This window comes from Vicia villosa, unplaced genomic scaffold, assembly GCF_029867415.1.
Source record: "Vicia villosa cultivar HV-30 ecotype Madison, WI unplaced genomic scaffold, Vvil1.0 ctg.002746F_1_1, whole genome shotgun sequence".
Taxonomy (NCBI): Eukaryota; Viridiplantae; Streptophyta; class Magnoliopsida; order Fabales; family Fabaceae; genus Vicia; species Vicia villosa.
In genome coordinates, this window is record NW_026706019.1 from 79,645 (window position 1) to 151,733 (window position 72,089).

Genomic DNA, 72,089 nt, shown 5'->3' on the forward strand with positions numbered 1-72,089 from the left:
ATGGAAGCTCTGAAGAAAAGCTCTGAATCATCTGAAGTTTAAAGCTCAACGTGAAAATCTCATCTGACATGGAAAATACTCAGGGAAGTCTTTTATTTATAAATTCTTCTGGTATTAATTTCAGGGGGAGATTGTTAATCTCAGGGGGAGACATATTCACACACTCTGATTAATATGCTTTTATGCTATATCTATGTATTGTCTTTTTCATCTGATATTCTGGATACAAATTCATATCAATTATATATGTTTTTGTCATCATCGAAAAGGGGGAGATCGGTAGAACATGAAATGTTTTGATCAATAATTCTAGTTTTGATGATAACATTATATATGAATTTTGTATGAGACAATGTGGTACTCTAATTCTTTACGTTTTCCATTTTAGGAAAAGTCTAAAAGAGTATGCACAAAATCAGCATTCAAAAGCTCTAACCCAGAAGTTCTGGATGGCTTCATCAGAACATGGTCTGGCAGACATCAGAAGATGGTCTTGAAGAAATTGGAACATGATATGGAAAGCATCAGAAGATGGTAGTCAGAAGCAAGGCTCTGAAGATCTGATGGTATCACGCTCCAAAGTACTTCCATAGTCTGTTGACTGAAGTTGCATCTGCACCAATGTTGAAGACTCTAATATTCAAACGTTATTCTAATAGTCTGAGTCCAGAAGCAAGTACAAGATGAAAAGGCTACAACGTCAAATCTGTCTGACTGACAAAAGGAACGTTAGAAGCTACAAAAGGCAAAGTCAGCAAAAGCAGTTGAAGCATGGCTCGAGGTAGTTTACAAAAGAGTGAAACATTAAATGCAGCAGTGTATTATTCATGCAAAGCATTAAATGCTCCCAACGGTCACATTTTCCCACTGCCTATATAAAGAAGTTTTGATGTTGAAGCAGCAACAACTCTCGCTCTAAGTACAGAAACGCTGTCAAAATGCTACCACACAAAATCAAAGAAGAACTTCATCTTCAACCTCACAACTTTGTAATATCTTAGTGAGTGTTTAAAACTTAAACTTGAGAGAAAAATCACTTGGTGATTATAGATTATTAAGAAGCAAATTAAACTCTTGTAATATTTGTTTACATCTTTGTAAAAGGAATTTCCTAGAGTGATCAAGTTGTGATCTGTATACTCTAGAAGACTTAGAAGTTGTCTAAGTGGAGAACCATTGTAATCAAGATTGATTAGTGGATTAAATCCTCAGTTGAGGTAAATCACCTTGTCAGGTGTGGACTAGAGTATTTTGGTTAACAATGAACCAGGATAAAAATAACTGTGTGATTATTTTTTTTATCTACCATTTTTGGAAACAACCCTTATTCAATCCCCCCCTTTCTAAGTGTTTTTCACTCCTTCAATGGGGTGGTTGTGATAATAGAGGAGAGAGACAATTTTATTTTTATTTTTTAATTAATAAAAAAATTGTGATTGGTAGTGTGTAAATCCAAGTGTTATAATGTGTCTATCTAAGTATTTTCCCCACTCTGATTGGTCATCGCCATATATCATTATATCTTCTCAAAATTCGACATCATTAAGCTACACCAGGTGCAACCTCTTCAAGCTTCCATCAAGATTACATTCAAAGGTAATCTTATCATAAAAGGCATCCCATGACCCAACTTACTGGCCACACGTGTTATTTCACCATTGACCAAATACAAATTTCCTTTTAATCATCTAAACTCTTTAGATAACAAAACCAATTTCTTTTGTCATTCTTTCATTACATTTTACTCTCTCTCAACTTCGTCTCTTTTTCACCTGCGTCCTCATAAAATCCTCAAAAACCTTCACTCATCAAAATTCGTGGCTTCCCCAAAAAACAACAACGAACCTTCACCCACCACAAATTCTACAACCCCCATATCATCATCCCTATAACTCACCAACACCACCACAGAAAATCAATCAATCATTTCAAGAAATTACCAACATGATATGATGGATCCTTACTTTATGTATGCAAGTGAAAACTCGAGTATTATAATCGTTTCCCCACCCCTCAACATCCTCGACTATCATTTTTGGAGCAGATTGGTCCTAGTAGCTATATGATCCAAGAACAAATTGGGATTCTGTGATGGAACCCTAACTTGACTTGAAGAATCAAATCATCTTTATCTTGAATGGGATCGTTGCAACATCCTGGTCATGGCGTGGATAAATAAATCAATCGAAAGTGATATCACTCAAAGTATCCTTTGGTTGGACACGACGTACATTACTTGGGTTGAACTTCGCGATAGGTACCACCAAGGAAATGTATTTCACATTTCTTACCTTCAAGAGGAGATTTTCATTCTTAAACAAAGAGATCAAATAACACTCAATTCTTCAACAACCAAAAGAAACTAGGGCAATAACTTTCGATCTTTCTCGGCATGTTCTTGCAACTTAAATGCACTTGCACTCTTTTTAATGCTCCTTAATACGCTTCCTTACATCAATAATGTTTTTTCGATGCTTATATAACAATAGGGCCATTTCATTACCTCTCTCGATAAAAAAAAACTCCTAGCCAGCCTCTCAAAACTCTACAATCATTTTTTACCTCAAGACTCCAATAATAAGGGTACTTAACTCGATTGTGGTCGCGAACTCAAAATTTGAAACTACTTCAACAAACTGGGACATAAATTGTGTGTGATTTTAAAAAAACACAGTTTACCACCCTATATTAAGAAATCCAACATCAACAATGCAACTTCCCTTAATTAATGTCTACTAGTGTTCAAATGGAGACTCTGAATTTACTTAACCAAATGCAGGAAACTTTACATTCAAGGATGATCAACATAAATCTCTTATTGCCCTACTTCATCAATATTCTCCTACCAAGTCTTCTCACATTTAATACTTACACATAGCAATAAAAATTCTTCAAGCCGCGTCCCTACCCCTTATTCTTTAGATATAACCAATAACTAGGTCTTAGACACTCGGGCCATAGATTATATGTTCCATTGTTGATCTTTGTTTCATAATCTTATTCATATTCCTACCATATTTGTTGACCTTCCTAATAGTGCCACCATTACTGTTAGTTCCATGGTTTTTGCATCAGCATAATTTTGCAAAATATTGGTTCTTAATTGATGTTGAACAAGATGTTGTAACATCCAGTTCTGCAGTCATAACAGGTTCTGCGATTATGTATTTTGATAGATGTTCTGCCAGATGTTGTGATATTTTACACCACAACATCTTGACAGTTCAAACTGGTTTTTAAACCTTGAAAGATTTGATTGAAAAATATGAGAATTTGGAATATTCAGATAATCATTACAGGCATAGGCAATCAAGGATGATTGGGACAAATGCAAATTAGCCACTGTTTTTAGAAAAATAATTTTTGAGATTTCTTTTGGAAAACTAAGACTTTATTTTATTTTATTTGTTCTTAATTTGTGAAAAGATCTTGCATCTATTTTCAGAAAAGAGAAGATTGGATTCATATTAAAGTCCAAGCTCATTTTGCAAGTATCTATAAAAAGGAACTTATAAACCCTAGTTTCTCAAGCTTTCTTGTAAGGAAAATCGTGGGAGCAATAACGATTATTATTTTGGGAGTTCTTCAAGCTCTTCTTGTTTTCTGTTCTTGTGTCACTCATGTATCTTTTGATAAATTGAGGTGGATATGTGTTCTCACTCTTGAAGCTTTTAAGCAAGATAGTTGAGTGTTGTTCTTGATCAAAGCTTTTAAGCAAGATCAAGTATTGTTCTTAGTTAGGGTGCTTAACTGAGTAATTTGTTTATTGGAAAGTGTAATCTTTCTATTTGGGTTCCCTTGGTTGCATGGTGTGTGACTGTTTTATCACTGCGGTGATTTGAAGTGGGATAACGATTTCTCAGGTCTAGATGTTGACTTCTAGGCAGAAGTAGCATTGGGTAGTGATTAGGGGATAAGTTGTTAACGAGGGTGTTTAGCTTTGAACTAATACTGCTAATAGCGAGTTTTCTTCTTGGCTTGGTAGCCCCCAGATTAGGTGTTGTTTGCACTGAAATAGGTTAACAATTAATGTGTCCTTTATCTTTCTGCATTAAGTTTTCAGTTTGATAATTGTGTTGCAAGTTAGCAGATGTTATAACATCAGTTTTGACATTGTGTGTTGTTAGGACATCTGTCTTGACATCTATTATAAGTGCCATAATTTCAATTACCATTGATAAATATGACACCATATATTTCAATAACAATTTTTACTTAACTAATGTCCTATACATCCCTAATGTTTTCACCAATCTTATATTGTTCCTATTTTACTTGTTTTGTTAAATTACAATATTAAACTTCCCCTCATCACATTATACTTGGGAAGTGTACCCTAAATATGGTTAGTGCAGCTAATCCTTACTAAGGCTTGTATTTTCTTAGCTCCCTCACCATAATACCATTTGTACCAGTAGTTTTCAAAATAATTATAGAATCATTACTTTTAATAACTATAATTTATGGCATTATCGGCTTTGGCATCCTTCTTGTGAAACCGCTACTCATATAAATAAAAATTTCCCTTTGAATGGTTTAACTAAACATACTATGCCTTATGATTCTTGTTTTTCTTCCAAATAAAATCACTTACCTTTTTCAACTAACCATTCTCATTACAATAAATGTTTTGACCAAATCCACATAGTTATCTGAGGTTTCCATTCTTCTCCATCCATGTTAGGTCACAAGTATTTTCTAAGTATGATAGATGATCATTGAAAATTCTAATGGATCTACCTTATGAAACATTAATCTGAAACTACTAATCTTGTTTAAGAATTCATTGCCCTAATTCAAAATCAATTACAAACCATTGCTACAACAATCGGGTCTTATAATGGCCGTAAATATTTTGTAAAGATAGTTGTTCCTCTTGGATTGACTGCATTAGGTAAAAAACAACTTCGACATGATGCATTTTGGTGAAGATGCAACATGTGGGACAAGATGTTCCAAAATATGCACAACATTTGTCCTTAGTCTGGAAGACAAATTCAGTGAGTAAATATGAGTGCGTTTTAGTTTTATTCATAGAAGATTTGGTGTTTATGAGTTGTATATTTTAGTAATATGCTATGGAGTAAGATTTGCTAATAAGATTTAATAAGACCACATCAGTTTAAATGAAGATTTAAATTGAATGAAGATCAAATCTAATCTTCATCAATATCAAATATGTTACTCAATTAAAATGTCCATTGGAGAAAAGTCCAACAGATAATTTTATTTAAAGACTCCTCATAACAACCAAGAAGTCAAGCAAGTATTAAAGATCTAGTGTGCTAGGGTTTTGTTATTTGTGTTCTTTTTGTTTATTGTAAACCTCTAAAGTATCCTAACTTGAATATTCAAGGCATAGAGGTTAATTGTTATTTGAGTTGTGATTCAACATCTTTAATATATTTTATGTATTGATCATTAGGATTAGTGATTATGAGAAAGTGGGAAGGGCTCTCATATTTACGGGGGGTCCTAAATAGAAAGTCATGGGTAGTATTAAGTAGAGACATTGAAAAAGGTTGTTCATCTAAGACTATTGTACTAATACTATTGAGAGTGGATTTCCTTTATTGGGTTGGAAACCCCCCAAATGTAGGTGAGGTTGCACCGATTTGGGTTACCAATTCCTTTACGTTCTTTACTGCTTTATGATTTAGAATTTGTTTTCTATCATTTGTCAATTTTGGTTTAAGATAATGAACATATTGTCTTAGACATCGTGTCTAACATCTGTCGTATGCAGAAAAAAATTTCAATTAGCATCAGAGCAAACACCCTATTCTGTTTGGGTGATCTCCAGGGAATGTATAATATGTTCAAATGAACTAAGGACAAAGGATCTGTCAAAAGACCACTTGTCTTGGATGGCAACAACTATGATTATTGTAAAGCTAAAATGGTTACCTTCCTTAAATTCATGGACAACAAACACATGGAAGGTTGTTATATAAGGTTTGAAACACTCTGTGACTACCTCTCAAGATGGAACATCAGTGTTGTTCTTTGTGATTGGATGAATAATATAAAACAATATGGAGTGTACAAAATGTTTTACCTTTGTACTTGTATATTGTTTTTGGAAGTCTTATTCATGTTATAACATTTTTCCAATATTGTTAGAGATAATAAATATTATAATATATTACTCAATATTAATTTAATAAACTCAAACGTTGGCCATTAATAGTAATAAAGATAAAGCATTATACAATAACTTGTTTTATACAAATATCAATAATAGACCAACTATACTTAGAAAATTTATTAGTAATAAAACTTGTTGAATATACGTAGATTTATTCATGTTTGGAATCAACCAAACGATAATGTGGTATTGCGTGCAAATGTTGAGCTCTTGGAGCTGTGAGTCCAAATTTCTCTTCCATATTCATATTTGAAGGATTAATATTATATGGAAGTTCCCAATCAAAACAATGCACCAATTGAGCTATAACCAATTTAATAGTAATTAAACCCAGTTGAATTCCAGGACAACGTCTACGACCAGAACCAAATGGTATCGATTCAAACTCGTGTCCTTGATAATTCATTTTTTTGTCAATAAACCTCTCTGGGTAAAACTCCTCAGCATTTTCTGACCAAATATTAGGATCTCTCCCTATTGCCCATGCATTTACCATGACTCGTGTCTTTTTCTCTATGAAATAACCATCAATTGTGATGTTCTCTCTTGTTTCACGAGGGATTAATAATGGTGCAACAGTATGAAGTCTTAAGATTTCATCAACCACGATATCAAGGTAATTCAACTTCTTCAAATCCTTCTCTTCAACCATTCTCTTATTTCCCACTTCATCTTGTATCTCATTTTGAAGAATTTTCATCACTCTTGGATGTCTCAATAGTTCAGATAAAGTCCACTCAATTGATGTAGCAGAAGTATCAATTGCTGCCACTATCATGTCGAGTAAAATAGCCTTGATGTTAGTTCGATAATGACATTATTTGGTTCACCCTCATGATCAACAGTTTGGTGGATAATTGAAAGAAGTATGTCTACAAAGTCTTCACCACAGGTTTTATCTACATTAGTAGTTTGTTCATGCTCCGCTATTATCATCTCGAATATCTCATCCATTGCTTTACTAATTTTCTTGAAATCTCGTGTTAATCCCTAACAAAGGAAATAAATTTGTATATATTATCAACTATTACATAAATATTTTTACTAAACATAACGAAACCATAAAAGCACATGAAAATCAAACATAAAATTGACACCTTTTAATACTCTATATAATGGATTTATGGGTTTAAATATCATAGGACCAATATCATGCAATTATACATACAGTAAAAAAAAAAAATTCATAATCAGGATATTTGATTGGTTTAAAAATAAAATTCATGTTTAACAAAAAAGAATTAAGTTAATATTCAAACTTTTATTATAATCTTTTGAATACTAATAACATATATTACTCTGATCTCAAATTCATGTAAAAATTATTCATTTTTTAAATCTTGGTTATAAATAAATATAACTAGTTTTTTTTTTCTATTTAAAATGCATATTTGAAAATACTCTTCAATTTACAGAGTTTTTTTATTTTTATTTATAAGTAGAGATAAGAGTTGAATTCTTATCAATCGGATACTTATAAAAAAGGTATTTACTATAGAAAGGTAATATCCACACTATAGATATAGGTAAAATCCGAATATATATATATATATATATATATATATATATATATATATATATATATATATATATATATATATATATATATATATATATATATATATATATATATATATATATATATATATATATATATATATATATATATATATATATATATATATCAAAAGGAGAAGGAGTACATGTACATACCTGAAGATCTAATACTCCTAACCAAGGAACATAATCAGCTAGATTAAAAGCTCCAATCAAAGTCAATGCTTCTTGAACCAACTTCTTCAAGTCAAACTGCTCATACTTACTTCTACCTAATATCATCTTATACATAATATCTTCAACAAGATTTTCTACAGCCTCACTAACATTCACAACCTCACCCACCAAAGCAGCTTTCTCCAATGATTTAACCAAAACACCCAACTCCTCTTTTCTAATAGGAGCAAACATCTCAACTTTGGAAGCACTAAGAAGTTTCAAAGTGCAAAGCTTCCTTACACTACGCCAATAAGGACCATACTCAGAAAAAGCCACCCCTTTGGAACCATAAGATATGAGCTCAGATCCTTGAATCTTTGGTCGGCTTGCAAAAACTAAGTCGTGTGTTTTGAGAAATAATTCTGCTGCTTTTGAAGATGAAATAACAACAGCTGGTACTTGACCTAGTTGTAAGGACATGATTGGACCATATTTTTTGGAGAGTTCATGAAGTTTTCGATGTGGAAGTGTGCCTAACATGTGAAGGTTTCCGATTATAGGAAGTGTTAGTGGACCTGGTGGTTTTCTTTGGAAATTGGCATTTCGTTTTGGACGAAAAGAGATTTTGAATAGAAGGAGAAGGAAAGAAAATATTGCTATTATTGTTGCCAAAGACATGTTTACAAATGGATGGATTTGGCTTGGCTGAAGGTTGAGGTCTATATATTGAGAACTCCTCAACTCCAAGTCGAACATTACTCTAAAGTCTAAACTAGTGGTACTGCTGGTGTATGTGTTTTTCTGAAATTGTTGACAGTCACAATAATGAGATACTTATTATGGTCTTGTAACTTCTAAAAGTGGTCCATTAAGATAATTATTGACTGTTACATTTTATTAAATGGATGTTAATTTTAAATTACTCTCTCTAGCTTTATTTTCAGAAAAGTGTTAGACAACATTAATTATGTTAGTTATTTTTCTTATTTTTGTCATAGCTTTATTATTTGTACGTTGGTTAGTTGGCTAATTTATTTTTCTTAATTATGTTAGTTATTTTTCTTATTTTTGTCATAGGCTTTATTATTTTTGTCATAGCTTTATTATTTGTACGTTGGTTATTTGTGGATATCGAAGAACTTTTTGTTCCCAGTCATCTGGTTTTTCTGGTGGTGGTTGGCTAATTTAGGGACAGAAGTGGTTGACCCGTACAATTTAGATTTAATATACTACTTGTATTTTTTTAATAATTTATATTTTCTTGGATTTTGTACCATCAATATTTTGCTATATTGTTTTATACGGTGTGTATAGTGTGTATGGTGTATGAAAAAGCTGGTGTATAAATAGCACAGCTGTCTTTTTATACAAGAAGTTGCTTATTAAAAAAAAGGGACAACTTCTCTACCCATCACAAAAAGTTGGGTAGTGTACATTCAACCAATCACAAGATTTCATTTAATTTTAACACATTTAATTAATTATAAAATAGCACAATTATTTGTTATTTCCAAGACATTTTACATTGAAGATAACTTTATCCAACTTTTTGAATTGGGTAGATAAGAATTAACCTAAAAAAAATATACACATGGTAAGGTTTAGTAAGAGAATGAACCAAATCTAATTAAATCTTAATAAAATTCCATTTTAATAGAATCAAATCATTTAAATTAAGTTAGAATCTAACTGAATCAAATTTATTGATTTGGTATAGTGGTTTAAACTCCGAACAGTATCAAATTATTAAAAGACCGTTTTTTAAATTGAACAATTTGTTAATAAACAAATCGTTATATTTGTTTTTTTAACTTTCTTTATAGTAAAAATCATTATAAAAAATTTTAACATTTTTTTATAAAAAAATAATTTATTTATTTTAAAGGAAGGAAGTAATTCGCCTCCTGATGTAAGCATGCATAATAATATATTTGGTTTAGTTTGGCCATTTTCCTCTCACTTTTGTTTTTTCAGGAACATAATAACTTACTGAATTTTCATCCTACTTTTACTTCTTATCATTTTCATTCATTATTAATTTTTTATTCTTTTATTTTATTAATATTATCAACTTTTTTTTATTCTTGTACTTTTTTTTTTACAATATTTCAATCCACCTCGTAATATTCTTAGGTATTTGGCAAAATAAAATTGTCCATTTTTGAAGATGTATCTCCAGAAGCATTTTTTTATTTAACGTTAATTTGTTCCGTAAATTCATCTATGGAACCGTTAAATAACATTAAATAAATGTTTCGTAGATGCAACTATAGAATAAATCAACGTAAAAAAGTGATTCTGGAGATATATCTTCGAAAATAGGAAGTATTTTTTTAAACGCACATAATGCGTGAGAAACTCCAAGGGTGGAATGAGAGATTGTTTTTTTTATATTGATGTATCAATGTCTTGTGTTTTTTTTACATTTTTAAAAAATTAATGAACTAACCATTGATGGAGAAAGGATATTATTGGGTCACACTTTGGTCTACTTTAGTGATTTTAATAGTAATAGTATGGTTTTGGTTTAGGTTTAGGTTTAGTTATTGGGCATTCAGTTTGGTAAAATAATAGTTCGGTTCACCAATCAATTATAATGATTCAATTATCTTAACTTCAATTCCGTTTAATTTAATGGTTTGGTTCAATTCATGGGTTTTTTGAACACTCATACATATGTAAGTTAGTTGTGACTACACACACACACATATATATATATATATATATATATATATATATATATATATATATATATATATATATATATATATATATATATATATATATATATATATATATATATATATATATATATATATATATATAAAGACAATATTTTAGTATTAATGAAAAGTTTAATATTTTGATGAAATATTCTTTATTTTAATTTTATTTCTTAGCATCATTTTCATTTTTGTGGTAATTTTTTTTCAAGTTGTCTAATGGACATGCGTTAACATGGTATCAGTAAAATATTACTATTCTAATTTTCTCTCTTTCGACTCTAATTCCTTACCAAAGTGATCCACTTAAACTCGTCTTTGCCATATATCATATCTTCTAAAGATTCAACGTCATCACGTTACATCACGTGCAACCTCTTCAAGAATCCTTTAAGATCACATTTAAAGGTAATCTTATCACAAAACTCAACCCATCACTCGACCTAACCATACATTTCACCATTGGCCAAATGCAAATTTCCTATTATCATCTCATCTCTTCAGATAGCAAAACCAAACCCTTTTCTCATTCTTTCATTACATTTCTCTCTCTCCTCTCTCTCTCTCTCTCTCAACTTCGCGTCTCTTTCATCTTCGTCCTCATTGAAACCCTTAAAAACCTTCATTCATTAACATCCATAGTTTCCCCATGAAACAACAATGAGTCTTCACCCACGACAAATTTCACAACGTCCATATCGTCATCCCCACAACTCAACAACACCACCACTGAAAGTAGTCAATCATTTCAAGAAATTATCAACATGATATGATGAATCTCTATTTCATGCATCCAAGTGACAACACAGTTATCGCAATCATTTTCCCACCCCTCAACATCCTCAACTATCATCTTTGGAGCAAATCGATCCTAGTAGCCCTGTGATCCAAGAACAAATGGGGATTCCTTGATGGAACCCCGCAATTGGTATGTGACGGGTGTGTGAGTTGGTGTTTATATGTGTGTTATGATCATGATGAATTATTACCTAAAGTCATGATTAATCAAAGAAAATGCATGTTAATTTATAGATAGATAGATAGATAGATAGATAGATAGATAGATAGATAGATAGATAGATAGATAGATAGATAATGCTTTAATGATAAACTGTATTTTCCTTAATTTTATTGATCAATATGAGGGTTGAGAATGAAAAAGCAGAGTTCTTAACTGAACTCCATATTAGAAGCGCAATTCTTCTTCTGTTGAAAGGGTGACAGACGTCACCCGTATGACGACCAGGTCGTCACAATCTTTGAAGACACTGACGAGCGTCACCTGTCTTACAGGGAGACCGTCATGGTTTCCAAGCAAGCATCGTGCCTTGTCGGTCGCCACAGGAGTGATAATTTTGGAAAAAGGGGGATGATTGGCATCACCCGGGTGACGGGCTACCCGTCATCGTGTTAGTAGGCTCGTTTTGAGTTCCTGGTGTGGATTTTATGTACCATTTTGTCGTGCGGTTGATGTTAGTTGTTGTTTGGTATATTTTGGTGACTTTAATTAATTAAATGCACGATTTAGTTGAAAGAGTTGATGATGAAATTGTGTTGTTGTGTGATAATCATGTGATAATCATATAATTGAGATTTGTGGTGTGTAGTTCAGATTTGGGGACTACTTTGTTGTTATGCTGGATTATTTATAGTCAATTGTGAGGCCATAAATTCATTGTTGAGTTGTTGTTGTGTGCATTATATAATACATGAATTATCTTTTGTCATTGTTGTGAGATATTGGATCAAACTCTAGTACGGTTGAATGGTAGATTCTTGGTTCGACAATTCGACAAGATATTAGCATGTCGTCAAAGTCTGATCACGTGTTGTAGTCAAAGGCCTGCAATGTTGTAGTTGAAGTATGCTTAAGTATGCAGTAGTTTAAATGCTAGGATTTGTTAGCATGTCGATTTGGGCCTGTTTGTTAAGCACAATTGTTTAAGTTAGCTTGTTCCCTAAGTTAGCTTGTGTAATGGGTCTGTGTATAGAAGTCCATTAGTTCTGTGTGTTATTTTTATAATAAATAGCATACTAGTCTCTCATCATTGCACACTGAAAATCCTATTTAGAGAAAGTAAAGAATAGTAGTTTATAATCAATTTCATTGTGTTCTTCTTCCTTCCCTCTTTCCTACCCTTGTGGGTTTCTTGCCAAGAAAATAAACCTATTATACTTTATTCGTGGTATTGATTTCACAACAAATTGGTGCAGTGAGCATGAAGAAGAATGTCGTCAACAAAGTATGATATTGAAAAGTACACCAGAGTGAACGATTTTGGTATGTAGTGCTTAAAGATAAAAGCCCTACTAGTTCAGCATGGTTGGTTAGAAGCGCTAAATGGAGCCGCAACCATGGACATTGAAATTTCAGGTACAGGAAAAATGTTTTAATATTGATGCCTTTATATCAGAACAATGCCAAGACAGATGTTACGACATGTGTCTCCAAATTGAACAAACTCATCAAGATGTGTTTGATATTGAAATATAAAATTGTTGAATGATAAATAACACAGAAAGTTCTAAACCCATTTCAGTGTAACAACTCCTAATATGGGGGCTACCAAGCTAGGAAGGAAGTCCACTATTAGCAGTATTAGTTCAAAACTAAACAGTCATAGTTTACAACTTCTTGCCTAATCACTACCATGTGCTACTTCTGCCTGGAAGTCGAGATCTAGACCTAGGAAGTTGACATCCCTCAACCTAAATCACCCCAATGATATCTAACAGCTCCAATCCCAGTGATTATATATCAAGAAACAAATCAACAAGAAAATCACTCTTCCAAAACAAAACTCAATTCTTTTGCTTCAAAGCTTTAAGAATGAGAACAACACTTAACTCATTACCTAAAGGCTTTTGAGTGAGACCATTATGTCTACCACGAGTATCAGAAGATACAAGGGTGACTCAAAACTACACAAGAGACTCTCAAACCCGAAACACTAAACTTCCCCTAATTTACAATTGTGAAAGTTACAAATTACATTAGGTTAGGTCTTCTTTTAAACACACATCTGTAGTCCATGGGCTTCGAAATCTCTATCCTGATATTTCTTGATCCATAAGGTGATTGATGCCCCAAATGTGTAGATAAATCTTGTAACGCCCCGAATTTAATTAATTGGTTAATTAAATTATTAAAGAATTTAAATATTGGATTTAGTCGAATTTGGATGGTCGGTATTATTTTAAGAGGCGTATTTGGATTTATTAAGTTAAAGTCAGATTTTAGTCGGATAGTCGAAAGAATAATATTATTTATTTATTGAGATGTTTATTGAAATTTTCGCATTTTGAGACGATTTAGTCGGTATTAGTTCGGGATAGAGGATCAATATTTAATCAAAGATTTTAATATTTTTAGTATTAAAAATATTAATGAGTTAATGTTTAGCGTTTTTGGAATTTTCCGAGTAATTAAGATTAGACCGGAAATATGAGACATTGATTAATAAATCGGTATATTAAAATAATCGAATTTTATTTTAATGGAATTTAAGTAGAAGTATTATTTTTGCATTAAGTGTGGAAATAATATTGGGCTTAAGTTATGGTATCATTAAGTATTAAGGGTGTATTTTTATTAGGCTCATTAAATGGTGGTAACTAAGTGTAGTATCACTTTTGTCATTTTGGAATATAGAAGGTAAAGAGTAAACTGAGGAAGAGAATAGAAAGGGAGGCTAGGATTGTGAAGAGGAGAAGAAGGGGACCCGAAGTGTTGCTCTCAAGTGTCTTTTTTCTCCAATTTTCCATTGAAACTTCTTAAAGCTGCACTCAATCCAAGGTAAGGGGGATTCTTTCTACCTAAATGGGAAAATGATGGATTGTATGTGAGTTAGGGTATAGATTGGTCATTGTGTTGTGTTAATTTTGTTTCTGCCACTGTTGAAATTGCTTGTTGCTGTTCATTTAAATTTTCAATTTCTGATGAATGGACCCGTGTTTTGTTATGATGTTCCTGGAAGTGCTATATGCCAATTCATGTAGCCATTGTTTCGTTCATATGATGTTCCGTTTTCTTCCATGATGTGTCGCTACTGTTCCGTATTATACTTGTTTCCATGTTATGTTTTTCCTGGACATCACTATGCACCTATTGTTAATTAATACTAGTAAGAGACTCGTGCATTCGCACGGGTTAAGCAAAGTCGATATAAATTTTAAAATAAATATTATATAGTTATGGTTAAAAAATATCTATAAAAATATGTACGAATTAAGAAAAAAATGTCTTAAATGATGATTGTCATATAAATATTAATTTAAATTATTAGTTTGTAGTAATTGTTAGAATATACATAGAAACTATGTTAAAAAAATATATAAGTAGATGGTGTAGCACACTTCAAACAGACATATATAAAATAATTATTTAACCGTGTGTTCGCACGGGTCGCGCAATATCGTTATAAATTGTAAATAAATATAATATAGTGATGATTAAGAAATATATATAAAAGATATATAAATTAAGTAGTCTCAGACCGTCAAAAATGTATATTTTAGTAGAAAAATAAAGAAAATATTTAAATAGTCATCTACCCGTGCGTTCGTATGGGTCGCGCAATTTCTTTATAAATAGTAATGGTTAAGAAATTTATATAAAAGATACAAATTAAGTAGTCGTGGGTCGTCGAAAATATATATTTTAGCAGAAAAAATAAATGAAATATTTAAATAGTCATCTACCCGTGCATTCGTACGGTTGTGCAATATTATTATAAATAGTAAATAAATACAGTATAGTGATGATTAAGAAATATATCTAAAAGTTATACATATTAAGTAGTTTTGGTGTGTCGAAAATGTATATTTTAGTAGAAAAATAAATGAAATAATTTAGTAGTCATTTACACGTGCATTCACATGAGTCGCACAATATTGTTACAAATAGTAAATAAATATAGTATATTGATGGTTAAAAAATGTATATAAAATATATACAAATTAAATAGTCTTTGACCCATCTAAAATATATATTTTAATTAAAAAATAAAAATAAAAATTAAATAATCATCTACCCGTGCGTTCTCACGGGTGGAGTAGTATGGAGATTAATATTAATTAGTATATAAAATATATATTTATTAAGATAATTAAATATAATTAAATAATCATATATTTATTTTATATTAAGTTTTAATTTCTTAATTTATATCTTTAATTTTTTTAACATTATTTTTCTTTAGCAGTTTTCAGCTAACAATTTAACTAAACTTTCATTATTTATACATTTTATAATAAAAAGAAATTTACTTTTGATGCAAAATAAACGTTATGCTACGTTAAAACAAATTTCTAATTCTTAAATCATAAAAATTACTTATTGTAAATTGTCACATTATTATCACACGAAAATGACAATAAAAGACATGAAAATAATGGATTTTATCACTTTATTATTACACATTATTATAAAAAATGAATTTTATTAAAAAGAAAAAATAAGCTATTTCAACAATAAATAGCAATCATTATTATTAACACACATTTATCATAAAAATAATAATAATAATAATAATAATAAAAGAAATAAAAGTAATTGTTTAATAATAAGATTCCTATGAAACTTGATCTCTGCGTGCAAGTTTTCTATGAAATTTGATCTATTTTTTCTTATTCTAAGAATTTTTTTTTTAGCCACCTTCCTATGGGGGTCACCCCTAGCGAAATCCCAAAATTACCCCTGCTTCGGAGATGCATCTCCGAAGTTATTTTTTTTTTGAATTTTTTTTGAATTCGGAAATGAATCTCCGAAACACCAAAAAATTCAAAAAATTCAAAAAATTTACAAGTGCCTTTTCTTAATTATTCACCATTACAGGACAAAAATGAGTTGTAATCAACCTGATTTGAAATTTCTAAGTGCCTTTTCTTTCTCCCTCACCACTCTTAGACGGTTACCTTATAAGAAATGTGGTAACACTTTCCTACTTAAAAGCCTGCTCTCTCACCCATTTTTCCTCCATATGTTGCAGCTCCGGTTGTTCGTCCACCTGTTGCAGCGCCGTTTGTTCCATCTGTTGCAACGCCGGTTGTTACTCCATCTGTTGCTGCGCCAGTTGCTTCCTTGAGTTCGGCTCCGATTTCCATCGAGAGCCTGACTGCCGAAGTTAAACAGAAGGCTACTCTAGAGTCGGCTCTGTCGTCTCAGAAGGCGGTTAGGTTTCCTAACCGACCTAGTTACGGTCAATTGGGAAGGAAAATTCAAGTTCGTGCTAATCATTTTCAGTTGCGAGTGGCTGATAAGGATCTACACCACTATGATGTAAGTATAGTTTGCTCATAAGTTTTTTGAACTTTAAGTGTATAGTTTTTGTTGTTGTTTATTATGTTGGTAAGTTACAATGTGGTATGGATTTCTAGAGGATCAGGACTTTCTAACCTGTTGCAGCGTCTCCTCCATCGTCTTCCTACTTAAAAGCCTGCTCTCTCACCCATTTTTCTTCCAATCACAATGTCTAGCTTGTAACCGCTTTCATCACAATGTCTAGCCGCGGTGGAGGAAACCATCCCGAATATCGCCGGAGTCAACCATCTCCTGCACATGCTTAACAATCATCCGTCAATGCTGCAGGATCAGGCCGGGGTGGTGGTGGCCGTGGCTCTCGCGGTGGACGTACCGCCGGTTCTTCTTCCTCCGGACATCCACCTCCTCCGTCATATATATGAGAATTAATCGGGTTAAACTTGACTAAAGCACGCTTCATATATGTGAATGTACTAGTACTCATTAACTGTACTCATACAGTATCCTACAAGATATTTTACAACATGTTTAAATGATAACAGCTATGTTAACAAAAGGGCAACAATTTCTACACCTCTTGGTAAAAACAGTAAAAGTAAAGAAAGTGTAATTACCGAGAATATGAAAAGGAGGAGGTAGGTGAACAAGGGTTGGGTTTGGTTCAGTGATGTGAAGAAAGTGAATCGATGTAAAAACAGTAAAAGTAAAGAAAGTGTAATTACCGTGTTTAACAATATGTAACTTTAACCTTATGTAATGTGATCGATGTAATCTTCATCCGATTAAATAAAGCGAATCGTTCTTATTTGTTATTTTTCTTCTGTCCAGACCTTATTTCGGAAGTGCATTTCCGAATTCCTCCAAGGGGGTGAATTCGGAGATGCACTTTCGAATACACCAATTTTCTGAAAAACAACTTTATTTCGGAGATGCATCTCCGAAATCAATATTTTTCATTAAAAAAAACACCTTTTCAGAGATACATTTCCGAAAACACATTTTTTTCCAATAAAAGTACGTTTTCGGAAATGAACTTCCGAAATAGGGGGCATTTTGGTAAATTAACCAGAGATGACCAAGAAGGATAGGAGGTGGGTGAAGAAATTTCCCCAATTAAAGAGACATGTCTATGTTTTTTTACCTTTTAATTATTCATGATTTTGATTTAGCCTGACATATTATTAGGATATTTTATCAAATATTAAATTTAATTATACTATTTTAATAATAATATTGATATGTTTATTACTTAATTACATTTTTAATTAATTTGTGACTCAATCATGTAATAATATTTATTAAACCTTTTATTGAAAAATTTAAACAAATCATTATAATTTAAATTTTTTAATTTGAAACACAATATATTTTAAAATTATTGTATGTTTAATTTAATTTAAAAATAAATAAACAAATAATTTTTAAATAATTATTAAAAAAATCATTGCCAAAAAAATATTTTAACCATCATATTTGCTATAAAAAACATAAATTTAGTGGAGACAATAATATAAAATTATTATTGAATTATATATGAAACTAATATATAAACAAAATGTTTATTACTGACCACAATATTAATAATTGAATTAATATATTAGTATATTTAAATGGAATAAATAATCAATTTAGTATAATATATACTATAATATAAATTTTAGATAAATTTAAAATTTAAAATAAATAAAAGTTATTATTTTTCTCTTTCCAATAATAAAATTGTTATTTAGTTATTAATTACTATTAATTATGATATGATGAATCCATCTAATTACTCTACCTATTTTACTCAAATGCTTAAATGAACATAAAAATCTCCAAACTCTGCCTATGTTATCTTTTGCGCATTCAAATAGAACAAAACTCTCCAAACTCTGCATTCTTATACACTTCAAATAGAACAAAACTCTCCAAACTCTGCATTCCTATACACTTCAAATGGTATGACTTAATAATAAAACAAAATATTTCCTTTTCAAAGAAAAATCCCAAAGGATTTAGTAATAACTATTTTCAATGTTTTAGAAATATGTTCATGTTGTGTATATAATAGTCAAAAGAAGAGAAAACAAAAAATGATCGAATATTTTGGACTGCATAAAAAAAAAACCATCAAAAACGGAAAAAAAATTGTTTGTGAAATAGAAACATCAATGAAAATGAATGTAAAATAAAACAACATTAACACGAATCATCAAAGAAAATTATAGTGGAAAGAATCGTTATGAATCATAAATTTGCAAATCAAAACTGGTTTGGAAGAGAAATTGGATGGAGGAAGAGTTTGGCATTGGATTGATTATTATAGTGGATGGGATTTTTGTATGCATTGATTGGTTGTAAATATAGAGGCTCTTACAGATTCAAGACATTGATGAATAAGATTATCACGTCTGAGGAAGGAGAATGATTACATTAAACTATTGGAATTGGGTTCATCTAGCCGCCAAAAATGCTTTGGAATGGGAAGATTTCAATTTTTTTTAGTAATAATGAGTGTATTGAATTTATTGGGTGTATTAAATGTGAGATTTAAAACTTTTTAAAATTTACACAGAAATTGTTATTAGTTTAATTGTTATTAGTTGTTAGGATATACATAGAAATTATGTTGAAAAATACTCCCTCCGTTTTTTATTATAAGTCGTTTTGGAAAAAAAAATTGTATTTTAATATAAGTCGTTTTACAATTTCAATGAATAATTAATGTTATTTTTCCTATTATATCCTTAAATATTTATTATTCTCTCCTTTCCATTATATAAATTTATCTTCCACATGTCATTAATGAAGGATAATTTTGTAAAAACCTTCATAATTCCTTTTTTTCATACAACAATTATTATTTTTCTTAATCTGTGTGAAAAGTCTAAAACGACTTATAATAAAAAAACGGAGGGAGTATATGAGTATATGGTGTAGTGCACTTTACACACATATAAAATCGATTATCTACCCGTACATTTGCATATGTGCAATGACCGTGTGTCAGTCCCGTCCCGCACCCATGGTTTTGCAAGGCGGGGTAAGGTTTTAGAACCCATGTGTCCATTTAAAAAATATATGTCATTTATTTCCGTTTATGAAAATAATTGTATCAACCGTTGACTTAATATGAAAATATATGTCACTTATTTTCGTTTATGAAAATATATGTCACTTAATATGACTAATATTTTTTGTTTTTTTATTGTTAATGTTATATATTTTGTACTTTATAAATTATTTTATAAATTTATTAACAGTTTAAGTGTTTAACATATATTAATTTATATTATTTTTTGCTTATTAATTAATAATTAAAAATATGGTATTACTTATATAATATAAATCTCAAGTTTAAATATTATGTTAAATCAGAATTGAATGACTTTGAAATTGTTTTTACATGAATACTTACTCTAAGAAATATTTAATAATATAAAACATATTTTATATAATTTTTTTTTAGGAAACAACTTACCTACTTAATATCCAATTAGTAAGTCTAAAAAAACCCTAATATTAAAATAATTAAATTATTTCTTAAATTTAATATAATTATTATAATTAATATTTATTGTAATTAATCCATTGTAGTTACAGAATTTGAATAAATATTTATTGTAATTAATCTATTTTATCCTATTATTTTTGAAAAGTTACAGGGTATCATAATCCATTAATAATTACGAACAGACCAATTTGAACCATTTAATTTGCAGATTTATTTGAATCGAGTTAACCAGGACGGGTCAGTCTGCGTACTCAGCTCTAGTTATAATTAGAGAAGTTAAATAGTTATTATTCAAATTAAATTAAAATAATAAAATAATTTCTAAAATTAAATATATTTATCATAATTAGCATTTAATGTAATTAACTCATTATAGTTAGAGAAGTTGAACAAATATTTTGTGTTGCGTTTTATGCAGCTTTCTCTTCTTTTTTTTTAAATGCTACTGACAACCCGTTAATAATTATAGATAAATAGGGGCAAACCCGTTTAATTTGCGGATTTATGCAGAGCGAGTTAAATAGGACAGCTTAGCCCGCATACTCAGCTCTAATTATATTTAGAGAAGTTGAATAATTATTCTTCCAATTAAAATTAAATAATAAAAATATTCTTTAATATCATAAATATACATTCAATCCTATTTTCTAAAATAAATCATAATTAATAAATTGAATCAATTTTTATAGAAACAAAACGATATTGTCATCTTTAGACGTTTAAACAAATTTATAAAATAAATCATAATTAATAGTTGAATCAATTTCGCAATATATGTAATTTCAATTTACATATTTATAACACAAAATTAAAATATATCATTAATATTGTCTTTTGGCCATAAACTAAATACTGCTCTAATTTGGATGTGATTAATAAAAAATCAATGTATCCTAATTATACTTAATTGATCTTTAATATATATAATTGGATCTATTCATACAATCACCATGTGAAGTATAGGAAATCATGCAATTTAATTAAAAAGTCAAAATAATAGTCTCTTCCTCAACTCATTTTTGGATGAGCATGGATCGTCTCTTGCATTTCATATACTGCCATGGTCATGCCTCTAATCCAATGGCCAGGAGATTTTAAAGGAATGAAATAAATCAAAGAAAAATATATTGAAACAAAAATGAATGGTGGAAACTGAAGCTGGACAGAGGGTAGAAGAGAAACAACAGGAGACAATCTGGATCCTTTTTGGATTCATTCTTAATCAGTAAAAGAGGTATTATAATTATTGCCACAAAACAAAAAGTGAAAGATAATAGTTAAAAATGAGAATAATTATCTATAATCAACAAATTATAATTTTTCTTTAGATAATAACAAATGCTACATCTTTTCACATAGACCAATTATACTCTTCAAAACAAAATAAGAAGAAAATAAATAATAGTGAAAACTACCTAAAGACAAATTGAATAGTAAAAAACTAATCATTTGTATAAAAAATAAGATGTATTTTAGATATGTATAAGGCCAAAGTCTCTTTTCTCATAATTCTACTTTTTTTTCTTACCCTTTCCAAACCATTCAGTCATATCTTCATCATCATAACTCAGGTTATCAGAAGAACAAAACCTACAAAATAAAAAGTTCTATCAACAAATTGACACATAGTTCACAAAGACCTGAGTAAATTCAACACAACAACAAAATCAAATGATTAGGGCTGCTGCAATTTAATTGGTTTAGTTGTGTAATTACTGTTAGGGGTATGAAATACTCTCTCAAACTGATTTTTATTAGGATAATTAGGGAATTATGGTGGTAATTAACTTTTATATATTAAAGTAGATTCATCATGTGGCTTTCTTGTGATATTATCCTTGTACCATTGCCTAATTGAAAATAGTAGAAGCTTAGTAAAGAGTAAAATAGTATCATAGTGGAACAAAGTGTAATTCAAAACAGTCCCGTTTGACCGAAATAGCTGAATTAAGCGGTATAATTAGTTGTCCGGAATTTGATGAAAATTTACGTGGTAGATAAGTTTAATTAGTAGGTTAATATGATAGTGATATTTTGTTGAAATTGTTCTATTTTACGAACCGACCGAAATTTTGTGGATTTGAGTATCCTTTATACTAAATGTTGGTTTTGGAATAGAAAATGAAATAGTAAATTGAAAAATGAATTGAAAATAGAATATTGAATTGAATTAATATAATATGATTATTAATTGGTTGATTTAATTAATAGTTGAATTAATTTCAATGAGTCTATTTAATTGGAAAATACTTAGATTTGGATAAATTATTCGGTTTATCGGTAATTTACGGTATTTTGAGAATTTGTCCGTAATTGTGTTTCGGTTAAATATTTGAGTTGAGAACAAAATATTATTAAGCCAATGATGTTATTTTAATAATTAACGATATCTAATTAGTTATATGTTAATTTGGAAGTTGTTTGGCTTACTTGGTATATTGGCATATTGCGATTATTTTGAGAATTGGCCGAAAATTGTGATTTTGCTTTGGATGCTTTTGTTGCGGTTAATATTGTGATTTGCCAATATGATTATTATTGTGCATTGTTATGTGGATATCCTTGTGGTGTGAATCCTAGCGGATTTTAATATCATATATATGTTTATATGAGTTGATTAAGTTGTGTTGAGAGCCTTTGGCTAAAGTTGAACGGTGTGATGTTGATATGTGACTGTTGTTGTTGTATTGTTGTTAAGTTGTGTTGTGAGCCTATGGCTAAAGTTGAATGGTGTGATGTTGATATGTGACCGTTGTTGTTGTTATTATCGTTATGTCGTTGTTGCTAAGTTGTTGTCGTTGTTGTGATTGTTGCATTCATTGCATAAAGCATGCCTGAAAATTATGACAACCATGTTGAAAGTTGAAGTCTTATGCCTTGGCCTTGATGGCACCACGTTGAAGGCTTATGCCTGAAAATTATAAAACACCTTATGCAAATATCACCCCTGCAAATTACAACAGATACACTAAGACTAGTACTACCACCAACATAACAACAATAGCGATCGAAATCTTCAAATGCTTGATCTTCATATTCAAAATCTTAATCTTAATCTTCATCTTCTAGTTTCTTCCCTTCGTCAATTATGACCTTTGCATTATTCAGTCTCTAACTCAAAGTAGAAATCATGTCCTTTGCTCTTGGTCACATCTCTTCGTCATACCAAACAAAATGGTTGCATCGTTTGTACCCTTGGATCTACATATAATAGGATATGAATTCTCAGTGTTTAGAAGAAAAGAAGGAAAAGCCGTTTTTCAATCACAACTGATGGAGTTTTTATAAACTAACCTTGTACATCCCACACCCATAAAAACGGCGTCCTGGGTTAGCATCAGTCCATGAAGTCATCAAGGGTGCATCCATATCACATATGCATTCGCCACGGACGAAGGAAGATTTGGTACGACTACTTGCTTCTGAACAACGAGACATGGTCAATTGACAAAGGTAAAAGTTTGACTGAAGATTAGAGGTTCATTGAAGAAAAAGAGGATTAAAGGTTCATTGAAGAAGAAGGGGACAAGGAATGTATCGTATGAAATTAGGGTTCTTAGAGGGAGAACAAAAAAGATGGGGCCAATCTAATTTAACAAATATCAGTAATTAATAAAATGGGATAATATAATTAAAAATATTGGGTTGACTGAGTTAATGACGTGGCAGCGTGTTGATTGCTCCATGTCACCATTAAAACACGCCACATATGCAATTTTAGTGGGGGACTCAAAAATTACCAGAAGTTAGTAAATCTGGGGACTAAAAGACTGAGTTTTATAAAATGGATTCAAAAGTTTAAAGACATGTAAATAGGGGCCAAAACTGCATTTAAGCCAATTGTTTTTTATACACCGAACTCCTTTTCCTTAACTTAATTTTATTTCATTCACAGCGAGTTTTGCAATTTCTTTTTAACAAAACAATTGTTATGTATCATAAATTGTAGTATATGTAGTACATTATTTTGAAAATTGTTGATGATGATTAAGATTGTAAAATTAGATGATAAATTTAACTTATTAACATAGTTTTGAATGTCAACTTTTATCATTTCTAATTTTATTCTTTAAAAATTTTCTTTTCATATTTTATATTTTGTTGTCCTTTTTTGACTAATATTCTAGTTAAGTTGTCTTTTGTAATGTGTGATTTGTTGAGTTATCAAATCATTACAATTTGGTGTATATATATCGCTCATGTCTCATACCAACTTTAAAAAAAATAGAAAGTAAAACAGTACTACTATGATTCACTCTTTCAAAATTTCACATGGCAAAATTCTAGATCATTGAAGTATGTGCTGTACTTGAATCACTTTATTCATTTCATTTCATTGATTTCCCTATCACCTCATTTTCCATGCGTTATTCATCAATGAGTGAATACACACAAAATAAATACACTATCTTATCTATAAATTTATGAAGCATTGCATTACAAATCAATTACTAGTATTACATGGGAAGCTACAGAGTCTGCGTGTGCTTCAGGCGGAGTTTCAAGTCAGGGGAGGCTATGGTGTCTCAAGAGATCCGGGAGCTTTTCAACAAGTACTCCGAAGGTGGGGCCCATATGACTCCGGACCAGCTCCGCCGCTTTCTCACGGAGGTTCAGGGGGAGGTAGTGGATGAGGAGAGTGGTGAAGTTGACCCGCAAAAGGTGGTGGGGGAAGTTTTGCAAAAGAGGCATCACATTACGAAGTTTGCGAGGCATAATCTCACGCTTGATGATTTTCATCATTATCTGTTCTCTACGGAATTCAACCCTCCCATTAGATCTCAGGTAATGTGTCATATTCACTTGCTTTTTCTATTTTGTTTCAATTAAATGTTTTGACTTCTAGTCAAACACCTCACGTGCAGTAGATGAATTTAGATTCAGATTACATATTCAATCAATGAACTGTATAGTGTAGAATTAACTTTAATTTGTGTCGTTAAATTAGTTCAGTTGATAGTTGTGCAGTAACATTAGATCAGATGCAAGGGCACGGGTTCAAATCCATGATATCCCCCTTATTGGACCAAAAAAATTGTGAAAGCCTTTAAGCAAGCACGACAGATATTTAAAAAGTTGCATTTTTGTTAGAAGATCAAGTTTACTAAATTTGCAGAAATGAGAACTACCAATTTGATTGTGATAGTTTTTAACCTATTAAGGATGATAACTTGTTTTCTAATTCAGGTTAATCAGGATATGACAGCTCCATTGTCCCATTATTTCGTATATACTGGCCATAACTCCTATCTCACTGGAAATCAACTCAGCAGTGTTTGTAGTGATGTTCCTATTATAGAAGCATTGAAAAGAGGTGTGAGAGTTGTTGAGCTGGATATTTGGCCTAATTCCACCAAAGATGATATTCATGTTTTACATGGAAGGTATTTATGATTTTACTGATCAAACACATTGCAAAATGGTTTTAATGTTTTCTTTAGTAAGATTTTGTGATCTACTGATGAACGCCGCCGTTGCTTTTAAATAACCGATTCTAATACAGATTAGTTATGCAACCTATTTCATCACGGGTGTAATTGCTAATTGTGAACTATGAAGCACAGACACGTGACACGTCAACACCAGTAATAATTTGAAAAAAAAGTGTAAATTGAACGTAATCATAAGTGTTGGTGTCTGACACGGACACTTCTTTTTTCAGAGGTGTCGGTGCTACTGAGGTTGTGAAACATTCATAAGACTATTTGAGCATGAAAAATTACTAATTATTTGAAATGTGTATGTTTCTTTAAAAAACTGTTTAGCTCATGATGGTGTGTATCTTCTATTAAGAGTGGAAGAATAAGTAACTGATATTCTGCTGACCTATCTTAAATTACATGAAGAAAAGCCGAACTAAAATAAACCGCTACTGCAGTTCGGTAAAGCTGAAACGAACCACCAATGGTTTGTCCCGAACTGATATAAAGATTTGGAACAAAGGCTCTTTGTTTTCAAACCAAAAAACTACCTTTACATAAAACAAACTGTACGTTTTCGAACCAAACAGTTTCTTTGTGAACAGAACTGTTTTTTCTTTGTGAACATTGCACCTCTTCGAACGAGACAATTTAAAGGCACAAACTTTGCACCTCTTTTTTAAACATTCCTTTTTCCTTGATTTTAACTTTTTGATGGTAGTTCATGCTAAATAACTAACTTTTGCATATATTCTACTTGTGTTCATATGTGAATGTAGGACATTGACACCACCTGTGGATTTGATCAAATGCTTGAAATCCATTAAAGATTACGCTTTCGTTGCATCTCCTTATCCAGTCATAATTACTCTGGAAGACCATCTTAAAGCAGACCTTCAAAAAAAAGCTGCTCAGGTAATTTGTAAGGACTAAAAAAAAGCGAAAATTTTAGAAGGACTAAAAACAAATTTACCCTTTTGTTATATCTGAAAGGAGATAATCGTCCAGGCTCACAATTTTTTTGGAATTAAATCATCATTCTGTTTTTATATTAGATGATAACTCAAACATTTGGAGATATGTTGTTCTGTCCAAATGATGAAAATTTAAACAATATTCCTTCACCTGAAGAATTAAAGCATAGGATCATGATATCAACAAAACCTCCAAAAGAGTATTTAAATTCCAAAAGTGTGAAGGAGAGTTCCAAACAGTTGCCAAAATCAAATTCAAAGGATTCGGATGAAGATGAATGGAGAAAAGAAGTCACTGATGTTGTAATTACACAAAATGAAGATGATAAGGTGAGAAAAAAATTAAGAATCGCACTTTATAGAAGCCTTTATTTTCTCAATACAATGTCCTATTGGTTTTAGTCTTATTGGATAAAAAACTTAAATTTAAGAGTCAAATTATCTTCATATAACTATACGGTGTTTTCATATATAAGCTATACGCTGTTTTCATAAGATATTCTGAAGACCTTATGAACATGTCATAAGATATTTTATAAGCTCTTCTAAACAGTCTTCAAAGAGCTCATATAAGTAGATAAGCTTAAGGATTATCGATTCAAACAATCTTCTGATTTATTCTATTTTCTTACAGGGTGACTCCGACACAAATCAACTTAATGATGATGATGATGATGATGTATCAAGTGACGATGATTATGAATCAAATCAGGAGAGTGAATATAAGCGTTTAATTGCTATTCATGCTGGAAAACCTAAGGGAAGTCTTAAGGAGGCCTTAAAAGTTGAAGACGATAAAGTGAGACGTCTTAGCTTAAGTGAACAAGCTCTTGAAAAGGCTGCTGAGTCACTTGGAACTGATCTTATTAGGTAGTATATCTGGTTCCATATCAAATATCAATAGTTCTATGTGGTTAATCATGTTCTGTAGATGGTAAATGGATATAACATGGTGTTGCAATTCATTGATTATCCACTATATTTATGTGTCAAAATGATTCACTACTTCTCTTGCAATTTTCGTAAAACTCTTCATTTTAAGTGTAATGCTTTCAATTTTGTATGATAGGTTCACCCAGAAAAACTTTTTGAGGATATATCCGAAGGGTACCCGGGTCACCTCCTCCAACTACAAGCCACTGGTTGGCTGGATGCATGGTGCTCAAATGGTTGCATTCAATATGCAGGTTTGCATTTTGTTTTTCATTTTTTTCCCCTTTAGCATTCCTAATTTGTCTTTTCAATATTAGTTTTATGTTTGTGCGTGTTAAAAACTTATTTATCATTCCATTCAAAGTTTACTACCACATTATTATATGGTAACTTATTGTTAAATTAATGACGAACGATCAGTGTTTGCTCATTTGCCTCGAATCATTCTGCATAAAGATGCTAATTTCTGTAAATTTGCTATACGTTAGACTAATAGACTTTAACCCCAACTACAGGGATATGGCAAAAATCTTTGGTTGATGCATGGAATGTTCAGATCCAATGGGGGTTGTGGTTACGTAAAAAAACCCGACTTTCTTATGAATGTAGGTCCAAATAATGAGGTATTCAATCCTAAAGATAAGTTGCAAGTGAAGAAGACTCTTAAGGTGAGGGAAGATATTATTTATTTTTATTTTTGGTGATCTAGTAGGACCCCGCAATCGGATGTTCCTGCATAGGTACCAGTTTAATTAACTTAATGGGACAGACCTTAGGGAGGGTCTTATCAAATGAAGCAGTTTACAAAATGCACATTTTTAATTTTATCTTGCATGATAGGTGAAAATATATGTGGGAGACGGATGGAGTATAGATTTCGACAAAACTCACTTTGACTCGTATTCTCCACCAGATTTTTATGTCAGGGTAAGAATATTTTATTTTTTTAGATTTATCCTCAATTCTTCATATAACTTCAATAAGCATTTAATTAAATTCTTCCCTAAACACACCATTGGTACTTCCTGCATGAGCTTACATTGTCTATTTGTGAGGCAGGTTGGCATAGCTGGAGTGCCGGCTGATGCAACAATGAAGGAAACAAAGATAAAAGAGGATAATTGGATACCGACTTGGGAAGAAGAGTTTACCTTCCCTTTAACTGTCCCTGAACTTGCTTTGCTAAGAGTTGAAGTCCTAGAATATGACATATCGGAGACAGATGACTTTGCAGGCCAAACTTGTTTACCAATCGCCGAACTAAAACAAGGGATCCGCGCCATTCCACTTTACGACCGAAAAGGAAAGCAGTACAAGTCAGTTAGGCTTCTTATGCGATTTGATTTTATTTAAGCTCTCCTTCTGTACTTGATGTACCATTTCCTTCGTGTTTCAATCCAGGTCCAACAGTACATTTTTCATTCGGAGTTTGTATATGTTTTGTAACTTGTAAATTAAAAATAGTCATAGGATTAAGAAAGACATCATGTGTCTCATTTGTAACCTTAATGAAATTTTTTTAAAATAAATTTTGGGATTATTTTACTAATATGTGTGGATCAATTTGGTTAAATTTTCAGTTACTTGTAGAAATCAAAAAGTTGAATCCATCTTGCTATAATAATGAGAACTCTAACTAACAGCTTCTATTATAAGTTGAAATGATTATTCTCTAAAAGCTAAATACTTATTCTATTTGAAAATTCTTGGTTAAAAGGATGGATTCAATTTGTTACCTTATATTTCACACCCCTTTTTATCCTCTCCACTCAACATGAATTCTTCTCTTCTACTTAGCTTTACCAACACATCACAATGAATATTCCTAACTTTAACTTGATTATTATCTGAAGCTACTTTCATCTAGGTACATATTAATGCAACCCATTATGGATGGTTTAAGTGATCTCTTTAGTGACACATTATTTTATTTTTTAAAATCAGACATCCTCTCCTCTGCGTGTAACTGCAGAGACTAATCCTCTTTAAAGCAGAGATGATCACAATAGACAGCAAAACTCATTTAACACTTTTGTGTTTAAGACTGGATCAAACCCATGAACTCTAATTAAGCTGAGTGAAACATTTACCACCTCATTCAAGTACTTGTGTGTATTGACACATTACTTAAAATCAACTCATTCATTTTTTATTTTATTGGAGAAATTCATAAGAACCTAGGATAGATCTAACTTTTTGACCCTTAAAGACTTTCTAACATCTCTAGTATAGGGGACAAGTTAAAGTTCATTAAATTCTTACATCAAAAAAGCACAATAGAATCTCAAGCCATCTCTTTCTTCTTTACATAGACAAAGTTAACAAAAACCAATTTACATTCATCTTTTTATTCACCTTCCTTATAAACATAGTAATAGCATAAATTCTAACTTGAGCTCCAAGCCATAGATAATAATTTTAAAATCCCAAAAAATTTCACACTTTCCATCCCATCTCACTGTTATCTCCCCATCAAGAAACATCATTAATCAAACAAAAAACAATGGCAACCAAACTCGGTATTAGACAAACCTCTAGGAACAAATCAATGAAACAACACTTCAAAGTATGTTTTTGTTTCAACAGAATGTTTAAGGTTAAGGTGGTTGAACCACCAGAGGAAATCAACAATATATTTTACCAGTATACACAAAACGGTACCATGAACGTGGATGAACTATGCGACTTTTTAATTCGTTTTCAAGGAGAAAAGGATAGTGATGTTACCAAAAAACATGCTCAAGATGTTTTTCATAGTTTAAAGCATCTCAATATATTTCAAAGGAGAGGTCTTCATTTCGATGCTTTCTTTCGGTATCTCTTTGGTGACCTTAATGGTCCCCTTAATGATCAGGTAATGTTTTTAGAAGAAGCAATCTTTTCATTTGTTGCAACTTTTTGTTAAAATAAATAAATCTTTTGTAACTCTTAAACAAAAGTTAAACAAAATCAAGTGGTGTTTTCTAGTAATTTTGCAAATAGACCTTTTGGATTATCTTTGATCATGACTTTGGATGTTTTGATATATTTGTATCTTCAGGTGCACCATGACATGAGTCAGCCATTGGCTCATTATTTCTTGTACACAGGCCACAACTCCTACTTAACTGGAAATCAATTGAGCAGTGAAAGCAGTACCACCCCAATCATTAATGCTCTCAAAAAAGGAGTTAGAGTCATCGAGCTCGATTTGTGGCCAAATTCAAGAGAAGACGACGTCGAAGTTCGTCATGGAGGGTATCCATTTTCTCTTATATACCATATTTTGTGCATGTGCATATAACACAAACTAATGGACTTATTTTTTGAGCTGCAGGACTTTGACTTCTTCAGTGAAACTCAGAGACTGTTTGAATGCCATTAGGGACAATGCATTTGGTGCCTCTGAGTATCCTGTTGTGATAACTTTTGAAGACCATATAACTCCACCTCTTCAACGCAAAGTCGCAAAAGTTTGTAGAACTCGTCGGATGAATTAGACCACTATAGCATATTTCAAAATTTTAGTACATTTTTTTTTAGTGGGAATTAATGTTTTTGAATGCAGATGGTTGATGATATATTTGGAAGAATGTTGTTTCGTCCGAATCGTTCACGTCAAATGGAAGAATTTCCTTCACCAGAATCGCTGAAAAGAAGGATTCTTATTTCAACTAAACCGCCAGAGACTCCTGAAATTCAAAGCCAAAAGATACAAGAGGAAGAAGTTGAGTCGAATGAGGAGAAGGACGATGGACCTAGACTCGATCATAAGGTGACAATAATTCCAAAAGTGGTTATGTTTTCACAAAAAGAGAAGGGTAACAAAAGTGTTCATATCTTGAATAAACTAAGGTTTCTAAATAGCTTAATTAGTGTTTATTGCAATTAATTAGGATGAATCGGATGACGAAAGCGAGGAGGAAAAGAGTCTTGCATACAGAAATTTGATTTCTATTCATGCTGGGAAGCCAAAAGGTAATGTAGAACATTGGCTGATTGATCATGATCAAGTTAGGCGTCTTAGTTTGAGTGAGCAAGTTCTTGAAGAAATCTCCAAAACTCGTGGAACTGATATTGTCAGGTAAATTTGAATGTCATTTTGGTCTAAACTCTCGGTTTTTGAAAGTCATATTATACTCTTGCAGTAACTGTACTAAGTAGTGATGACAGTTAATCCTGATCGATGAATTAAATTCATAAGAGTGTGAAACTCTCTCAACGCCTAATTTTTTTTTTAGATTCACCCAACGGAATTTGCTTAGAGTATATCCAAAGGGTTCGCGCGTGGATTCGTCCAATTATGATCCTATGAATGGATGGATGCATGGAGCTCAAATGGTAGCATTTAATATGCAGGTTAGACTCTTCTAGTCTTCTTTCATTCTATTTTACAAAACCTCTCAAGAGATTTATTTACTTGCAACATGTTTTTCTCCTTAAAGGGACATGGACATTATCTTCGATATATGGAAGGAATGTTCAAAGCCAATGGTGGTTGTGGATATGTCAAGAAACCTGACATCTTATTGAACAATAATAAGATCTTTGATCCTAGAGTAAACCGACCGATTCAGAAAATTCTGCAGGTAAAGGGATTATTGCTATTTATAATTGATATTTGAAATTGAAACTAAAGAGAATCATCTTTCATTTTGCTTTGTATTTTTGAGCCAAGTCTAATTTAAATATGATGTGAAAAACAGGTTTTGGTGTACATGGGTGAGGGGTGGCGTTCAGAATTTGGCCAAACACACTTTGATTTTTACTCTCCTCCTGATTTTCGTGTTCAGGTAATTATTCTTTTGATCATGTTTCGAAAGATTTAACTTCAAAATTCAATCTTGATGGTGAATTCAAGGGTTGGTAGTTAAGCCCTGTATCGACTAAAAATGATAGAAATGTTGGACTATAAGAGAGAGGACACAGGTAGATATTTGATGTCAAATTCTCTTGGATCCTGAACATTTAGTCTAATAACACTCTCGATGCTTCTCAGAATCCCCAATAAATAGTATCAGAGAGACGACCCATATACTTGATAACTTAAGATTTATGTAGTACTTACTCTCATGCTTTCCGTCCTTTCCATTCAAAATAAAATCCCCTCCCCCCAAATTCTCCACGTCAAGGAGTCTTTTTTCCTAGTCCCCGTACTCATGGTCCTAACGATCCTCCGCATTCGTCCCCGAGTCTATGAATGAAGCTATGTCTTTTTTTGTCTGTAAACGAAGTGGTAATAAATAACCATTAGAAACTCACAATTACAACTGCGAGTACCAGATTTGAACCGTGGTGATGACGTAACCTAACAATATCAGTTTCTATGAGTTGAGATAGGATTTACAGACAATCTACTATATCTTATTGTAAAATAATGTACAGGTTTTGTCCTAAAAAATGCATCGCAACACATTTGAAATAAAGACACATTGCTTAATTGTGAAGTCATTGTTTTAATGTGTCCTATTCTTGTTTCTTTCAAATACAAAAAATGTCATTTGATCTACACAAACAAGACGAGTACACCCCACAAGCATGCAAATTTGAACACAATCAATAATACTAACATATATATGTGCAGGTTGCTATTCATGGCGTGCCAGCGGATACAGACATAAAAGTAACTAGGACAATTGAAGATGAGTGGGTTCCAGTATGGAATGAGGAGATAAACTTTGCATTAACTTGTCCAGAATTGGCCCTATTATACATCAAAGTTGTTGAACGTGACTTTTCTGGACAGCATGATTTTGCTGGACAGACATGTTTACCTGTACCAGAGCTAAAAGAAGGAATTCGCGCTGTTCGTTTGTGTAATCGCAAAGGTGAACTTTACAAGCATGTTAGGCTTCTAATCCAATTTCGACTTTTTAATCACTAGAATTTCATACAATGTGTATTGTATATAAACTGTATCAATGTGTATCAATTGTACATTTTATCAATGTATACTTTGTACATTCATGAATATGAACTATCTTGATGGTTTATTAAAATTTCTCTAAGATGTTATCATCAAATTGTGCTTGATTGATTATTATTACTAAATTATTGAGATAAGGGAAACACTTATCATTTGAGTGATTCATAGTATGATCATGATTTTGATGAATAATTGACAGTCGATCTGAACATGTTTTAAAATCATACTTTGGTAAAACAAATTTTTCATCTTCATGAAATAGTTTATGGATGCTTATAATGTTGATTATGCACTTGCATTTAAAGAAAATCGTGTCATACTTCAAAGCACTTTCAAATTTTTTTTGATTAAATCTTGAAACCTCACATAAACTATGCATATTGAATTTTTCTAAATCATTTGTATTGATTTCGTTTGAGGAAAAACAAAAAGTTAAGTTTGAGAGAGATCATAAGTGTCAAAAATCCGTAAAATATATAAGGACTTGTTAATTTATTTTGTAAGTAATCAATAAAAAAAACCTTCGATTAGTCACTAAAACACGATAAAAATGCATGTATGAATTTTTTAAATGTGTATTCACTATGTACACGTAAAAACAACCATGAAAATATCAAAATCATTCAGTCTTGTCTCCTTCCTCCTTACTTGGCTCTTTTCCATGTTTGGATTTTGGATTCATAGGAAGGTCTTGACTCTGGGAACTAGATCTCTCTAATCCTCCAATGGGGTTATGCTTAACATACTTCTTTCCACTTCGCTTGAATGTTGTTGTATCTATCATAGGCGAGATAATTGGTTTCTTCGTGAGCTGTTTGTGACGGGAGTGCGCTCTTTTGCATCACATACCTTCTTGTCAACAATACTCTCCTCGCCTTTAATGTAACATTTTGCTCGCATCACTACTTAAACTAAATATGATTATGGTCTTTGGGTGAGGGATTCGTTAAAGTGTCCCATCTTGAGCCCGTTCTAAAATGCTCATACGAACATTTTTTGGTTTGGATCGACTACCTTGATTGTTGCTTCTTCGAAGCAGACGAGATACTTCCTCAACGAATCTAATGAACCCTTGTGTATGTTTAATAGACTTGCGGCAGTTAGATTCCAATGCCTGGTTGCAACAAATTTGTGAACTAGCTTCTACACCAAGTCTTGATAGCTGGTGACGGAGAGCCTGGGAAGGCATATATACCATCTCAAGATTGCGTCTCGAAAGGTGTCGTACAAGAGCTTGCAGTTCAAGGAGCCAGGTGCCCTAATGATTTCCATATGAGTGTTGATGGAGGTCACATGCATCCATATAACTTATCAAACGATGGGACCTTGAAGTTCTTAGAGATGGGAATCTCATATATCTCGTCTGATAGAGGTTAGAGATCCAATACTTCTAGTTTATCCACCGTAATTTTCCTAGTTGGTTCTACAGGAAATGAATAACGTTATCCTACAAGGTTTGATTTTGGCGACAAAATTTTTCATAGCAACACGCATCTCTGCTACGAGACTTTCCTTATCGTCTAATTCCTCACTGTCAGAGTCGTTGTCTTTTTGTTCACCATGATAAAGGATGATCGCAAATACAATACTCCCGTTGAGTGTTGTTATGATGGTCCATGTCAGTTTTACTAGGGTCTCATGATGGACGCCAATTTCACTCGCTAAAATTACAAATGTGTGACAAACCGCTAGTGATTAAGGACTATCACAAGCTTTACGATTGTTATTGTATTGAGAACTAGCTCGCATGAGGTGAGAAGTTAATGTATGTATGTATTTTCTCTATCTTCTCCTCCTAGGTCTCACGATCCAGATGAATTTTTAATCTCATGGGCCTGGAACTAAGTCTTCCTAGGATGTAGCAGCCACTCCAAGAAAAGGTGATTGATTCCTTGAAATCTAAGAAGCGCAATTAAATCCCACGACCTACTATGTAACGTATGTTGACTAAACACATGTTTCTCAATTGTTAACACCAAAGTTGAGTTTACTTTCTAACATTTTAAATTTAACGAAAAAAACACTATGATAAACCGTTCTTAAAATCGTAGAAATTATTGAACGGTATTTGAAACATGACCAATCTTTATGTAGGCGATAAAAATGAACTTGTACTTGTGCTAGCAATATCCACCGGCAAGTCAATGAACAGACTGAGTCAACCAACAAAGTAATTTTTTATGGGATAAAGAAGTTAGATGACACTAAAGGGTGTTAGGAACAAGGAGGGAACCGATTCCTCACCCACCAACTTAGTCCATAAGTTTAACCTATAAATATCTCAATCCCACATATTAGGATATTCATTTGTTTTTCATAGGTTTAGCAAAATTAAATCCTCTTGCAATCAATTAGGTCTCTTTTTAATGTATTTTTACAAGTACAAAAGCATGTGTACACTCTATGAAAAATATAGGCACAAGGGTCTTTCAAAATATTATAAATATTTCTCGTAGGCTATGTTTGGATATACTAAATTGAATGGAGCGGAATGGAGTGGAACAGAATGGAGCGGAATAGAATGGAGTGGAATGAAATAAAGATGTGATTCCATTGTTTGGGTATTTCATGTCGAAATAGAGAGATTTTGTCATTCCGCCCAAATCGGAGGGCATAAAAAATGATGGAAAGTGATGGAATGGGATGGAATGCATTCCATTTGGTTCCGCTCCATTCCATCCATTCTTAATCAATCCAAACAATGGAACGTAAGTTTATACCATTTCGTTCCATTCCATTTCGCTCCCTTCCATCAATCCAAACATACCCTTAAGCTTGTTTTGAAATAAAGTATGTTCTGACATCTCACTTTTAATCCAACATCGTGTTTAGGAGTGAACAAATATGAACTGTATGATTGAAAGCGACGACCTATTGGCTTTTTGTGCAAACAGATCTGGTCGGGTCTGATGTTAGGTTGATTTAGTTGCTTAATTTGAATAGTATAAGGTTGCTTCTGTTGAACATAAGTGATTATTTTAGATTTGTTGAAAACTGAACCCAATCAAACTTAACCAATATTTTTGTATTACTATTACACTAATCTATTACTAAAATGAAATTCATAATGTTGTTAGGTTATTATCATTTTTATAATCTAATGGTGTTATTGTGTACTCACAAAAATACAACACATGCAATATAAAGTTTTGAATTTTATTTAATTTGTGACTTAAAATATGATAATAACAAAATTAATGTAAAATAATATTGAAAATCTAAATTATGATAATATGAAATTAATGTTAAATGATATTTAAAATAATTTTAAAAAATAGTTATTCTTTGATAGTTTTCTAAATAAAAGTAAAAGATGAATGTTTGGGAATTTTATAAAAAAAATGGACCATTTTTATGATTTTAATCCAATAAATATTAAATCGGTAAAATTTATCTGTCAAACCAATTTAATCGAATTTATCAAAAATTGAAATTTCATCATTCGAAATTGAATCTTTTAAATAAAATTGATATTTACGTCAGATTTAAATTTTGAGTCAAATAACGACTCAAACAAATTTGTTGTCTAGTCTTAATCGTGTCCAAAAGTTTAAAGATTTAGAATTTTCCTCTACAAATATGAGATTTATCATCTTGAATTTGTTATTCTCAAGTCGAATACTAATATATTTTTTTAAAAAAAGCGCTCTTTACGTTTATTTATATGATTAGAATTAAATTAAGTATAAAAATAAATATCAAAATGATAAAATAATATTTCTATTCTGTATAGGTTTATTCTACCACTTCATTTTGTTATATTTTGAAATATTTAAAGATACTACTAAAAAAAATTTAAAAACTCAAATAACCATACCAAAGTAACCACTTTTTAAATAAAAAAATTTCGTTACACTGATGAGACATCACAATGTGTGGCGTATGCATTGAAATTAAATAGAATGCACCACACTGTATGGCACATGCACTTAAATTTTAAATAAATATGTCATTCCATGTGACTACTTAGTTGTTATTAAAACAATCGAGTAGTCACACTGAATGCCGCATTCTCTTAAAATTTAAGTACATGCACCATTTTACACGACATGACAGAAGTGCATGCACTAAATACAGGGCCGGTGAACAGCATGTGCAAGCTGTGCAATGGCACAGGGCCTCTCAATTAATGAGGCCTATTTTTTAGTGTTATCTATTATTTAAAAAAAAAAAAACTAGGTAATATAGTAATACATAATAGAAATTATATTGTATATGCTTAATATAGTTTGTTATTTAAAGTTTTTTACCCATATCTCGTTATGACAATTCTCTAAATGATATTAGATTGTATATTATTCTTTGACAACAAATAATATTAAAATAGTAGTAACTTAGAACAGCATGAGGACGTGTGACAAAATTGATGAATGAAACAGGATTTTTTTAGAAAAGATATTAAACATATATTACTCAACAACACTTTGTATCATAAAATTAAGACACGAGTTAAACAAATTAAACTCAATAAATTAAGATAAGTTAAACAAATTCAAACAACAACAAATTTGTTGGCCAACCCTAAATTTTGTAAGGCCTAATTTTTTTCATTAATAATAATAAACATAAAAAAATGTTACAACAAAAACTCAACAAATTAAAAATGTTTTTTGAAAAAAATCCAATACATACCGAAAATAAAATTGATTAAAGTAAAAATAATTATAACTAAATTTATTTTTGATTAATATAAAATTATACTTTTTATCTGTCATTTTTAATTATTATAATTATATATATTTTTACAATTTAGGCCCATTTTTAAAATAGAACGGGGCCTCCAAATTGATTGAGCCGGCCCTGACTAAATAGTATGACGTCTCCTCTTAAATTTTAATGCATGCGCCACATAATCTGACGTTTCTTTATGTAGCAAATCTTTTTATTTAAAAAGTAGTTACTTTAGTTAGAGTGGTTATTTTAGTTTTTTTAAAAAAAAATTGGTTATTTAATTTTTTTTTTCTTCACATTATCAAGTGTCGTATCAAATTTACTATACTTCCAATCCAAAAAAAGATGTTCATAAAGGTTATAGTCAGAAAGTGAACTACCAAAGAAAGGCGATGGAATAATAAACAGGAAACTCACTTATTGAACGAATCTATGCCCACCCACACACTTGCTCAAACTAATCCATCCCACTAAGAAAGCACACACACACATCTTAATCTAATCTGCCACATCACCACCATCATCATCATTAAAGAAACATCATCACCACAAAGACCAAGCAAATATCTCACTCTCCCTGCTCCTCTTCTTCTTGTTTTTCTCCTAACTAATAATAATAAGTCCTTTTATTTGATAAAGAGTAATATTTCAATGACTAGACCACTTAAAAAATTCAAACCAAATAAAACCTTGACACTTTTTCATTTCTTCACTAAAATCCAAACTTAAATACCTCATACCATATTATTAATAGTATTATCTATTTCATTTTATATACATGATTGCCGGCGATGCCGACGCCGGTAACCGCAGCTCGGCAATTCCTCACCGACGAAGCCGCGCGTGCACTAGACGACGCAGTAACAGTCGCCCGCCGTCGTAGCCACTCGCAAACCACCTCACTTCACGCCGTCTCCGCCTTACTATCCCTCCCATCTTCCTCTCTCCGAGAAGCCTGCTGCCGCGCTCCCGTTCGATTCCCGCCACATCCGTCATTTTCTCACCGTCTCCAGTTCCGAGCACTCGAGCTTTCCGTCTGTGTATCTCTCGACCGACTCCCGTCGTCGAAAGGTTCAACCACGGAGGAGCCGCCGATTTCGAATTCACTCATGACCGCAATCAAACGGTCACAGGCCAATCAGCGGCGTCATCCCGAGAGTTTCCATTTGTTCAATCAGTATCAGAATGGAACGTCGTCGTCTATGTTGAAAGTTGAGCTTAAGCATTTTGTTGTATCGATTCTTGATGATCCGATTGTGAACCGGGTTTTTGATGAAGCTGGATTTCGAAGCTGTGATGTTAAGCTCGCTTTGCTTCAACCACCGCCTCAAGTTCGTTCTTCTTCAATGAAAGAACTCTGCTCTAAATCCAGGTATGTGTATTCTTTGTTTCAGTGGTTTTTATTGATTGTTTTCATTGCTTTGATGTGTGGAACTCTGTCATATAAATCATATGCATTAGGAAGCTGGAGACATGTGCTAACAGATTGAATGTAATTTAGATAATTTTCACTCTGTCATTATAGTTGATCCCTTTCTTGTTATGCATTGTAAGAACTCAAAATTAATGTTTTGTAAGCATGGATTCTTAAAATCTTCTATTTTTTGTAACTCCTACTGTGAGCCCAGAAAATTAAATAGTCTGTTCTGTTGTTATATATATGAATATTGGCTACACAATAAGCTTCATTTTTTGTAGAGGATGCTTTAGTTGAAGTCTGTCCCATTGTTTGCACTTTAATTTCTGACTGTTGTGCTAATTGGATCTCACAGTTTCATGCTCATGATAAACTTACAGTTTGATGGGGTCCTTTGTTCCATTTGGTGGATTCTTTTCTACACCTTCTGAGAGCAAAAATCTTGCAAGCTCTTCAAATGCATCTTTTACTCGCTGTAACAAATGCAATGAAAAGTACGAACAAGAAGTTGCCAATGTTTTGAAGGTAGATCCTGCTATTCTGTCATCTAGTTGCTCCACAAGCTTGCCTTGGTTTAAAAAGGATGTTGATGTGGATACACATGGAGGACTTGATGTGGCAAAGGTTTGTTATGATCTCCGAATGTTAGATATTCTTGTTCTATGAATACTGTGGCATTCACATGCATACACATGATGCATGCAACATGGTGGGGGCAATTATTGTACTAATCCACATATATAATTTAATGGTACCAATAATGCTTGCTTGCCTATACTGGTTAAAACTATTTTAGCTTCCTTAATGTTAAAAGTCGCTTTAGAGGATAAAGTACGTAATTATAGATTTATTTTCATTGATTTAGGAACTAATGGTTGAGATTATGATCTTATGCATGTAAATGTATGACAACCTATGGAGCTTATATGTCAATAATTGATTTTAGATTCAATAGCTATAGCTTACCTATTTTACCATTCACTTAAAACTATACCAATTAAGGTAACAAAAAACCTTCCAATAAAGAAAGAGGGGGAAATTTGGTAATTTACTGAACTTAATAAATTAAACCTTTATAAAAGTTTAAAGCCTAATAGCATATTCTACATCCACCAATATAGTGGCCTATATAATTTTGGTCTGCCATATAAATCTGCAGTAGCTGAAAGGACATTTTTGCTATTAGTATTGGGACACAAAAAAGTCATATGTTTCCTTTAAAACTCATAGAACATCAACAATTTATTCTATCAAATTTTACCTATAAAATGATATTAGAATTATTTATTTTCCCATGAAGAACTGTAAGATTTTGTTTCTTGGGGTTATATTTGCTAATTGCTAATTAAATTTCTTGAATCAACTTTTTATCAACTATCATATTTTGCATCACTTGCAATATTTCACTGGTTCAAATCTATGGTGTATATATATTTAAGAATGAACTCCATCATCCAGTGCAGACTAATGAAGAAAATACAAGCTTGAATGATAAGATATTGGGATTTCAAAAGAAGTGGAATGATATTTGTCAACAACTTCATCAAACAAGGGCTCAGGTTCCATCACCTGAGGGTTTTCGGTTTGGTTCAGGTTTTATTGAAAGCAGCAGTAAAGATCCATCACCTGAGGGTTTTCGGTTTGGTTCAGGTTTTATTGAAAGCAGCAGTAAAGATCCATCACTTAATGGACTCCAATGTTCTAATACATTTTCCTTCATGCCTAAAAATTTGGATGGTACTTTTCCATCAAAACAGTTATCTCCGGCTCTAGTACATACTGATACAATCAGTGTTGATGTTAGAACTGATCATGTGCAGAAAGATACAGAGACTCAGGAAATTGATTTGACAACTCCTTGGGCCGCCCCTTCACGTATGGCCAATAGTTGTGTGCTTGATAACAAATCATCTTCGTCCCTTACTACTGTGGCCACAGATTTAGGATTGGGAACGTTATATGCATCAACACCAAATGCTTGTAAGCCAGATACACCAAGGGTTCAGGATAAAATAAAGCATTTTGAGCGTGTGTCAGATTCTGCTTCAGCTGATTGTGTTGCTATCCAGGGAAATACATCATACCAGATTGCTAGATCTTCCTGCTCTGTCTCAAAGTTGTCAGCTATATTTGATTCCGTAGATTTTAAGTATCTTAATAAACTTCTCTTTGAAAAGGTTGGCTGGCAGGATCAGGCCATATGTGATATCAGCCGAACTTTGTTCCTTCGAAAATCCGGCGAAGGAAAGAGTAGAGACTCACATGGTAGAGCAGACATATGGTTTGCTTTCCTTGGACCAGATAGAGTTGGAAAAAAGAAAATTGCTTCAGCTCTTGCAGAGGCTATATTTGGAAATACAGAAAGTGTAATCTCTCTGGATCTAGGTTTCCAGGACAGATTTTCCCAGTCGAACTCAATTTTCGAATGCCAAAAATCATTTTCTTATGATGTGATTTTTAGGAAGACAGTTGTGGACTATATTGCTGGGGAGTTGAGTAAAAATCCTCATTCCGTTGTCTTTCTCGATAATGTGGATAAAGCTGATTTTCTGGTGCAGAGTAGTTTGTTGCAGGCAATAAGAAGAGGTAAATTTCCAGACTCACGGGGAAGGGAGATTAGCATCAGCAAAACAATCTTTCTTTTAAACTCATCTGTCTGTAAAGGCAACGACTCTTCTGCATGGAACGACGGTAAAATGTTTTGTGAGGAAGCAATCCTAGAAGCCAAAAGATATCAAATGCAGTTATTACTTGGAGATACATCTGAGGATGCCAAAAGAAGCTGTAGTACAAATATCAAGATTGTGCCAAGAAAAGGGTTTTCAAAACCTTCATTTCCGAACAAAAGAAAGCGTGTTGGTATAAGTGACTTCAAAGAGGAGGAAACAACAAGCAAGATGCAAAAACAGGTTTGCGAGACATCAATCCCCAATCTTGATTTAAATATGCCTCTAGAAGAGCACGAAGAGGGTATGAACGACAACGACTGTGAACACAAGTCTGTAGTGGATAACTCAGACTCCTGGTTTTGTGATTTATGCAATCAGATGGATGAAAAAGTGGTTTTTAAGCCATTCAATTTTGACGAGCTTGCCGAGAAATTACTAAAAAACATTAGCATACAATTTGAAAGGACATTTGGTTCAGAGTTTCAGTTGGAAATGGATTATGAGGTAATAACACAGATACTTGCAGCTGCTTGGTTAGCAGACAAGAAAAACTCCGCGGAGGATTGGGTAGAAAGTGTTCTTGGCAAAAGCTTTTCTGAAGCTCAAAAGAAATACCATCCTGCAGATAAATATGTTGTGAAGCTAATTAACTGTAAATCTATTTTTGTGGAAGATCCTGATCTTGGAGTATGCCTTCCAGCTAGCATTAACATGAAGTAATTTTTTTGTTTACTATGTAGTATGATTGTAATTACTTGTAAAATGTAGCTTTTAGATATAACATATGGTAGTTGGTAGCATTGTTCAGCTAATTAATCTCACATTTTTTAATGTGTTGATTTTTGTGTTGTAAGTTCTGTGATACAAGAATGTGTAGTTTTTCTGGTAAAATGTCCTTTCTTTCTAACTTTCTTTAAATGTATTGTACCCTAAAATATTTGTTTGCAAGTGTTATATTACTTGCGATAATATGGCATTATTATTCGCACCACAACTCAGGACTTAAGTGAAAATCAATATAGTCTTTAAAATTCGGAATTTATTCTTCGGGTGCATCAAAAATATAATGACAGTCAAGTCTCAAACCTAAGTTAGAATTCAAAATAAAGTTCGTGAGCACACTCCATTTCAATTATTTTTCAAGCTTTCTTGCTACTTCTATGACATTGCATTTAAAAATAGGACATAAGTGAATCTCTACTCCATTCAAATCAATCGAGATTTTTCAGTTTTCAAGCTTTTCCACAATTTGGTAAGTTTTTTATTTCTTTATTTTTATTTTTTTTTTGGTTTGTGAGGATTTACTAGCTAACTAGATTGTTTATGGTTCATCTAAATAACACTGGATTGGTTTTGATGCATGAATTGAGATTTTTTTTTCAAGTTTAGAGTGTAGGGAGTTTGTTTGTTTTATGCTTTTTTTTTGTTTTTGCCCTTGTATGAAAGTTAACTTTTGAATTTTGCTTGTTCTGCATTGTTGGTTTGATTGTACCTCTTTTGTCCCATGAATTTGAATTATTCAATCATGATATGATTTTATTGATTTAATTAAAAATTAAAATGTCTAACAACCAAGAGAGACTCAGATATGGTAGAGTGGCTCATCATGCTTTCATTTGGAAGGAAATTGTTAGACCCTATTGTTCATACATTGGTGCAACTTCATTTGATGTAGGAGCATCGTCTTCTACACTTCACGTGTCTCCGACATCGTCCTCTTAGAGACATGAGTCCCTTGTTGCTGCCCTGAAAGTCCAATTTGATGTTGTCGTTCTTGATGTTTATCCAGGAGACCCCCATGACATCTTACTTCTTTGTATGTAGACATTTGTGGGATGGAGAGCTAAAATAAATTTGTATTTATTCTTATAAACATGTGTTATTACATTTCAACTTTTTGATGTTGATGTATTTTTTTAATAGTACCTATATCAAGCACGGTAGGAAAATTGCAAAGCTCCCATAAATTGATGAATAATTGTTTCAGGATGTTATAAAGTTAATTGGGCTACAAGATTTATATAGGGCCGTGTATTTATTTAACTTTTCTTAACATATTATACAAATATGTTGGATACCGATGCGTGTCAAACATCGCGACACTTCACTGTCTAATATAGTTTCGACTTCATTTACTACTTATTTTCCCTTGTCTCTATGAATTTGAGTATTCTAAAAGTTATCTAATTTAATACTACTAAGTTGTATGGCCTGAGATTTTTAGTTAACGGTTGTGGGAGTGTTGCATATTTCTTGTTGTATTGAAAGGTTTTGTTTCTGCTATAAAACTTCTTAATTGTGGCATATCTTAGTTCACTCTACCAAGACGACAAACCAATAAACAAGGTTGTTACTGTGAACAAGTAATGGTTTTCCAATCTAGAGTTCACTCTACCAAGACGACAGACCAATAAACGAGGTTGTTACCGTGAAGAAAACGCAACTGTGAGGTTGTCATAAATGACAGTCGGTGACACCAAAGAAACTGGTCCAACGCATAAAATCCAAAACGTGAAAAGCGTGAGAATCCGAAATATTAGGTTGATTCGCTTTTCCTAGATTACGATTGACACGTGTGAATCCACTACTCGAAGATGTATTAGATATTGTGCGCAGCCGGGACCACGTGCCTTTGTTTTCCACCCATTTCTTTTTTCTTTTCTCCTCCATTTTATTCTGGAGATTTCTGAGAGATAATAGGGAAAAGCTTCAAAGAGGAGATTAAAAAAAAAGCTTTCTTATTATTTAGAAGACGGTTTGAATAAATAACGATAAATAAATATTTATAAATGATACATAATTTTTAGTTTTAAAAGTATTAGAAAATATGTATAGAATTATTATAAGTATTTTAATTTTGCTTTCAATATAATTTATAAGTTTGTTTATATTAAAATATCATATACTATTAAAAAACTTTTTTTTTTTTTAATAAGCAATTTGTAACTAGCGGGTTTCGAACAATATTTTTTAGTTCAAATTGAAAGATATGTAAAAGTAGTTTATTTTATTCCGAGTGTTATTAAAATAATGAAATATTTAATTATGAAAAGTATGATCGATCTCAAGTTTACGGCGCTGCGATGCGAGTCTGTTTTCGTGTAAGAATTTTATAACTTTAACTTTTAGAAAATGTGCGTCTTTGAGTTGATGTGTATATGTGTTGTATATAAACTACTCTTAATCTCTTAACTTTGATTCTCAAGCAATGTGGAATTATTTTGACCATTTTGAAACAGTTGCATTGGGAGATAAGGAGTAAGGTGAGAGTATGTGGGTCTGACCCCTCTTTTTAATGTTTCGGTCGACCTCTAATCTACGCCATTATGTCTACAAGGTATTGTTTAATTTGGGCATAAGAATTCTCATGACTTTATCCTTTAGAAAAGGCGCTTATTGGATTGAGGTGTATGAGAGTTATATATAAACTACCCTTAGCATCTATTCTCAGGTACACTGCAGATACAACCACTACAAGAAAAGTTGGATCTAGCCACGTAATGTTGCGACGTGATTATCACGTGGCTCAAAAAAGTGAGTTGCGACGTGATAATCACGTCACTATCAGGTTTTAATATTAAAAAATAAAGCCAACGTTGGCACATGGGGTGTCTGAAATTTTATTTAAAAAAAAAAAAGTTGCGAAGTGAAAAACACGTCGCAACCTTTAAATAAAAAAAAGAAAAATGAAAACAGATAAATTAGTCTGACAAAGGGGGGAATTCCAAAGGGGGGAATTTCAAATTTTCATATTTTTTTGTTGCGGCGTGTATTTCACGTCGCAAACGTTTTAGAATTTCACGCCAACAGTTTGACTGACACATTAATTATTGTGTGGGTGTTGCGACGTGATTTTCACTTCGCAACCTAGACACGTGAAAATCACGTCGCTAAAATTGATATAGGTCTTCGCGTGTTGCTCCTCTTCCCAGAACCCCCTTTCTGCGTTTTCTCTTCTTCCTCTTCCCCCAAACCCTCTTCCTCTCTTCTTCCACTTCCTCCATAATCCACCATTTTCAATCCTCTATTTTTGTTACAATCTCCCATTTTCAGGTATTCAACCAATCTCCACTTGTTCTTGTCCAATTTTTTTTTTAATTTTTTTGTTAAGAAACTGATTTTGATTTAATATGTGTAGGTGAAGATTTTTGATTTTGATTCTAGTATAAGAACTCACTCATTGTTCAACTTCATTAAGGTATTTTTTTTTCAATTTTATTTATATAATTTTTCTGATTTTTTATGTGATTATTATATATATATATATATATATATATATATATATATATATATATATATATATATATATATATATATATATATATATATATATATATATATATATATATATATATATATATATATATATATATGTTATAGTTTGTTATAATTTGTGTTATATGTTATAATTTGTTATAGTTTGTATTATTTATAGTATGTATTATTTATTTTTTGATGTGATTATAGGTTAATTTGTAGTATAGTTTGTTATAATTTGTAGTAGTTTGTAGTATAATTTGTAGTATAATTTGTTAATTTGTTATAGTTTGTTAATTAATAGAATGTTATAATAATTAGAATGTATATTATTTGTAGTATGTATATATATAGATTAATTTTTAGAATGTATATTATTTATTGAATGTTAATTTTTATGTGATTATATAATAATTTTGTAGAATGTAATATTATTTATAGTATGTATAATTTTTAGAATGTCGTTATAATTATAGATTTTATAAAAACGAAAATATTATATATAATATGTATTATTGTTAGAATGTATATATTGTTAGAATGTTAGAATGTATATAATATTTTTAGAATGTTATAGAATGTATATATTGTTAGAATGTATATATTGTTAGAAAATTATATTGTAGAAAATTATTTACTCATAGTTGATATAAGTAAATGTTTAATTATTGTTACTAAAAAAGAGAATGATTGGGTATATGTGCAGTATGAAATATTATTTGTATTATCGTAGTTGGATGTACGATAGAGTGGAACCAGGAAGACGTGCACTTAAACCCAATTTTATAGAAGGAGTTAACGGGTTTATCACGTGGGCGTTTGCTCAAGAATGTTGTCAAAGCGAAGGAGGAGTTAGGTGTCCCCACTATGCCAAATTTGAGTTTTGCCAGCACAGCTACGAAAGCGCTTTTGGAAAAAGCGCTGGCATAGGCTTCACTAAAAACAAAATTAAAAAACACGCTAAAAAAACATTAAAAAAGCGCTGGTATAGCCCATGTCTACAAAAGCGCTTTTCAAAAGCGCTGGTATAGCCCACCTTACGAAAGCGCTTTGCAAAAGCGCTGATATAGGGGTAGATATGAAAGCGCTTCAAAAAGCACTGGTATAGGTATATGGTACGAAAGCGCTTTTAGCGAAAAAGCGCTGATATAGGGTTACCTATGAAAGCGCTTTTGAAAAGCGCTGACGTAGGTCATTTTAAAATTAAATTTTTTAAAACAAATTAAAACAGACGCGTTTTGCACCTTTCATTATTTCATCGTTCTCACTGTTTCTTCACTGCCCTCAGTACTGTTCTCTTCTTCGTTCATCCTTAACAAAATCGACCACCGTCTATCGCCGCCGCCAACCTCCACAACACCGACCACCACTCAACATCTTCTCGCCGCCGCCGTCGTTCTTGCTGAGCAGTTTCACTTTGTGAAGGTTAGCGAAATTCACTGTTGTAGTTTTAGGGTCTGTAGTAGTTTTAGGGTTTTGTGTTAGGTTTTAATGAATGGGTTTGCTGTCATTGCATTGTTGCTGCCATAAGTCCGGTGATAATCTGATTTTGTGTTTTGCTCTTAAAAATCTGAAAATCTGATTCATGTCGCTTAATGTCGTTTTGTTCTGATTCTTAAACGACATTGAAAATATGAGATAGTTAGATAAACCTTGAGTAGTGGTTGATCTTATTTACATAGTCTTTTTATTTGCTTTGACAGAGGTAGGAAAAAACAAGAGTAGTTCTGATTCTTCCACTGTTGTTTTGTTTACATAGTCTTATTTACATAGTCTTTTTATTTGCTTTGACAGAGTAGTTCTGATTTTTCCACTGTTGTTTTGTTTGCAAGATGAAGCATATAGTTTTGGACATCAAATTTAGAGAGGCAAATACATAACAGTGGTACTACAATAGGAAAAAACTATTAAAACCTCAATGAAATAGTGACATTGATTTTTTATTTACTTAAAATGCATACTAGTTATGATATAGAAATAAAGGAGAATTATGGTAGCAATACATACTAGTTAGAGCAGTTAGTTAGTTAGAAGAATATTTTGTATAATTTGGAGGATACAGAGATAACAGGAAAGCATTTAGTATTGTAGTCATTTAGTGATAAAGAAGTGAGTAGAGTTATTGATAGTCTGTTACAAACTTAGATATGTCTTTTATTATTTTTAAAGAGACTCCTAGTGAAAGCTTGTTTCATGTCATTTTCGCTTTAAATTTCTTTTGAAATTATTCTGAATGAGATATGAATGTATGTGTCTGCACTATTCTGAAACTGTGTTTTATGGAATCTGGTTTCTACTTCTAAAATCATTGTAGTTTGTGCTACAGTTTGCATATAGTTCCTTCACTTTTATGATATTTGTATTTAACTGCATCGTGTGTGTGTGTTTAATTTTACAGTTACTTTGAAGTCTCTGGTTTCTACTTGTACAACGCCGATTCAAACCTACCCATCTCCCACATAAAGTCTAACTGAGGTTACTATCCCTTTCTTCTTGCTTATAGTTTGTTATTTTCTGCTTATAGTTTATTGTTTATGGTTCTATTTAATATCAATTTAATGTCTCTCAACCAGTTTTTTGGTTTGTGGACTTATATTACCTTGAAATAAGGTAATGTCTTCTTTAAGAAATCGGGTATTCTGATTAGGTATTCTATTATGATGATAGCTATTTATTATCTTGACAGAATTCCTTAGTACCTGATAGAGAAACCAAGAAGCATTTGTTTAGCTTAATTAAGACATGGATAAGACATGGATGAATTCAAACCGATTGTCGAAAGAGTACGAGAAAGGGGTATGGGAATTCGTTGAGTTTGCGGTTGCGCACTCCGAAGACCCGCTTCGAATGCCGTGTCCTTGCTTGGGTTGCTGTTATGGGGGTAAGTTTGACGGGAATAAGTTGGCATCCCATTTACTACGGTTTGGAATTGATAGAAGTTATACATGTTGGACAATGCATGGTGAGAAAAGTAACGGGAATGCTGAGTCGAGTTGTAATAGAAAGTATGCTTCAAACGACGATTGCACAGATATATACGATTGCGATCGAGTCGAAGAGATTGCAGAAGCGCTTGAAGAAGATCTTGTGGATTGTCCCAAAATGTTTGAGAGGTTGGTAAGCGATGCAGAGAAACCGTTGTATGATGGTTGTTCAAAATTCACAAGATTGTTTGCGGTGTTAAAGTTGTACAACTTAAAGGCGGACAATGGATGGTCGGATAAAAGTTTCACAGAGTTATTAGCCCTTATGAAAGATATGCTACCAGAGGATAATGTTCTTCCCAATCGAACGTATGAAGCCAAAAAGATGTTGTCCTCTATTGGCATGAGCTATGATAAGATACATGCATGTCCAAACGATTGTGTTTTGTGAATGTAGACCTATAATTAGTGACCCAGGTGAAGTGGTCAGGCATTTGTATAGAAGGGGTTTCATGGAAAATTATTGGGTCTGGACGTTTAATGGTGAAAAATTGTCGAGTAACGTACCAGACACTAGCAGTACGCATGCTTCAAGTAGTCGTCCGTCAATGGAATATGAGGAAAGACCGCCTATTGAATATGAGGAAAACTTTAATCAGATCGGTGACATGGTTGAGGATGCTTTTGGTGTGAATGTGACCTATGATCAACCTGAAGATTGTGATGGGGAAGAGATGCCGAACGAAGAAGCGCAGAGATTTTATCAATTGTTGAATGAGATGAATACGCCGTTGTTTGACGGTTCGTCTGACTCCAAGTTATCAATGTGTGTGAGATTATTGGCCGCCAAGTCAAATTGGAATGTTCCTGATCAGTGTTTGGAATTCATTGTAAAAATGATGTTGGACTCAACTGCAATGAAAGACAACTTACCTACAACATTTTATGAAGCAAAGAAGTTGGTGTCGAAGTTGGGCTTAAGAGTAAGAAAGATTGATTGTTGCATTAATGGTTGTATGTTGTTTTATGACAATGAGTTTGGTACTCAAGATGGATTGTTGGAGGAATGCAAATTTTGTATGAGTCCAAGATATAAAGTTCGCAGTAGAGCCATTAACACTAATCAAGACCGTGTAGCAGAAAAGTCCATGTTTTATCTTCCGATAATTCCAAGGTTAAAAAGAATGTTTGCTTCAATGCACAGTGCAAGTCAGATGACATGGCATCATACAAACAAAACAAGTCCAGACACTATGCGGCATCCATCTGATGGCGAGGCATGGAAACACTTTGATCGAATACATCCTGAGTTTGCCGCAGAACCTAGAAATGTCAGGCTTGGATTATGCTCAGATGGTTTTTCTCCTTATGTTCAAGCGTCGGGAAGTGCGTATTCTTGTTGGCCAATTATTGTAACCCCTTACAACCTTCCTCCCGAGATGTGCATGACAAAACCATATATGTTTTTGACGTGCGTCATTCCAGGACCTTCGAGTCCAAAAGCCGGAATTGATGTGTATTTACAACCTTTAATTGATGATTTGAAGAGGTTGTGGATTGGTGGAGAATGGACTTATGATATAGCACGTAAACAAAATTTTACTATGCGAGCTGCCTTGATGTGGACCATCAACGACTTTCCAGCATATGGCATGTTGTCTGGTTGGGGTACACATGGCAGAATGGGTTGCCCGCATTGTATGAAAGAGACGAAGGCGTTTACGTTGGATAAAGGGGGGAAAAGCTCGTGGTTTGACTGTCACCGCAGATTTCTACCAAAAAATCATCCGTATAGAAAGAACAAGACAAATTTCATAAAAGACAAACAGGTAACAGATATGCCTCCGCCTCGATTGTCACCAGGTGCTGTATGGGATAAAGTTTGTGGGCTACCAAAAATTACTGATACTGGAAAGGCATGTAGAATTGAAGGATATGGGGTCGATCACAATTGGACAAAGAGAAGTATATTTTGGGATCTTCCATATTGGAAAGATAATTTGTTGCGCCATAATCTAGATGTTATGCATATTGAGAAGAATTTTTTTGATAATGTATTTAACACTGTGATGGATGTTAAAGACAAGACGAAAGATAATGAGAAGGCTAGACATGACATGGAAAAATGGTGCAATCGAAAAGAGTTGGAGTTGAAGCCTCAACCAAATGGGAAATTATTGAAACCGAAGGCTTGTTTCAGTCTGACCTCCCAAGAAGGTAAAGCGGTTTGTCGATGGTTAAAAGAATTGAGAATGCCTGACGGCTATTCTTCAAATTTAGCAAGGTGTGTCGACGCCAACACTGGGAAGTTGCATGGTATGAAAAGTCATGATTGCCATGTTTTTATGGAACAATTGCTACCAATTGCATTTGGATCTCTACCTAAACATGTGCTTAATCCACTGACTGAAATTAGTCAATTTTTCAGAGATATTTGTGCTTCAGCTTTAAAAGTAGATGACGTCATTAAGTTGGATCGAAATATTCCAGTCATTCTATGCAAGTTGGAACAAGTATTTCCGCCTGGTTTTTTTGACTCCATGGAACATTTACCTGCGCATCTCGCCTATGAAGCTTATCTTGGAGGACCTGTTCAATATAGGTGGATGTATCCGTTTGAAAGGTTCATGGGTGATTCAAAACGATCAGTGAAAAATAAGGCTAGAGTTGAAGGATCGATATGTGCACATTACTTGCATCGAGAAACATCACATTTTTGCAGTCACTATTTCAAGCATTTGATGTTAACTCCAAGAATCATTTGAAATCCTGTCAATGTTAGTGAAAGGAGTCAATTCACTTTATCGGTCTTCAGGCTTCCAGGCCGTCCATCTGGAAAAAAGGGTGTGCATTGGTTGACCCAACAAGAAATGCAATCTGCCCATGTTCATGTCTTGATCAACTGCGTTGAAGTTAAACCATTTCTTGAGTAAGTATACATACCCCTAAATTTTAATTTTCTTTACAATCATAAAACTCATTACTCTGAAACTTATAATGTGTTTCTTTTTAGGAAATTCAACAACACCTATTTTCATACTACCGGTGTACAATCAACATCTGGTGTCATCCATGCTCAATTCCCAGCATGGTTTAAGGAGAGAATGTATAGCATTGTTGCACCGACTCCCGAAATACTCCATTTGAGAAACTTGTCTCAAGGCCCTACTCAAAGCGCAAATGAATGGCACACATACTTCGTGAATGGATATAAATTTCACACTCATACATGGACTGAAGGGAAAAAGACCATAAATAGTGGTGTTTTTGTGAAAGGAGTTACAGATGGTGGTGAATATGACTTCTATGGTTTTGTCAAACATATCTATGAGTTGGTGTACACTTACTTGGACTCGGAAAATAAAGTTGTCTTGTTTTACTGTGAATGGTATGATCCAACTAGAGGCACAAAAATAGATAGGACATATGGTACTGTTGATATTCAAATGGACCGGAGGTACAAAGAGTATGACCCTTTCATAATGTCACATATTGTTAGGCAAGTTTACTATGTTCCTTATCCTTCATTTGTGCCACGTAAACGAAGGTGGTGTGTTGTCATAAAAACAAAACCAATGGGTCATATTGAATCTGACGATCTAGTGGAAGAAGATCTTGCTTTCCAAGTTGATGAAGTGGAACAAATTAATGATGTGGTTGCAGATGAACAAACTAGAAGTTTGTCTGATACAATGGTTGAGGAGCATCTAGTTGATTTGTCTATATTGGATGAAGAGCATGAAGATATTGCATCTGAGGACAATATCACATCAAATGATGAGAATGATGTGGATGACGAGCACGAAGATTTAGAATAATGAATATGTGTTGTTGAAAATGTATTTTTATAATTTCATTTAATGAACTATGTATTGAATGTGTTAATGACAACTAGTTGTTGAGATTATATTTTTATAATTTTACTTAGTGAACCATTTGCTGAATATATTTATATTAATTGTGTAATCTCTATAAATAGGTAAAATGCCACCCCAACTTGATAAAGGTAAGGGTGTAGCTGATGATAGTGGCAAGAAGAAGCACCAACGCCCACGACTAGTAGTATGTCAGTCACCTCAGTTGGCCACGTGTCCTCCCCCGCAGAGTCAGATTAATCGTATGTCCATGGATAGTACTCAGGGTTTTCTGCCACTACTCTCCTCTCAGTATCCATATGACAGTCCGTCTTTTATTACCCCACCACCACCTGGTTACCCATCCTTCCAGCAGACACAGATGCCCCCATCCTTCCAGGAGACACAGATGCCCCCATCCTTCCAGCAGACACATGTGCCCCCATCCTTCCAGCAGACACATGTGCCCCCATCCTTCCGGCAGACCGGAGGATTTGGTTTTCCACATCCCACACAGACTAGTCTCTCATCTTTCCAGCAGACTGGAGGATCTAGTTTTCCACCTCCCACACAGACTGGTCCCACCCCACATCCCCCACATGTGCCCCCACAGGATGATGATCAGGCGGAGGATGAGACTGTGGAGGATGAGACTGCGGATGATCAGTTGGATGGGAGCGATCTTCAAGGGGATGATGATCCGAGTCAGATTCATATCATTGACGGGAGATTTTTTATTAGGCCCGAAGGAAGCTCGTAAGTTTCTTATTTATTAATTTTTATTTAAGTATACGTTTCCATTTTTTACAACTTTATAATTAATGTTAATTCAATTAATGTTGTTTAGATTCACGCCGAGTCGGACTGCTGCCAAAGTTATAAGTTATATAATTCAGCAGAATTATAAAAAGCTTATGAAGACTTTTAAAGATGTTAAGGGCGATGATAGAGATCATTGGTTTGCGAAATTTAAGGTATACTTAATTTATTGTTTAAGTTATTGTTATTTAAATAACTTTTTCACTACAATTATCTAACTTTTATTTTATCTACTTTTAATGCAGGAAAAATGTGTGTGGGAACCAATGAAAGAGAGACAGATTAAAAAAATTATTATGGCAGAACTGCAAGACGACTTTCTGACATGCTACGACGTGTTAGAAAGCGTTGGGAACTTCATGGCATCCGTCCTAGTTGGATAGAAGAAGAAATCTTTTGGGAACTTCTTAAATATTGGGAGAGTGATGAGTTTGCGGCCAAATCTGAAAATGCAAAGAAGATGAGAGCATCTGAAAAGGGTGGTTGCCTTAATGCTGTTGGAAGTATAAGCACTGCTGAGCATGTTCGTCGCATGGTACTAATTATTACCACTTCTCAAAGTTATAATTTCAATTAATAATTGATATTATTAATTATAGTTTATTTTGTTATTTAGACTAAGGAATTAAATAGACCTCCACTTATGACCGAGCTGGTTGCGAGGACTCGGAAAAAGAAAACAGGAGCTTTTGTTGACAGTCGTACACAAAAAGCTATGGTAAGTTATTTAAGCTATCAGTATTATTTTTTTAAGCTATCTGTATTATTTGGTTAAGCTATCGGTATTATATTTGGTTAAGTTATCGGTATTATTTGGTTAAGTTGGGTATTATATTTGGTTAAGTTATCGGTATTATATTTGGTTAAGCTATCGGTATTATTTGGTTAAGTTGGATATTATATTTGGTTAAGTTATCGGTATTATATTTGGTTAAGCTATCGGTATTATTTGGTTAAGTTGAGTATTATATTTGGTTAAGCTATCCGTATTATATTTGGTTAAGCTATCGGTATTATTTGGTTAAAGTTGGGTATTATATTTGGTTAAGCTATCCGTATTATATTTAGTTAAGCTATCGGTATTATTTGGTTACAGTTGGGTATTATATTTGGTTAAGCTATCCGTATTATATTTGGTTAAGCTATCGGTATTTCTTTAAGCGATGAATTGTGATGTATTTGGTGGTGATTGTGAAGTGCCGATAAAGTGTTGATATATATGAATCAAATTGGTGATCAAAGTTAGAATGTATGTGTTATAATGTATGAGTTAAATCGGGATTATTATTCTGATTTATTAATTAATTCCGACAGGTAGAATGTATGTGTTATAATGTATGAATTAAATCGGTATTATTATTCTGATTTATTAATTAATTCTGACAGGTAGAATGTATGTGTTATAATTTTCATGTGGCATGTGACATGTTGTGGCGTGAAAATCATGTGGCAACTAAATTTGTGGCGTGAAAGTCATGTGGCAACTAAATTATATTTAACTTTTTTTTGTATGTGTAGGATGATTATCAGGCATTGCTTGTACAATTTCTGACTGCTAATCCTCAGTATACTCCAAGACCGGGAGAGTCGCTTCATCCAGATGTAGATTTTTATCTTTGGAGTAAAGTCATTGGCGGCAAGGGGCCTAACGGGTGTTTTTTTGGTGGTGGAAATTTGGCAGGCACCTTGAGATCTGATGATAGAACTCTATATCAAAGAGTTCTCGACGGGGAAGGAGGTTCACGTCCTGTAACTTTAACAGATGAACAGAGAGACACTGTAAGACAATTGGCAATAAATGAGGTGAGGCGTGAAGCGGCGGAACGTGAAGCGGCACTGAAAGCCCAAATGGAGGCCCAAATGATGGCAATGCGGAGTGAGCATCAGCGGGAAATGGAGGTCATGGCGAAAAGACAATCGGATATGGAGGCACAAATGCGACAATTTATGCAATCCTTTGGTGGAAACCAAAATATGGGGGGTTCTGCGCCGACTGATCAGGAAAATCTAAATGAGGATGAGTTTCCCGACCCGGATTGATTGTTGATTTAGTTTAGTTTTTATTTTGTTGTTATAACTTTTAATTTTGAATTTGTGTAAACTATTAATTAAATTATAATTACATTATTTAGTAATATTAGATTTATAATTTTACTTTCTTAATTTTAATATTAGATTTATATTTAGTTTAGTGAATTAATTTATAAATTTTAATATATTTAGTTTATTAATTTAATTATATATATATATATATATATTTGGTTTTTTGCAAAAAAAAAAAAATATTAGTGACGTGATTTCCATGTCACTAAGTAGTGACATGAAAATCACGTCGCAACATTAGACATTAAATGCGCATTTCAGTTGACTCCTAGGCAAATTTAGTGACGTGATTGCCATGTCACTAAGTAGTGACATGTAAATCACGTCGCAACTAAAGATGCTTTTCTGACCCAAACGCTGCTACGCCTGCTCTGACTGAAAATGCATTAGTCTCTGACCCAAATTTTGCGACGTGATTTTCACTTCACTAAATAGTGAAGTGAAAATCACGTCACTAAGAGTTGCCACCTTGCCTCCTGCGACGTGAATTTTCACTTCGCAAATATTGGTTTGTGATGTGTTTTTTTGGTTTGTGGCGTGATATTCACGTCACTACTGAGGCTTTTTTTTGTAGTGAACATGTTAATACTGATGTTTCAACATCAAAACATGCCATCAAGATAAATGCTATGACATCTGATCCTGATACAGGATAATAGCTTTCATCTGAAAATTTTAAATGGAGATAAATCACAGAGTGACAACCAGCACAACTTACAAGTTGAGATTGATGTCTCAACACAAACAACAATGTTAGGACAGATGTCTTGACATCATCTGCTGACAGATCACATATTTACCAGCAAGAAACATATGTAGAAAACAAATGCAAAACGGTAAATAACACAGAAGAATTGTTAACCCAGTTAAGTGCAAACAACACCTAATCTAGGGGTTACCGAGCCAGGAAGGAAGTTCACTATCAGCATTATTAGTTCAAAGCTAAACACCCCCGTTTATAACTTCTCGCCTAATCACTACCCAACACTACTTCTTCCTAGAAGTTGACATTTAGACCTGAGAAATCGCCATCCAACTTTCAATCTCCGTAATGATAAAACAGTCACAGACCCCGTGACCAAGAGAACCAAAATAGAAAGATCACACTTTTAAATAAACAAGTCACAAACTAATGACAAGGGAAGACTAAACTTCCAGTAAAATAAACTTAGTCTTGCTTCACAGCTTCAACTAAGAACAGAACTTGATCTTGGTTAAAAGCTTTGATCAAGAACAATACTCAATTCTATGCTTAAAAGCTTAAGAGTGAGGACAACACTCAACTCATTACCTAAAGGCTTTTGAGTGAGAACAAACATCTTAACAAACAGTCAAGTGACATACAGTCTGCCGCACAGTACCAAAAGATACGTGGGAGACTTGAAACACAAGAGACTCTCAAAACTGCAAACCCAATACTTCCCCTGATTTTACAATTGTGTAAGTTGTATTTTTATTTAGGTTAAGGTTCTCTTTAAATAGTCCTTAGCAGTTAATGAGCTTCGAAAAGTTTGCCCAAATATTACTTGATGCCCACGTTGAGAATTGCAACAAGTTTGTAGAGATTTATCTTCTAATCTTGGAACAAATCTTCAAGTTTTCTAAATTTTCCAATCAGCAAATTTTAGAAACTTTAATGCTAACTTGATTTGATTCTCTAGTTCTAGATTGAATCTTCTTGACCTGCGAATATTATTGATATATTTCTGAAAGAAATATCATAAAATCAAATCAAATCTGTCAAGATTTAAAACAGACTGTATTGATATTCTGGTTCAGGATGGCATGAGATTTGGTAGAACATCTTTCTTCATAGTAAGTTCAAACTTTGTTGTATCAATATAATCAAAATGTTACGACATCTTGCTCAGCATATGTCAAGAACCACGTTTTAGCAAAATTGTTGTCAACCCCAAAACCATGGACTAACAATCTCCCCCCTTTGACAACTTTTGGCTAAAACAGCCAAAACACAGTTAAACCTGGAGATAGGAATAAAACCATAATAAAAACAACACAAGCTTTCATGATAAACATGTAAACTTTGTAAATTTTGTAATCATATAGTTACATCATCATTAACACAATTTAATAGCTCGTACAATATTTTCTTTAACACAACTTAATAGCTCGTACAAAAGTCCAGAGATAAACTCAAGGATACCATGCTGTTTCAGATCTATCTCCAAACTCCCCCTAAAAAACAGCTCCGATTTATCACCTTGAACTTAGACTTGAGCTATCCAAGTTTTCCTTGTTAGAAGAACATGAAGTAAATAAAGTATATATCAATCACTATAATTGATCTTCTCTTTCAAACAATAAATTATAATGATATAACAGTGCTCAAGTGTTTATGAATGAATGAGAAAATTTTCTGACTTGATATGAAACAATGTTTTGAAAAAATCTTAATGAAAACTCAAGTATCAAACACTTGCATGAGAATTAGTGAGAACTTGATGTTTGAATTGCAATGAAAGAGGTGAAGCATTGAAATCTGAATTGTATGGTATTTATATGAGTACCATACCATTTAGAAAAGTGTGTATAATGATCAATCAGTGCAATGGTCAATGGTTTAGAAATAAATTTCGTTTGGATCAGAAAATGCATGAAAAAGTCCCACTGGTTCAGTAGTAACCGGTTACTTGAAATGAGGTAACAGGTTACTCTAAAACGATGCCTAAAAAGTTTCAAAAAAATATGACCAGGTAACCGGTTACTTGAAATGAGGTAACCGGTTACTTGAAATAAGGTAACCGATTACTGGTACCATATATTTAAAGTTTTGATGATACCAAAGTATTTAAAGAAAAAATGGGTATACTAATTAATGTTCAAGTGTGCAGGACCATAGACTAAAATTTCTGATATAAACTTAGTACTGGTACTGAAAATGAACATTTAAAGAGAAGCTAAAAGATTCAGAATTTGAAGGATTAGAACCTGAGAACTAGACTCTAAAAACTCAGACTCTAAAGGATGTCAATTTCTGAAGAACAGACTCTGAATAAAGTCAAACTATGAAAACTAAGACTCTGAAGGTATTAGAGTTTGGTTAGCCAACGTATGGATCAAAAGAATTTGATAGGTCTTTATCAGATTCAGAGGGCAATTTGTCTTCTTCTGATCACGTGCATATCCAAACAAAAATTGGCAAAGACAACTAGGATATAACAGATAATTCCTCTTGAAGAAAAGATAATTCAAATGTATTTTCAATGACATTAACCATTTCAAGTAACATTCCAATATCTATGATCAAGCTTCTCCAAGACTCTCTTGTGCTAACTCTTTTCTTCAACGAATGTTTTCTGTATATCTATATAAGGAGTTGAAGACTTGAAAAAGTCAATAAATCCTTGACAATCAAAAGAGTTGTTACTCTGTGAAATCAAAAGCACAAGTTTAACTTATAATTTCTTATCATTTGTATATTTTAGAAATTCATAAGTCCTAAGAGCCTTTTTGAGTTGTATACTATTTACACCTTTGGTTGTATATCAAGTGTAATCTTCAAACAATCTCTTATCTGATTAAGTTAGATTGTTAGAAGTATTTTGCTTGTGTGCTTGAGCATCTGAAATTTATTTCTTGTGCGTTTGAGCATTAGAAGTCTCTTACTTATGTGTTTGAGCATTAAAAGTCTCTTTCTTATATGCTTACGCGTTTGCAATCCCTTGTTATTATAGTGAAATCCCTTGGAAATACAAGGGGCCTGGACTACTCTCGTTTTATAGGAGGAACTAGTATAAATTTGCTTGTGTCTCTCTTTGTTTCACTCTCTATATTTGAACTTATATTTTATCCATTGCAAACACTTGCCTCTATATGAGATTATAGGCTTTGAGTTTAGAATCTGATAAGAGATTTTTACATAAAAAAGATAAAGCTAACACAATTCAATCTCCTTCTTGTATTTTTTCTCACCTTCAACTCCCCATTTACTCTTGTGCTATTTAGACGATCATTATTGCTTTGTCTTTAATTAATATTTAATTTACATATAAGATGAAGTGCTATAACACAATACTTTAGATAAATGGGACGCAGTCCGATCGCAACTACTATTCATGTCGTGATTCAAGTGGAAGTTTAGAATTCTTCGGATGGAGTCATGGTATAAAGTACTCTACATTCTAACTCGATTGTAACTGGAGGGAGCCCTATGACATACTCTCTTTATTTTGAAATAAATATAATTTTGTATTAATACAAAAATTAATTGTATTTTCTTATTTTATCTTTTAAATAATAGACTATACCATTTTTAATTTGCTGCAATTTATCATACATTTATAATATTAGGACCACATTTTAAAACTATATCATTTAATCAATGAGACATCCTATTTAACAAAAAGAAATAATAACCAATAGTTATTTAAATTAATTACAAAGTTGTAATATTTTTTATTCATTTATAGTTTTTTAATTTATAAAAAAAGCTAGGACCTTATTTATTTAGAAAATGGGAGACTACATAAATTTTATTATTCTTTTAATACAACAAATGGAATTGGTGACTTCTCCACAAAAAAACAGAATGGAACTGGTAAGAAGTGGAAACTAGTGAGCTCCCTTTTCTTGACCAAAACCAATAACTATTAGAAAAATCTTCCACTCCCTCTTTCTCATTCCTAAACAAAAATCCTCTACTTCTTCTCTCTGTGTTTTAACCAAGGTACGGTTCATTTTTTTGTTCTTGCATGTTCTTTTCACTTCTTCATGATGATGGGTTCTTGAATTCATGTTAAAAATGGTTCCTTTATTGGTTTCTTTGAATCTCTAATGTAATGTTCAGAAAAAATAATAATTGGGTTTTGGTTTGATAAGAAAGATATTATCGTTTTATTTCACCATGGAAAAAACAACATAGGACAGGTTGTTTTATTTTATTTTATTTTTTTCTGTTTGTAACGATTTCTTGTTTCTCTTCGTTGTTGCCAATTTTATGTCTGTTTATTTTTCTGTAACTAAAAGTTTTTTGTTTTACCAGCAATCACATGCAAATGCATCCAACAAATGACAAGAATTTATCTGTTTTCTCTTTTGTTATGTGAAACTGAGTTTTCTTGCTTTATATTTGAGAAAAAACATCATGGTTGGTACAATAGATTCTTGAACTTGTTTTCTTGTGTGGCTTTTCAGATTCTGTTGAGGTATTAAGGGAAGATATTTCATATTTCCATGTGCAGCGGGATGGGGAATGAGAATAAAGAAGGTCGGCGTCAGGATGTTTATTCTTTGCTTGAATTTTCAGCTGCAGATGATGTGATTGGGTTCAAAGACGCGGTCGAAAACGTGGGTTATGATGTCGATGAGGTTGGTTTGTGGTATGGGAGAAGGGTTGGTTCGAATAAATTGGGTTATGTAGAGAGGACTCCTCTTATGGTTGCTGCTATGTTTGGAAGCTTGAATGTTTCGGCTTATATTCTTGGAACGGGTCGCGTTGATGTTAATCGGCGTAGTGGATCGGACGGTGCTACTGCTCTTCATTGTGCTGTTGTTGGGGGTTCTGTTGCTTCTGCTGAGATTGTGAAGCTTTTGCTTGATGCGTCGGCGGATGCTGGTGCTGTTGATGCGAACGGTAAACGGCCTGTTGACTTGGTTGTCTCGGTGGGGAATTCTATGTTTGATCCGAGGAAGAGGATGTTGCAAGCTCTTCTGGAGGGTACGGGCGGGGCTGATCAGACATGTGTTATATTTCCGGAGACGATTGATGGTGTCGATGAATATCAAAGGCAAGATTTAAACTCGCCTCGTTTTTCAAAAGATTATCCTCTTGATCTTTCTCTTCCTGATATAAAGAACGGAATATTTAGTACCGATGAGTTTAGGATGTATACATTCAAAGTGAAGCCTTGTTCTAGGGCGTATTCTCATGATTGGACCGAGTGTCCCTTTGTTCATCCGGGGGAAAATGCAAGGCGACGCGATCCGAAGAAATATCTTTATAGTTGTGTCCCTTGTCCCGAGTTTCGCAAAGGATCTTGCAGCAAAGGAGATTCGTGTGATTATGCACATGGTATTTTTGAGTGTTGGCTTCATCCTGCACAATATCGGACACGTCTTTGCAAGGACGAGAGCGCGTGCACAAGAAGAGTTTGCTTCTTTGCTCACAGGGTTGAGGAGCTTCGCCCCTTGTATGCTTCTACCGGTTCTGCTATCCCGTCTCCGAGGTCATATTACAGTAGTGCTTCCGCATTAGAGATGGGTTCACTTAGTCCTACTGCGCTGAGTTCTCCGTCTGGTTTGATGCCGCCATCGTCAACACCGCCTTTGACTCCATCTGGAGCGTCTTCTCCAGTTTCTGCGGCAGCCATGTGGCAGGCACAGTCTAATGTTTCCGTGCCTACCCTTCAGCTTCCCAGAAGCAGGTTGAATTTGGCAAGAACTGCTAGAAACGTTGATTCAGATATCGCAATGATTAGGGCTGAAACTCAGCGGCGAAGCCAGCAACTAATGATGGACGAGATATCCGGTCTTTCCTCACCTTCCAACTGGAAAAATTCCATTCCTAACAGTCCATCTTTTCCGGTTTCTTTGAACAGTCAAACTACCAGCGAACTAAATAGGTTTTCGGGCGTGAAGCCTAATAACCTTGAAGACATTTTCGGATCACTTGATCCATCAATGTTTCATAAATTCCACGGAATGTCACTCGATGCTGCAGGAACTCTGTTACAATCTCCAACTGGAATCCAAATGCGTCCGAATATGAATCAGCAAAACTACACTTCGGGCCATTCTACATCCAGTGTGATTGGATCGCCAACTAGATTTGATCTATCCGGGGAGTTATCTGCAGCAGCTTTAAATTCAAGAGCTGTCGCCTTTTCCAAGCGGAGCCAGAGCTTTATCGAGCGCAGCGTGGCGAACCGTCCTTCCGAGCTTCTTTCTCCTGTCAATCCTTACGCTTTCTCCAACTGGGGATCACCCGATGGAAAACTGGATTGGACCATACACGGAGAAGAACTTAACAAGCTGAGGAAATCGTCTTCTTTTGGATTTCGAAGCAGCAATACTCCTTTAACTACACAGGAAAATAACAACGAACCAGACGTCTCTTGGGTTAATTCACTTGTGAAGGATGCTACGCCGCAGGAATCTAGCCGATTTAGCGATGAAAATCAGAAACGGAAACTGCAATACAATCTTAACAACGGAACAGACACGATTCCGGCTTGGTTGGAGCAATTGTACAAGGATCAAGAACAAGCTGTGCATTGAATACAATTTTAGAAGTTCTCTGAGTGTGTCACTCTTTCTTAAAACTCTCTCAACAGTTAATTCATTTGATAATATTTTTTGAATTTTATAGAGTTTTTGTTTAGATAACAATTTGTAAAACTGATTGGAAAAAATAGTCCCCTAAAAAATATACTATAGAAGGTTGATCCAATATTTTTCTGATATTTTTTTGTTATATGGTTTATTAAGTTGTAAGATGTAACATTCCATTCATCAAATTACAAACTTTGTAGTGAGGTTAATAGCATAAACTGTCAATTTACAAGTTACATATTAAATATTTTCTTTTGTTTTTGAGGTGAATAAGCTATAAAGTCAATTTTGGCGATTTTGATTTTTTCTATTAGCTATAGTGATGTTTAAGTGGGTCCAATCTAGTTACAACTTAGGTGAGCTAATGAGGCTAATACTTAAATGCTGTTAATTCTATTTATTGATTTATTCTATTCGTGACACTTGTAGAATCCAAATGACATTGCTTTATAGATGGATTTTCCTAGCATTCACCAATATAGATTTGCATTGACAAAGTGGCTTAACCTTAACCTCTCTATTTAAGTGTGATTATGGTGGCAAAACGAATTCAGTTTGTTAAACGTGTTCGTGTTCGTTTTACCTCCGTAGTTTTTTTAGAGGTAAGCATGTTTCGTTTTTTTGTGAATTTTCGCAGACAAAAACATTTATAAAACTTTTTGCGATATTTAGTCTTTTAGAATACAAAGCATGCACGTCCGTCTTCATGTTTTAAAATTGAGTCAAAGTTTTAAGTCTGTACATGTTTTAAAATTGAGTCAAAGTTTTAAGTCAGTACGTCTAATATATCCACTTCATCTTACTTTCTTGTTTTATAGGTTTTTACGAGACAAATTTAAATAGAACAGACATGTTTGTTTGTTACTCATAAATGTGACCTAATGTCACTTAAAGTACGATTCATTTACACATTTACAAATTTGAGAGTTGGATGGTTAATCTTGGATCACCGGAGACACATATTATCCTATCAGAAAACTTTTTCCACAATAATTTTTAGCAACTTACTACTCATTCATTTCTACATTGGAATTATATGATATAATTAAATGTTTGTGTAAATTATTTTTATATGCAACAAAGAAGTTCCATAAATACAACTAAGTAATAGGATGGTGCTTTTGTGATTAGATTCATAGAACACGATGAAATAGTGAGTTTATGAATGGTAGAGCACTAAGAAAAAGAGCTTTTTCTAAAGCATGTCATATTGCATTTGTCTTTTAACGCACTTGGCTTTCATCAACCTTTTTTCTTGGGACAAAAAGCAATTCTACTAGTTGAAAACTCTTAGCATGATTTTGGTCCACATATTTAACTTAGTAAATATCTTGAGAGGGAAATTTTCGATTTTGTTTAATACCGACTGAAAGTTTAAGTAATAAAAGAACTTTATTTGTAACTTTAAATTTACAAATATTATTTTACCCACTTAACGGATTATGTTTGTTTGACCTGTTAGTCTGTTTTTAGTTTTGTTAGGTTTGTTATTTTTGTTCTACCTTTCATTCTTTATATTCATTTGCTTTATATATAAAAAAAATCATTTGAAATTGTCATATTCGGTTTTGTGATTTAATCAATAAGATTTGAGAGTAGATTAGTTCATATTTATGTAAGTATGGTGTAACACAACTCTAGATAATTGAGTTTTTCTTAGGTTGGAGGCAACACGGGGTCAGGAGCATTTTAATTTGGGACACACTTTTGTGAGAGACACAACACTTGTCCACTTAAAACCTTAAGGTGATAGGTGTGTGAGTTCTCTCATTTATAAAGTGTTCATTCTTCCATTTTCTAACCAATATGAGACTTCTTTCTCATACTTGATTCTCAACACTTTAAACATGTGGCTAGTACATATAAGAGAACATCGTGGCGTGATAGCAATTATGTGTCTCTTCAATGAAATAAAAATAGCTAAACTTATCGTGCTCTTTCTCTTCCCCATTCACCCTATAGTTTGGGGTGGCGCCTACACCCAGATCTTTCTGGATCGTCTTCTAAAACTTTCGTTTGGTTCACTCTCTCTGTTATTAGGGGTTGTAACTCTCTTGGGCATAGTACAACATGGAAAAATGAAAGGATGTTTCACTATTGAATGAAGAAGGTGTCACGACGGCGACAAAAGAAATTAGCAGTGAAGAGGTATTTTATGCTTTGTTTGGCAATGAGAAGAAATTGTGAAGAGAGAGGTAGATAAGAGAGAATAAGAGAGAGAAATAGATAAGAAATAAAGTAGATTTGTTGTATTGTTTGGTATAGGAGAAAGAAAAGAGAAATAGAGAAGAGAGAAGTAGCATAAATTTGTAAATGACAAAAATGACCTTACGAAAATTATCAAATAAAATATTAATCAATTATCATCTTTTATTTGAATTAATTAAACCCTAACTAATTTAATGCAAACCTTATTTAAATATTTAATGTATTAATATATTTTAATATAAATAAATTAATTAATAATATAATTAAACCAACCATTAATTTTTTCCACAGTGTGGACCTTTATTCTAATTTTAATTTTGTAATTATTAGAACAAGAACAATACATTTTGTATACAAAAGGACATAAATGAAAAGGATTAAAAAAATGCACATTATGTTCCTTTCTTCGCTAGTTTGCAAAGAAACAAAAAGGTGGTAGGGCCCACCATAATTTTGTCTCTCTGCTGTGTTTCACTGATGTTCCAAACAGAAAAATTCTTATTTCTCGCGTCTCTCTCTATCTCTCTCGCCTCTATCTTTCTCAAACCAAACACACTATTAGAGAACACCTGCAAGGAAGCTATGGACGAATAACCGTTTTAATGCTAGGGCCTTTATGAGCACCATGGTCGAGGCGTGGAAGCTCAAGAACCCATTTGAAACCCATTTGAAACCCATTTGAAACCCATGAGCTCAATAAGAACCTGTTTGTGTTAAGATTTTCAACTAAACGAGATCTATATTCAATCTTAAGAACTGGTCCTTGGAATTTTGACAGAAATCTGCTGGTTTGGCCCGGGTCTCAAGTGAAGAACAACCATTGGGATTGAACATGCATTATAGAGTTTGTGGGTGACACTCTACGATATCCCACAAATACTTTGATTTGAAACATTGGCGAAGAAGATTGGTAATATCACGAGGTCTTTTGAAGACATGGGCTTGAAAAAAGCTCACAGAAACAATAGATTTCTCTAAGGAAAAATATCTATGAATCTAAAACAACCACTAAAGAGGGGTATAATAGTGCAAGTCAAAGACAAAAATCTCATAGTTCATTTTAAGTATGAGTGAATACCAACTTTCTGCTTTGTATATGGAAGACTAGGGCATCAGATGAAGGACAATGAGCATTGATTGAACAAGGTGAAGAAGGGTACGAGGATTCGGAAGAACAAGATCTATCATATGGCTTGTGGCTTAGGGCTTCACCCCTACCCAGATTATTTAGAGAACAAAAAAGGAAGGATCTAATTCATATACTGATATAAAAACTCTGTTCAATGTTTCATCCAGATACAACAAATGAGACACAAATGAAATAGGGAAATATGGGAACTTGAAGTGAACCAGGAGAAAGAAGCCAAGCAACAAGAATCGGTAGGGGGAGTAATAACTATTAAATGAAGGCAACTTATCTATAAGCGGGGTGAATAGGTCCCAAATTAAAGTTACTTGGTAAAAATACTATTTTAAAAAATTGTTTGTTATGGATAGCAAAAAAAAGTATGGATCAATTCGTCTAATTTGAACCGTTTTCAAAAAACTCAAATATATGTTAGAATCACTAAGAATTGCAATGATAATGAAATACAGTTGAGACTATATATTTCAATTGATAACACGTTTGAATCTAAACACGCAAGTAATCTATTTCCAATGAAATGATTTCGTTGATTTGAAATCCAATTACAATCACAAGGATTGTAATTAACTCAACAAAACAGATTTGAAATGATAAAGAATTTTTCTATTTGTATTGATTGCATAATTACTGAATTTACAATTTATTATTAAAAGTAAATGAGATAGATAGATAGATAGATAGATAGAGGACACATGGATTTGTTTAGAAAGTTCACCAATTTGTCCTTGCTATGCCTACGTTTTCCCCCAATTCCAAAGGAATTGAGATAGTCAATTTTACTTTGCAAAAATACGTTACAAGAGAAATGTAGCAATCCAACCCTAGAAACCCTATGTGTGTTGTTGATCCTAACTCTTTCTCTTCCTTTGATCTTGAGCTCGATCAAGTAACCCGATAATAGCAATTAATCCTCTAGTTACCACTACTTCTTCGACAGAACCACTTTCTACGAAGCTTTCACTCGGCTCAATCCAATTGAGAATTATTGTGACCTAAGACTCCCAAACGATCCTTCAATTACCACCACTCCTTTGACATAACCACCTTCTTCGAAGCTTTCACTCGACTGAATCCAAGTTGCGAAGTCTTGTGCAAAACCCCCAAATCAAAACATTGATCTTGGAGGACAAACCCTAACTGGTTTTTCTCAATGAAAACCAAAAATATTCTTAACCCAATTTACAATTCAACAACCTAAAGTGGACATTATCAACACTGAATATAGATGGCACCCAAACAAAGAATGATTATGTGTAATTTTTTTTGTGTGTATGCATAGATGTGAGGTTGAAAATGAAGAAAACTCTTTGTATGTTTATGGTTTCATCAAGTTTCAAATGATGAATGTATGAAGTATTTATATGTGTGCAAGTTAGAGGCAAAAGGGAGCGTGAGATTTAGAAAAATAATGCATATTTTTCAAATTTTCGCAGCATGTGTCGATACACATAAGTCATGTGTCGACTCATATTGATGCATATGTCGACCTATACAAGATCATGTGTCGACTCATAAGAAATATAAGCTATTAGCTTTAAAATTGAGCAGTATGTGTCGATACATTCATTGTATGTGTTGACTCATAGAAGAAAATTTTCTTCTATGTGTCGACACATCCAAACAGCAGCTACAGGCTTTAATAATAATAATAATCCATATGCATTGTAATGCGATTATATTGTTGTATGCTTGTACTTTATTCATTTCATAATTCATTTGTAATCCCTTAGGTTATTGTGTTGTTGTACCAATAAGAACCCTCCTTAGTTAATTAATAAGAGTGTTGGATCCTTGATAGCATGTCTTTTTTAGCCTAGATATTTTCTACTTTGTGTCAACACATACAGTGAAATGTGCAGGTATCATTTCTTGAATGTCGTTTGGTGTTTATTGTTATTCATCAAGAATAGAGTTTCCATTATACTCCAAGGAACACTTTGGCGAGATTTAGTATCAAATTTCTATAAGGTAGGGATGGAAGTTGTCTATCCTATGTGGAGTTGGAGAAAGATTGCTCACTGGAAAAGTTAGGAGTTGTCCAATCAATAAAGTTTGGCTATGGCAATTACTCAGACAAGAGATTGGTGGAATCAAGTGGATTGCCACATACAAATACTTGGAGCAAAATTATTGTGGATAGCAAGGTTATTGGATCAAGATCTTTCAAAGATATTGTTTATGTTAGCAGTTGAGTATCTACTTCAATAGAGGAAATTATCATTAGAGGGGATTATCATTTGATAGACCATTGTAACCAAAATTCTTGTAATAAAACTTATCAAATTAGTGGAAGAGCATGATTATTTTCCAATGGTTTTCAACACCATTGAAGAGTGGAGTAGGAAAGGCAAGGATGAATGCCAAATCACTATATATCTTTGTGTATCTTTTCTTCTTCCCTTACCTCTTTTAATTTTCTAGTATTCATTATTTTTCTATTGCATTAGTGCATCATTACATTGATTCTATGCCACATAAGTTAGACTTTCCTTATAGAGATTTAATGTATAAGCTCAAGTCTGTGGTGTATCAATCTTCTTGAAGCATTATGAATTCAATTGTGTCTTGATAGAACATATATGCTAAGAGTTTTGAAATAGCTTTATTCAAAGCTACTTGAGTTGACGTATAATTGATTTGCATTAGAAGCAATCAAGTGTATAATGAACAACATATATTATTTCATATTTATTGAGATGTTTCCAAGCTCTCTTGTTTTTATGTTTTACTTCCGTGCTTCTTAAAATCTCTTATTTCGTGCATTGGGAATACTTTGTCAAATTGGCATATTACTTATTTAGTGTTGAAAAACTTCAACATTGTCCAGACCCATCAAGCACCCCAACCCATCAGCTTTGGAATAAAATCTGAAGTGCTTCAGTGCACAATAGGAAAAGGGATTTCATGTGGAGGATGAAAAAAATATACTTTCAACCAAGAGCAATCTACAAAAGAAATGAGTCAAGTTAGACAATTTATGCACTCTTTGCAACTTCTTCCTTGAAACAGCTCAACATCTCTTTATGCTTTGTGACTTTGTTAAACTTGTTTTCTTCTCCCCTCTAGGAATTTGTATTTCTATTGAATTGTGTTTAAATGACTGGTTGCCACACATGTTAAACTAGAATGAACCTTTCGAAGTCCATCTGATTTGTACTAATCTTTGGAAAATATGGAACACCAGAAACCATTGTTTGTTCCGGAACAAAGCTTTTGAGCCTTGATCATCTGTCGCACACAGGTCAAAAACGAGTAATTTATAAAATATAGTAATGGTAACGGTAACTCGAGTATCGTATCGCAAGGATTCTTGTGTTATATTAACTGAACAAAATCAATTTAGGGGGGTTGGTTGGTTTAGAATCGAATTAACAATAGAGCAAATAAGTGATTATAAAATAAGTGATTAAAATAGGTTATTCTACCGGTTCGATTTCCAACTTATCATCGGTCAATATAATTCCAACCCCCTTAATGATTTCAATTCCTATTCGATTTTAATGTTGAATTAACAAGCGCAGTTCATACTACAAGATTGTAAATTCCTAATTTCTGAATTAAGCAAACGGATTAAAGTATTGTGAATTAAGCAAACACAATTGCGCTGATAAAGCAAACGCGATTAAATTATAGGAACAACAATCATCGAATCAAATCAATATTTATCCTATGGAACTTGAATTAAGCAAACAAGACATAGAGCATGATATTGAAAGGAATGAGCAATTTAATTGAAATTGATAAAAAAAACCTCAAAGTATTTGGAATTCGACGCCGGCAGATTTCACCTTCGGATTAGTTCTCCATTACACGATCGTACCAAAAGCTTCCAAAATATTTTCGTGAATAGTAAAAATGTGAACAGTACCGCAGATAGACCTAGGTACCTAGAAAGAATCAGGAAAAACCGTTTATGATCCAACTGGGTCAAATTACAAAACCCAGGCCCACTACTAACGACCCAAAACTGAAAATAAACTAGTGCTGCAGCTTCAAACGAAAATTTGGAAAATATAGGCTCCGAATATGACTTCAACTCCAGCACGAAAATCGTAGCTCTCTTTCTTAGCTTTCCGTCGATTATTAGAACGCCACAATCGGATTCCTGGAACTTCAGTTATGATCGTTTCCGTGAAAGCTGTCAAAGCAGAAAGTAAAATATGAAAATTAAATAACGATAAAAATAAACTGAAAAATAAAAACATTATAAAATACAAAAATAAACAAACCAAATGATAGAAATGCCTAAGTAAAAGTATAAGGGAACGTGCACCAAAATGCCCTGATCAAGTCTCATAAGTCTCATGTTGTGTTATATGAAGCTCTTGAGCATGTCTTGGAATTAAAAAAAATATGAAGCTAAGGTCTAAGAAACAAATGGTGTAAGTGGGAGACTTGGAGCCTTGCGTCAATGGTTTTAATGTTATATAGGTTACTGCTGGCTATTTTTAGGAGGGATTCATATCCATGAGATGTGTTATCAAAAACCAAGCTAATGAGGTTCTAATTGCCTCTTGTAACAAGAATTTTATCTTTGTAGAGCCGAGTACTGTGAAACTGTTAGCCATCAGATGGGGTCTTCAAGTGGAAAAAGATCTCAAGTTAGACAAAGTGCTGGTCCACTCAGATTTTATGTTTGTAGTATACTGTATTAATGCAATTGAGTTCTCAGTTGCTTTAAGGAAGCCTCCGTTATGTTCTTTAGTAAGAATTTTAATGGTGATACTCATAACATGGTTGGCTTAGGAAAAAGAGTAAGTTATAAAACCAGGGTGGATTGTATCCCAAATGTTGTCTCTACTGCTCTTTGTAATGCTTCTAATTCTTTTGTTTCTTAATAAAATGTCATTTTCTCTTAAACAAAAGAATGGCTAAACATTCTTACACACAATTTTGCACAAATTTGGGTGACTATTAAAATGCTCAGTAAACCTTTACCTTTTGAATGCTTGGTTCAACTTCATCATTATATAAATTCATTTGTGTATTTATATAGAATTGTTAATTAAAATAAAATAGGTATTGTGTTGATAGTGCCTTGTAATAAAAATAGAAATTTTGACATTTGAAAATAAGAATTTTGTTTCAAATAAAGGCAATGGTTAATTTAAATAATTATGTTTTCGGTTGAGTAAATTTTAACGTGTTCCTCT

The 72,089-nt window shown here is 32.9% G+C and overlaps 4 protein-coding genes and 1 pseudogene across 5 annotated transcripts; 4 read left to right on the forward strand and 1 right to left on the reverse strand.

Moving 5' to 3' along the window:
- Positions 1-6,185: 6,185 nt before the first annotated feature.
- On the reverse strand, positions 6,186-8,640 carry LOC131639732 (cytochrome P450 CYP736A12-like; annotated as a pseudogene).
- A 15,942-nt stretch (positions 8,641-24,582) lies between these two features.
- LOC131639734 (phosphoinositide phospholipase C 4-like) lies at positions 24,583-29,224 on the forward strand. The gene is made up of 9 exons (XM_058910198.1): positions 24,583-25,130; positions 25,533-25,729; positions 26,545-26,680; positions 26,821-27,069; positions 27,374-27,609; positions 27,809-27,926; positions 28,188-28,340; positions 28,513-28,599; positions 28,732-29,224. The coding sequence occupies exons 1-9, from the start codon at positions 24,807-24,809 to the stop codon at positions 29,023-29,025; spliced, it is 1,794 nt and encodes a 597-aa protein (XP_058766181.1). The 5' UTR covers positions 24,583-24,806; the 3' UTR covers positions 29,026-29,224.
- Positions 29,225-30,111: 887 nt separating this feature from the next.
- LOC131639725 (phosphoinositide phospholipase C 1-like) lies at positions 30,112-33,633 on the forward strand. Its single transcript, XM_058910190.1, has 9 exons — positions 30,112-30,526; positions 30,713-30,909; positions 30,989-31,124; positions 31,220-31,426; positions 31,548-31,735; positions 31,893-32,010; positions 32,097-32,240; positions 32,358-32,444; positions 33,236-33,633. Exons 1-9 carry the CDS (start codon positions 30,176-30,178, stop codon positions 33,533-33,535), a joined length of 1,728 nt encoding a protein of 575 aa, XP_058766173.1. The 5' UTR covers positions 30,112-30,175; the 3' UTR covers positions 33,536-33,633.
- Positions 33,634-38,807: 5,174 nt separating this feature from the next.
- LOC131639735 (protein SMAX1-LIKE 7-like) lies at positions 38,808-43,340 on the forward strand. 2 transcript variants are annotated; one of them, XM_058910200.1, is made up of 4 exons: positions 38,808-39,620; positions 40,046-40,289; positions 41,129-41,234; positions 41,292-43,340. In XM_058910200.1, the coding sequence occupies exons 1-4, from the start codon at positions 39,040-39,042 to the stop codon at positions 43,052-43,054; spliced, it is 2,694 nt and encodes an 897-aa protein (XP_058766183.1). In that variant the 5' UTR covers positions 38,808-39,039; the 3' UTR covers positions 43,055-43,340. The 2 variants fall into 2 exon arrangements, with proteins under 2 accessions (XP_058766183.1, XP_058766182.1); XM_058910199.1 differs by having other exon boundaries at positions 41,129-43,339.
- Positions 43,341-60,813: 17,473 nt separating this feature from the next.
- LOC131639724 (zinc finger CCCH domain-containing protein 66-like) lies at positions 60,814-63,599 on the forward strand. The gene is made up of 2 exons (XM_058910189.1): positions 60,814-60,978; positions 61,446-63,599. Exon 2 carries the CDS (start codon positions 61,485-61,487, stop codon positions 63,525-63,527), a length of 2,043 nt encoding a protein of 680 aa, XP_058766172.1. The 5' UTR covers positions 60,814-60,978; positions 61,446-61,484; the 3' UTR covers positions 63,528-63,599.
- The last annotated feature ends 8,490 nt before the right edge of the window (positions 63,600-72,089 follow it).

What these genes read in the sequence shown, in the direction of transcription:
- LOC131639734 (XM_058910198.1), top strand. Translation starts at nt 24,807, where the DNA reads ATGGGAAGCTACAGAGTCTGCGTGTGCTTCAGGCGGAGTTTCAAGTCA. An exon ending in ACCCTCCCATTAGATCTCAG is followed by an intron (nt 25,131 to 25,532) that starts GTAATGTGTCAT and finishes TTTCTAATTCAG; the next exon opens with GTTAATCAGGATATGACAGC. An exon ending in CTTGGAACTGATCTTATTAG is followed by an intron (nt 27,610 to 27,808) that starts GTAGTATATCTG and finishes TTTGTATGATAG; the next exon opens with GTTCACCCAGAAAAACTTTT.
- LOC131639725 (XM_058910190.1), top strand. Translation starts at nt 30,176, where the DNA reads ATGGCAACCAAACTCGGTATTAGACAAACCTCTAGGAACAAATCAATG. An exon ending in ATGGTCCCCTTAATGATCAG is followed by an intron (nt 30,527 to 30,712) that starts GTAATGTTTTTA and finishes TTGTATCTTCAG; the next exon opens with GTGCACCATGACATGAGTCA. An exon ending in GTCGAAGTTCGTCATGGAGG is followed by an intron (nt 30,910 to 30,988) that starts GTATCCATTTTC and finishes TTTGAGCTGCAG; the next exon opens with GACTTTGACTTCTTCAGTGA.
- LOC131639735 (XM_058910199.1), top strand. Translation starts at nt 39,040, where the DNA reads ATGCCGACGCCGGTAACCGCAGCTCGGCAATTCCTCACCGACGAAGCC. An exon ending in GAACTCTGCTCTAAATCCAG is followed by an intron (nt 39,621 to 40,045) that starts GTATGTGTATTC and finishes ATAAACTTACAG; the next exon opens with TTTGATGGGGTCCTTTGTTC. An exon ending in GAGGACTTGATGTGGCAAAG is followed by an intron (nt 40,290 to 41,128) that starts GTTTGTTATGAT and finishes CATCCAGTGCAG; the next exon opens with ACTAATGAAGAAAATACAAG.
- LOC131639724 (XM_058910189.1), top strand. Translation starts at nt 61,485, where the DNA reads ATGTGCAGCGGGATGGGGAATGAGAATAAAGAAGGTCGGCGTCAGGAT.